Source organism: Chenopodium album, chromosome 23 (assembly GCF_948465745.1).
Source record: "Chenopodium album chromosome 23, dcCheAlbu1.1, whole genome shotgun sequence".
Lineage (NCBI taxonomy): Eukaryota > Viridiplantae > Streptophyta > Magnoliopsida > Caryophyllales > Amaranthaceae > Chenopodium > Chenopodium album.
In genome coordinates, this window is record NC_137856.1 from 6,173,779 (window position 1) to 6,233,923 (window position 60,145).

A 60,145-nucleotide genomic window follows, 5' to 3' on the forward strand; every position below is an offset into this window, starting at 1 on the left:
AAAAAAAATCACCAAAGGCCATGATGTTTTCTCAAATTCACAAATGCTACCGAGTTCTTAAAAAGTCACCAAATGTCATTAAGAAATTCACAAATGCTACCGAGCTTTTAAAGAATTCACCAAATATCAATATTTACAAATGCTCCGTTAATCATTAAGATTAAATCATGACACGTATCATGATGTGATTGGTTCATTTTAATCATTTATTTTAATCAATAAAAATAATACTTTCTTCTCGATTTTCGTGACTTGGAAATAGAGGTGACTTCAAATGCTATAGTTCTTGGAAATTGAATGGCAGATTTGTGGGTTGTGCTTATGCAAAATGTTGATTCATCTATTTGGCTTATTTTATTTGACAATTTTAGACTATAATTTTAGGTATTCATTCTTTCATATATCAATTTGACATTCAATATTTTATTTATCACAATGGAAATTTTGGTGTTCTTCTACGATGGCTTATTGTACCAGTCGATTTCACGATCTAAATTTTATCGTTAGACATGGCAATCTTGACCCACACTCGATGACCCGACCCATGACCCAAAAATGACCTGAAATTAACCCGACTCGACCCATACTCGACCTTAAAATAGAGTTGACCCGATCCTAACCCGATACCGAACTGATCCGACCCGAAATTGACTCGAAGTGTTTGACCTAGACAAACCCGATACCCGAATTGACCCGAACAGACTCGATACCCGAAATGTCCAGAACTAAAATAACTTTATAATTGAACTTAAAATGTCTTATACCAAAATAACTCAAATTATTCATCTTCAATTATAGCTAAGCTCATAAATTGAATTGATAGTTTTATTATAACAATAATAAACTATATACTCCATATAAAATTATTGATTTGAGCTTGATTTACAAACGAAACAACCCGAACATGACCCGATCAGAATTTGAGCTGACCCAAATATGATTCGAACGTACTTGACCCGAACATACCCAACCCGAAATTGACCTGACCTGAACTCGACCCAATACCTGACCCGAAACCAGAATCGACCCGACTCGACCCATACCCGACCCGAATGTTAGCTGACCCGAAATGGCCCGACCCGAAAGTGACCTGACCCAGACCCAACCCGAATGACCCGACCCGAAAGTGACCTGACCCAGACCCAACCCGAATGACCCATTTGCTAGGTCTATTTATATATTTTACAACATAGATATGTCGTTCATTATTTATTTTTGAATTACACGGAATCATACAAGGAGAGTGATAGGATGAGTTCGCAAAGGGGAAGGGGCTAAGTGGGAGAAGACTTTAAGAAAGAGGTATGGGGAAAGGAGGAGATGACGAAAGTAGAGACTCAAGACGACAAATAGTTGCAAAACTCTTGAACGGAAATGACGTTACAAGGTGTAAAACGAACTGAAGATGCAAAATTAGATAATGAAGACCTAAAAATATTCAAGGTAAGAGAAAAGGAAGAAAGGGAGAGAGAGAGAGAGAGAGAGAGAGAGGGAGAGAGAGATAGAGAGAGACTTAGAATTTATGAAGATATGAAAAAGAAGCAAGGATAGGTGGGAAAATAGATCGAGACCGAGAAAAAGAGTGTTTTGGGGAAATGAAGGAAGTAGGAGGGATTCTTTTGCTTATATGTACTTTTTACAAACACTATTTGAAATTGAAATTTCACTATGGCTACAATAACATTGAATTTGTTCACAAAAAAATATAAAAAATAAATAAATAATAATAAAAAAAGATAACATTGACTCTTAATAACTTCTAATAAACACATCAATATATTTACTCTATCTCATCTCTTTAGCTCCAATCGTTTTTATATTGTATACTTAATCAACACTTTTATAACGAACCTCAATTAGAATTTCGATTTTTATTAATTCCTCAAGAAATGCAATGTTGTTAGTACATAAAGTGATTACGAAAGACAACCGCGAAATTAATTTGCCGGTGCGCTCCCACAACTAGTACAAAAAAAATTGCATATCTTATATGGACTAAGTTACTATAGAAAGGAAAAGGAGTTGATGAAAGTGTGTTACGTTGTTTTGGGTACAGTCATTTTGTACCTCACCATATTTACCTACTTATAGCATTGTCAAATTTCAAATTAAAAACGTTTAACTGCCCAAAACCAACCGACCTCAATGAGAACCAAACCGATTAAAAACCATTTTTTAAAACCAAAAACCAGACCCGAACCGTATTTTAATAAACCCAAAACCGAACCGAGCCGAATAATGTTAAACTGTTCAAGAGCTGAATCGTTTCTAAACTGAACTGAAATAAAACCGAATCATTTCTAACCCAAAATCGTTTTAATCGAGATGAAAACCGTTTACACCGAACCGTTAACAAACTGCAACTCATTTTCACCAAACCGTGTATAAAACAAACCACTTACAAATTGAACCGTTTATGAACCGAACCACTTATAAGTTGAACCGTTTACAAAGCGCTAACTATAAAGAGAAGATTAAAATCAAATTAAAAGGAATATATAATTGGAAAAATTGCCCGGAATAATCCCACCTTTTGGCCGTCCGTCCAAAATAATCCCACCTTTGGATTATTTTTAAATAATCCGACCTTTAATAACAATCTTCTTTAAATGGTTCCAGGTGACTTGTAACCGGTTGAGTAGGTATTTTTTTTTTAGAGTTTAATTTACACTTGTCGTCACTTGATTGGTTTAAAATAAAAAATAAAAAGAGAAAAATTAATTAAAAAAAAAGAAACACCACCACCACCTACCTTAGCCACGCTTCATCAGCCACCACCACCAACCAAACCCAAACCCAAAACCTGGAACTACCATCTCAGACAAACCTGAAACCACCGCCACCTGACCGCACCGACCAGAATCCCACCACAGCCAACCCAACCTCAAACCACCTTCGAAAAATCGATTCCCCATAAACCAAGACCATTCGAGACCACCAAACCAAATCTCTGGAAACGGTTGGGGAGTTCATTGCAGACGGAATCGGGGGCAGAGGAGGTTAGAGAAGCCGGAATCAAAGGATGAGAGAGGTTGGCGCGGCTAGAATTGGGGGATGGGGGAGGTCGGCGAGGTCAAAATTGGGGAACGGGAATGGAGGAGATCCGCGAGTCAGGAAACGGGGGTAGGGGTGATCATCGAGACCGGCATCGGGGGACACGGGAGGTCGGCACGACCAGATTCGAGGGACAGGGGAGGTCGGCACAGCCGCTGGTGCGATGGCAGGGGTGGTCGCCGTAATAGGGTTTGTGGTTTGGCTGGTGGGTGGGGGTTGGGGTTGGGTTGGGGCTGGAGTCACGTCGGGGTTGGAGTCGCGGTGGATGTGGGGTTGTTAGACCCCGATGTTGGCGCTGGGGTGGGTTCTGGTGGCCGGAGCCGCGGAGGTGGGGACTTAGGGGCGGTGCTGGGGTGGGTTTATTTTATTTTTATTTTTTTTGATTTTTTTCTTTAAAAAATATTAATTTTTTGTTAAAAATTTATTTTATTTTATTTTTATTTTTTAGACCAATCATAGGCCGCCACGTGTCAAGTAACTTGTTATAACAAGTTACATGACCGGTTGGGACCATTGGTGGCGAATCGGCTATAAAGGTCGGATTATTTAAAAATAATCCAAAGGTGGGATTATTTTAGGCGGACGGCCAAAAGGTGGGATTATTCCGGGCAATTTTTCCAATATAATTTTAATAAAACTCAATGGGATAACATGGTACTATCATGTGCATGTCATCCTTCATTTAATAGATTTGGTGCCACATGAGCAATGACATGTCAAGACCTATTCTTTTACACTTAATATCAAAATCCAATGCAAAATTATGATTAAAATATAATTTGAACCACTAAACATAAGAACGACATTTACCAACAAACTATCAATTTCTCTTAATACTTATTGTTCTTAATAGAAGAATGAATTACACTAGGCAATGTAATTTACGTTCTAATTGACTGTAATGCTCCTTATTTCACAACTTTGTATTAACTACTCAATACTATATTATTGTTTCATTATTTATTATTCAATTAAAATGCATATCTAAATTCCTTTTTCAATCTCAACTTCAATTGAATATTGAAATTTTGTAACCGTTAATGGGATCAAATATTTCCACCATATATTTTTTACTTACTCCCTTTAATGTCTAATAACAGTGACCCATTAAACAGTTAATATTGATTTTTTTTTTTTTAAAAAAAAACTACAATATAGTAAAATATAAGCGATGACCCGGGGCATCACTCTAGTCAAAAACTAGTTTTAAATGAAATCTAATTATACACACATATTTGATTTAATCTAGAGTACATTATTGGTTTCTTTGACGTTCTTATATGTAATTATGGATTAAGCAAAAATAATATTTTTCTTATTCTCTTTAAACAACATCATCACAGTGCTTCATGTTTTGCTCGAGATTGTATTATTGGACCAAAGCTGGCCTAGTCTTCTCGAAATTTTTACAATGAGATGATTGCATCCTTTTATCTTTCAAAAATAAATTAAAAGCGAATACAAAAATTATAATAAAGAATATTATTATTAAAGAATCTCGAAAAAGTCTAACTTGAAAAATGAACCTATTAACCAGCAAAAAGGTTAAATACTGTCAAGTTTAAAACCAAAACCGTTACTGACCCAAATGAGAACTAAATCGATTAAAAACCGAAAACCGACTTTAATACTATTTTAGTAAATCCAAAATCGAACCGAGCCGAATAATGTTAAACCGTATAAGAACCGAACTTGTTCTAAACCGAACTAAAATAAAATCTAACCGAAAAAGAACCGAACCGTTTCTAAGCTCGAATCGTTTCCAACCCGAAACTGTATGAACCGAGATAAAACCGTATACACCGAACGGTTAATAAACCGCAACCTGCTTGCACTTAACTGTTTACTACCCAAACCGTTTAAAACCTGAACCGAATTAAAACAGCTCAAGAGTAAACTGAACCGAAATCAACCATTTTTGTTACGGCTCCACTGAAGCACTTAAACTGATTTCAAACCGACTTGTTTTCAAACCGAACCATTTTCAAACCGAACTGTCAAACCATTTTGACAGTACTACCTACTTATGAAAAAATAGGAAGCAAATGATAAAAATTTACTTATCTACCCTCTTCCCACCCCCCCACTCCCCCCCCCCCCAAAAAAAAATAATAAATAAAAGAAATCAAAGGTTAATAGTCAATTTTATGTAATATAAATCTTTTTAGATCCTTTTTTAAAAAATAAAAAATAAAATCTTATTAGATCCTTTCTTCCAAAAAAAAAAAGATCCTTCATTAATCTTATTAGATCTTTGCTGATGTGTAGCAGCATATATAAATAGGCCAAAAAAATTGACATTAGATCACATATTCACATAACATCTTTGAATAAAACAAAGTAACTCATAAACATATTGAAATTCATTTTTCAAAAGCACTATTAATCAGATGGCTGGAAATATATCATTTTTGTCCCTCATACTAGTGATACTAGTTATCTTTACCAGTGGTAAGAGTTAAAATTGATAGATTTTTTTTTAACATTATCATTTTGGATGTAAATTCACATTTTTAGAAAATTGATACATAAAATGAGATTTTTTTTATGTTTGTGAATGAAACGTTTATTTTTAAATGATTCTTGGATTTGAGAGTAAGTATAAAACTTTGTACCTTTTCAATTTTAATTCATAAGTTATAGGAAATTCTGATTATTCGTATCACTGAGATGATACAGATAAGTAGTTATATATACAATTTAAATCATTTTTAAGGTAAACTATTTTTTTTTTCTAATTTTTATTTTAAATCAATTTTAATGTGTACTATTTTTTTTTTTTATTATTTTTTTTATAGAAGAATAGTATTTATTAATTGGAGGGAAAATTTATTAACTTGTATATAATTTATAAATGCAGGTAGTAGTGTTATGAGCTCAAGGTTAGTCAAAGTAATAGTTTTAAAGGACATTGGAGTAGTAAATCCCCGTTGCAATATACGCATACCTGATTGTACAGACGAATTATGTAAGGCACAATGTCCATTAGCTCAGAACGCTTATTGCGTTAACGACCTTTGGTGTTGTCCTTCATAAAATAACTACTTATGTTAAAATAATTAAATAAAGATATTTTAATGAATAAAACTTTATTAATGAATGAATGTTTCAACATTTTGTTTTATATATGGAATAGGAGTAATTGATGTTATTAATCTCAACTTTGACCGATTCATTAATAATTCCACTTTTGGTTTTTTTTTTTTTTTTTTTTTTTTTTTTTTAAATAATCCCAGTGCACATTCTCTGATGTACCCAATACCCATGAAAACTCTATAAATTATAGGAAATAATTGTTAGAAAAAAAACCTTATAAATATTTTTGGCAACTAGAAATTAGATTGTATAATTTTTTTTTTGTTGAGGACAACCTAAGATCTTTAATCACTCAATTAACCTCTAATTTCCCCTTAATTCTTCCAATTACTCATAGCTCTCACTAGCTAAACTATGTAATAATCAAGTTAACTTATAAATTAAAAAAAAAAAAAACCACCCTCACCACCACCAAGCACCAGCCAGCCACCCTCTCCTTCTCCCCCTCCTATGGCAGCAGCCTCGGAGTTGATTTTATCGTTTTGATGAATCATTATTTTAATTGTAAGATGTAATTGACAAATTCGTCGTTGAGAGAAACGGTACTTTCAATTTTTTATTTTATTTTTTTTAATCTATTTATCTATTTTGGTGTTATTTTCTAAAGTTGAAGATGATGTTTTTCATATTCTGATAAATGTTCTTTAATCATTTTTGAATTGCATTGAAATATGTTTTTTTTTTAAGTCTGATTAATATGTTCTTTGAGTCCAATGATTATGTTCATTACATTACAAACAATGTTCTTTATAAATTAATCATGTTCTTTGGGTATAATAATACAAATTATGTTCTTTTTACTTATATGTAGTATGTTCTTATATTTTGAAATTTGAATTTTTGAAATTTAAGAATGAAATTTTAAATTATATTCATGTAAAAATAATTTTAAATAGATAAATTTTATGTATGGGAATATTTTGAAATAATTTGACAATAAATTATTGGTAAAACTCAATTACTAATTTTGTTTTAATTTTTTAAAAAACTAGTTCTTATAATATAATGTGTTCTTTATATTTTAGTGATATGTTCTTTTATAAGTTCACAATGTTCTTTTTAATTATATAATACGTTTTTTTCTCTTTAATCCGGGTGTATCAATCCCAATTAAAAATTGGTGGAGTATCTCCTCCTCCCTGTCTGCCGCAAGTTTACGCGTAACATTACACGAGCACTTCCCGCATTCACAGCCACGGAGAGGTTTTATTCTGGTTAGATCATCAAACAAGCACATGAGTGTTGTATAATAATCTTCAATCGACATATTTTCAATTTGCCGACAATCGGTAATCTTTGACCTAAGTTGCTGCAACCTTGGTTCATTGGAGACACAATACCTTTGTTCTAAATAAGCCCAAAGGCGTTGAGCTTCATCAAAGAAGGGTAGTGATGCCGCTAGTTTAGGTTCCATAGAGCGCAATATCCATGAAACGAGCATTGAATTGACTGTTTCCCAATCCAATATTTTCTTCTTTTCATTTGGCTTCGTGATTGTTCCATCGACGAACCCAAATTTTCGACGAGATCGAAGAGACAACGTAATGCCCTCGACCAAGCCAGGTATTTGTCGCCTTTCAAGACCACGTGAGTGATCAGATTTCTCGATTGATCTCCAGCACCGAGATGGAAAGGAGATGAAGGATCGAGTTTCCCGTCTTCCATGGTTGATGCGTGAGCAAGAGAAGAGAGAAATCAGTGTTTAGGGTTTAATTTTTTTTGTTAGGCCTGATACCACGTCAAGAATGTGTATTCTTAGTTTGTATGTAGGTATATATACAACCTAAGCCTAGGGCCTAAACTTAGCCCGTTAACCAACTAAATACAAAACATATATACGGGCTTAACAAGTAATGTATATGAATTAAATTAATTCATGTTCATAAAAGTATAGAGAGTTAACACTTATGGCCTGTTCACATTTACTTAATTTCAGTTCAGTTCAGTTCAGTTTAGCTTTAATCAGTTCAGTTCAGTTTAGTTCAGCTCCAATCAGTTCAGTTCAGTTCAGCTCTTAATTTTCCTATCTCATATAATATTACTCAATTCAGTTGAGTTGAGTTCAGTTTAGCTCAGCTCAGTTCAGTAAATGTGAACAGACCCTTAATAAGCATAATATGTTACTCCTTTCGTTGACATATGAATTTTGGATTGAACATATTTTGATCGTGTGAAGTGAGACCTCTCGCTCTTCATGACAACTATGATTAATTTAATCGTTTACAGATCGACAAGTAAAAGATGAAAGTCTACGCCTGTCCCAATTGAACTTGGGATAGATGTTCGAGAATGAGCCACGGAGATTGAGTCGTAAACCCTGAAACATCATTAAATTTAAAGTTTGGCGTTAACATCATTAATTAATTGTAAATCAAGATCATTTTGAAAAACTCAACAATAAGCTAAATTCGGATAAGGTTGTAACGACTAACGAGTAGCAAGTGAATCAATTCGATATTGCATGCTGTCTTTGTCGTCGTCATAGTTGAATTGACCTTTGTTAAGGGGTAAACAAGACCGCCTGCTTTTTTAATGTATAAAATTGGACACCCCATTATTGCTCGACAGTCATTACGAATGTAGTTTAATATAGAGATGATCAACATTGACTTGGCCTATTAGTCCGGCTCGAAAATAGGACGGGTTTGGGCAAGCATAAAAACGTATCTTTAGTTAAAAAAACCCGAATCTGATCTGAAAAAGCCCGCAAAGCCCATTTTGGCCCGACAAGCTCGCTACTTTTTTGCGGGTTTGGACACAAGAAATTGTGTAGTATTTGATTATCTCTATTTTGATTTAATAATTCGGAATGATGAATGAGCCATACTTTTATAATGGTACAAGTCAAGGTATGTAGTCCAAATATGACCCGTAATAAACATTATTTTTGGGACTGGTTTGCGATTTCATATTTGCCATTTTAGCTGGATTGAATAATATCAGTTAAATTTTAAGATAATATGAAATGTGTTTAAATATTTATCTAAAAAAGAGTTAAAAGGTCAGTTGTAGATTGTTTTTGGAAAAGAGTTAAAGTTTGTAACGAAGTGCGGAGTAATATAGTGTTGAAATGACTATTCTTTCATACTTAAAAAGCTTTTTGTTTTGGAATAGAGATTTGTGAATTTACATGTTTACATTACAATCAACTTATTAACTATTATAAACTATTATTTTGAAATTTGGTCAAAAACTAATTGTTACTTGAAGTGCTACAATTGGAAATAATTGCATCGACCAATCACTCTATGCGATTATAATTATTATTTAGTTACACAAACCCAAAATAACACATAGATATGTCATCTTCAATCACACGTAACTATGAGGTAAAAAGGAGTGGAGAAGTCTATATAGAACATAGAATTGAAGGTAAACCATTCATTCGTAAAAGTTTGTTGTGTTTGGTGATTTGCTTGGTTATTAAAAAAAAAATGAAAATAACAGTGGAGAACAATGATTAATTATCACAATCTCTTTAGCTTAATTTCAGTTAAGTTCAGTCCAGCTCAATTTAGTTCAGTTCCTAATTTTCATCTCTCATAAACAATTCAGTTCAGCTTAGTTCAGTTCAGCTTAGTTCAGTTCAATTCAGTTCAGCTCAGCTCAGCTCATTTTACTTCAGCTCAGTTTAGTTCAGTAAATTAGAACAAGCCGTTAAGTATTAAGGCATTAAGTCAACGTTGAAAATTGGAGTATTATTTACGTTGGGTATATGTAAATATTTTTGTTGATATGAATAATTGTTTTGGAAGTATATAAATGAAAATAGTTGCATCATATTGAAATTTAGTATGTTTGAGCATTAAATAAAAATGTAAAAAAAATATAACTAATACAAAAAGTAATTGAAATATAACTAACAAAATAACAAATTAAAGGAGAACCTCTAGAATGAGAAACGTAATCCGCTTTCAATAACAGAGGGAGTACATCGTTTAACATGTAATATTTTGAAAAGTATTGAAAAAAATAAAAAATAAAAAAAGCATGATTAGCAAGTTAGCAACTATAAATACCCCTCTTAATCATGCATGTTATATTCTCACACCACCCTTAATAATTTAGAGTAAAATTTTAGCCTTAAAAACTCAAAAATGCCGACACTTCCAAAACTACCTCTCCTTGTATCATTTGCTCTCCTCCTCTCTTACCTCACACTCAATAACGCAGACACTCCACCATGCAACGCCCAAGACCAAGCCGTCTTAATTAAAATCCGCGATCATTTCGGAGGCATCAACGGTCCACTTTCCGACTGGGAAACCAATTCAGACTGTTGTCTTGGTTTTAGTTACGTGGGATGCAGCAGCAAGCCGGGCAATGAATACGGCCGAGTCACGGCCGTAACATTCAGCACTAATCTCGGCCTCTCCGGCACCATACCTTCAGACTTCGGCAACCTGCCTTTCCTCGACCGCCTTGATATAGGCCATAACAGCTTAACCGGGCCAATTCCTAGCGAGATTTTCAAGCTGAAGAAACTCCAAGTAGTTGATTTATCCGCCAACCAGCTGTCTGGGCCTATTCCGTCGTCTGTAACTTCATCGCCGTCTCTAACACAATTGAACCTCGCAAATAACAAGCTTACCGGGTCTATACCGCCGATGCCAAAGACGTTGAAGAGCTTAGATGTGAGTAACAATCAGCTTTGCGGCCCAATCCCTAGTGGTTTGACGAAGTTTGGAGCTTCAAGCTTTGGTAATAATAAATGTCTATGTGGTCCTCCTTTGGCTGTAAAATGCAAGTAAAAATTTGATGTATTGCTGATAAAAGTATAAGGAATAAAAGGTTTATTTTATTTTATTTTTATATAGGGAATTTTGACTTTTACCACCTTCAAATAACCACTTATTTGAATTTATCACCTCCAAAAAAAAAATTTACTTTACCACCAACAAAAATATCAAAACTTCGATTTTACTACCAACTAACGGATTCCGTCCATGAATCCGTTAGTAGGGCCCACCTTTTTTATGTTTCTTCTTCATCTTTCCCGATTTCCATATCAACTCAGCCGGCAACGAAATTAACTCACCGTGGTTGGTCAGAATTTCGTGTGGGGGCATGGGAGGGGTCGGAGGTGTAGACTAGGGAGGTGGTCGGAATTAGGTGGTGTTTAGGGTTTTAGGAGTGCGGATTGGTGGTGGCTAGGGTATTAAGAGTTGTTGGAATTAGGGGGGGGTAATATGGGTGGTCGAAATTTGGTGGCTAGGGTTTTAAGGTCGGAAATTGGTGGAGAGGGGGGTCGAAATCAATGCGGTGGCTGTGGCTGTGCGGTGCGGTTGGGGGGTTTCGGGGGTCCTTGGCCAGGTGCGGTGCAGTGGTAGTGGTTAGGTTAGGTGGTGGCTAGGGTTTTGAGGTCGGAAATTGGTAGAAAGAGGGTCGAAATTGGTACGGTGGCTGTGGCTGTGCGGTGCGGTGCGGTGGTAGCTGTTAGGTGGTGGGGTTGGTCGTAGCGGTTAGGTGGTGGGGGCTGGTAGCGGTTAGGTGGTGGGGGCTGGTCGTAGCGGTTAGGTGGCGGGGCTGGTCGTAGCTGGTCCGGTGGTGGGGGTCCCGACAGTGGCAGCAACTGCCGGTTGATGGGTGAGGATTTTTAAATTTTTTTTTTGTTTTTTTTTTAATTTTTGTTTAAAACTTACCCAATAATATGGCGACACGTGTGCAAGATAGGCCCCACTAACGGATTTATGGACGGAATCCGTTAGTTAGACGTGACTGATAGGAAAATTGATGTTTTATTTTTTTATGAGGTGGTAAAGTAAATCTTTTGTTTTTGGAGGTGGTAAATTCAATAAAGTCGTTATTTTAAGGTGGTGAAAATCAAAATTTTCTTTTATTTATTTTTTTTTTTTTTAAGATAATTTTTTAATTTGTCCAATTGACCTTAATTAACATAGAGTATAAAAATTAATTCATTATATTAACACGTCATTAACTTAAGCTTTTGATTAAGTTAATTATTTTAACATTTATAATCAATTTGAATTTAATTACTACTCCATACCAAGTAAGGGTTGGTTCAATTAGTATAACTAGTGCTATCAAATTTCAAACCGAAACCGTTTAACTGCCCGAAACAAACCGACCCAAATGAGAACCGAACCGATTAAAAATCGTTTTTTTAACCGAAAACCGACCCGAATCGTATATGAATGAACCCGAATAACATTACACCGTATAAGAACCGTTTACACCGAACCGTTAACAACCCGCAACCCGTTTGCACCGAACTGTATATAAACCGAACCGTTTATAAACCAACCCGCTTGTAAACCGAATCGTTTATGAACCGGATCGCTTATAAACGAATCGGCTACAAACTACTTACTATAAAGAGAATATTAAAATCAAGTAAAAAGGTGTTTTAAATGAAAATTTAATTATGCACACATGTTTACTACCGATTGAGCATTAAAGAACCGAACTAGCTATAGAGTGAACCGAATTAGTTATAAATTAAATCGAAAAAGAACCGAACCAGTTATAAACTAAACCGAAAAAGAATCGAACTAGTTATAAACTGAACCGAAAAAGAATCGAACTGTTTCTAATTAACCCTAAACCGTTCCTAACCTGAAACTGTTTGAACAGGGATAAAAACCGTTTACACCGAACCGTTAACAAACCACAACCCATCTCCACCGAACCGTTACTACCCAAACTGTTTACAACCCAAACCGAATTAAAACCGTTCAAGAATAAACCGAAACCGAATCGAACTGATAACTATTTGAATCGAACTGAAATCGACCTGCGAAACACTTAAACTGATTTCAAACCGACCCGATTTAATACAGAATCGATTTCAAACCGAACCGAACCCGAACTGTCAAACCGTTTGACAATGCTAAGTATAACAGATTATAGATTTAATTCAAATCATAGAGAATTAGGGTTCAAATCCTATACGAATGTATTTAGAGGCAGGTCCTTTTATTACCTTACCCACACACTTCATTTATCTGTCAATTTGAACCAAAAAAAAATTTGTGATAAATTGAGAATAGCCTAGATTTTTTGTTCTTACCTTAAAAAAGAATTGATTTGAAGTTACTTTAGTGTATTAATTGAATACGGAGTATTTATTTTGGTTTGACTAAGCTAGAATAATGGTGATAAAATGGATAACAATATGATGTTGAAAGGGCGATGAAAAGATGTTTTAATTTTGATAGAATAAGAACACGTTAAGGATAATGCATGAATTGTAATGATTAAGTAACTGAAGGTTAGGTGTGTTAAGATTGCACTCGAAGCTGCTCTATTTTTTGCAATATTCAGTAAGATATGATAGATGTTCAAACTACTCCCTATATCCTATAATATAGTATTCATATTTATTTACATAAACAAATAAAGTTTTAAAAACGTTGGCCAAAAAAGTTGAAATTTTGTTTGTGGAGGCAGATGTTCATAGCGTGGTACATCCGGATTTTTGATAAAATGCGGAATGAACATTAAGTTGTTTTGTAAATAACATATAGCTATTTTGTAATAAACATATTGCTCTTTTTACAAAGAATATCCAGCTTTATGTTCTTTTTGTATATAAATAAAACATCCATAATATTAATAAAGACAGAATGACTTGCGTGGACCTGGTCCACAATAATATTTTTGTGGACCCGAGTTTTACATACACAAAACTGACATTATATTGAACATAGTGAGTTACAAAGTTAGTGACCCTTATTTTTAACATAGTAACCTTGTTTTTAACATAGTACCCTTTATTAAAACTTGTATAATATTTAATATTATTGTGAACTTGAAGTACGACGTTATGACCTTAATTTTAACATAGTGACCTTTATTATGTATATTGACCTTGTAAAATATTTCATTAAAAAAATTAACCTCTTATAGCCTATATATTACCAAAGTGACTTTTATTTTCAACATAGTGACCTTTTTTTTAATTATATAGTGACTTTTTTATTTTTTTTTTTAGTAATAAAACAACTATAGTTTCTCTAATGCTTTTTGGTGTTTAGAGAGCCATAAGGGCGGGGGTGAGAATCGATCCCAAGATCTCCTAAAATCGGGAGAGAAGCTCTAACCACTTGAGCTATCCCTCACTCTCATAGTTTCTCTAATGTTAGTGGTCCACAATAAATTAGTGTGAATCAGGTCCATTTAAGAATTTATATAATAAAGAACATGATAATATAATGCAATGAACATTATTTATATTTACCCACCATAATCTAAAGACAAAATTTAAAGAAAATTTTTCACAGTAAACAATGAATATTATGTCACAAATAAAAATACATCACACTGACAATCAAATAACATGGAGATAAAGAATATTATTTAAAAGTGTGTTCTTTATAAAGTAGTGTCATGTTCATTGTTATTAATAGTTTTATGTTCTTTTTTTTAAATCTCTTATGTTATTTTATCACGTTCATTACATTTTAACAATATGTTCCTTGCATTTTAGATAAATGTTCTTTACAATTATATACCATGTTATTTTCACTTTTAACTAAATATTTTTTACATTTCTATACAATGTGTCAGGGTTCTTTCTGCTTTTTTTATTTATTTTGAATAGATGTATCATGCGGTACCCGTACCGTTAGTACTAATGGTTCGGGTACCCGATAACCAAAATCACTAAAAGTGATACCCATAACCGGAACCGATAAGTTCGAGTACTCGGAGTTTGGGTACCTGGATTTTCAGTTCGGTTATCGAGTACCGAATAAGATATCCAATAATGATAATTATATTAAATTTAATTATATAGTTATTATAATATAATTTACAACTAATTAACAACAATACTATATGATCTTGACCAAATTATTAATAATATTACTAATCATTGATATTATAAAGTAAAGTAAAAGTTTATATTTATATTAATAGATTAAAGTAGGGAAAAAAATGCTTATCGGATTGGGTAACCGTTAATTTTAAAATGATATCCATAACCATACCCGATAACAAATTATCGGAATGGGTACCCGAATCGTTATGGTTATTGGATAGGGTACCTAATTTTCGAAACGGTTACGGATCGGTTTTTCGGGTTTTTGGTTTTTCGGGTAATTTTGCTCAGCCCTAGCGCATGGTACATCCGTCTCCATGAACCACTAATTGAAAAAAAGTATCATTATACTAAATATTAATGTATAGACAAAAAAACATATATATTGTAGCTAGTCTAATGGTCTAAAGTTAAATCCGTCTCAATTTAAGTTAGTCAATTGTAATTTGTTTGTTATTTTAATTTTTGTTTAAGTATTAATTAACTAAAGGTAACAATAGTAGTACATAAATACGTATGAAAAGCTATAAAATAGGAATGCCACTGAATCTAACTCCTGGAAACCTTTAAGGGGACTGAATGAGACAAGGACTACGGAGGCTAGCCATATAGTAAGCTAAGAGTTGAGCTTATAAAATAGTCTCAAAGGTCCTAGTCAACAGATTGAGACCCCTCCTCCCTAACATCATATCCCCAAACAAAAATAGTTTCTTGCCTGGCCACCCTTCTCAATTCTTAAACTCAAGTACTTATTAATGGCCAACCTTCTTAGTTCTTTAACTTTTCAAGGGGACTGACATGCAAGGAGACCCCCTCTTCCCTTACTAATTTATTATGTGCATGGAGTATCTCTCTTTCCTTATTCTACAAGCTACTAAATCTGACTCTTAGAAACCTTTCTTTCTCAAGAGGAATGGCACTCCCATTTTCTCACCTTCTCTTTGCTGATGACCTCATCTTGTTTAGTGAAGCCTCTCTTGCCACTCTTCTGTCCATGTAGCAGACTTTGTCATGTTCTAGGATGTGTCTGGTAAAAAAAAATAAACTCAACCAAAAGCAAGCTTTATTTTTACCCAAACACAACCCTTTTTCTATAGGGATCTTTTCTCAATTTCCCTGGGTGTCCAAGGTAGTGATGATCTTGGAGTCTACTTGGGTTCCCTCTAACCTCAAAAAGACCCTTCTTGAGTCAAGTGGACTTCATTGTGAGAAAAATAAAGAATAAGTTGTCTTCATGGAAGAGCAAGTGTCTCTCCAAAGCTGGCAGAGCAGCCCTGATAAGATCTTGCCTATCCCTAATTGTCAACCATGCAATGCAAGTTCTCTTCCTACCCAAAAAAGCCTTGAAGGATATTGATTAAGCTTACTCCCATTTCTTAAGGAACTCTACTTCGAATACTCCAAAGACTCACCTTCTTGCATGGGAGAAGATATGTGGGCCAGTCTAAATGGGGGGACTTGGTATCAGGACTACTGTCCTAGCTAATATTGTCCACATGATGAAGTTATGCTTGAAAACCCATTCTATTTCTAATCTTGCTACTACCCTCCTCTATGAAAAAATACATTGTTGAGAAAGGTCACCCCACCAAATTCTGTCTTGGTTCCTATATATGACAAGGTATTGGGAAAGCATGGAATTATTTCCAAGATCATTCTAAATGGGCAATAGGAGATGGAACTAGCTAGGACCAGATTTTGGCAGGACAATTGGCTTGGGCCTGGTTCACTCAAAGATCTGATTCAGGGCCATCTCCATCAGCATAAAGCTGATTTAACTCTTTAACAAGTGAGAGAAGGGCCATCCTGAAAATTTCAACACCTTCCTGTCAATATCCCCCCTGACATTATGCCACTTATCAAGGCAACCTATATTCCTAGTAAAGGGTTTGACTTCCTTGTTAGCTCTTTTGTCTAAGGGAATTTTTTTAACTCAAAGGCTGCTTATGATACTTTGTGGAAATCTTAACACACTGTTATTCATTGTGAGGAGAAATGGCAAGTCATTTGGGCTGTTCAGTGCTCTCCAAAGGTCAAGATGTTTCTCTGAATGACTATATGGGAGAGGTTTCCTACCTCTTCCCACCTAGCTGCCAGAAACATTATTCCCATAGCCTCTTGCCCTTTTTGGCCAGGAATGGAGGAATCCATTATCCATGTACTTAAGGACTGCCCTAGGGCAAAGGAGATATGGAACCAAAGCCGTTCTCTCTCCTATTTGAGTGGTTCTATGTTTAGCTGGTTGTGTGATAACCTTACTGATTCCTCTTCCCAAAATGTCATTGAAAAGCCATAGAATGTGATATTTGTCGTTATGTGTTGGAGAATTTGGATTAGGAGGAATAGATGGGTGTTTGAGAACAATAACATCCCCCTTGCTGCTTGGTGGAAGACAACATCATGGCTGGTTGAGGAGAATTCTGCCCTATCCCTTCCTACTACCATCATCTAATGAACTAAACTCCCATCATTTTTTATGCTAATTGGAAACCAAATAATCATAAAAGCTTATGCTTCCTTTACTCTACATTGTCAGCTGGTATTGGGTGTGTTTATAGAGATAGGAATTGGATTTGGAGTATTGGAATGGCTATGTCCCTTGCTCTTCTGCTGTGTGGGGGGAAACTCTTACAATCTTATATTCTCTGGTTTGGGCTAAGGATAAAGGGTATGTAGACGGTGTACTCATATCAGACTGTGAGAGGGCTTTACAGGGGATTACTTTGGCAAAAAAAGTGTGGGATGAGCTTACTAATGCCTATGATGAATGCAGGGAACTCCTCCAGCAACTAGATAGGCTTTCATTAAAGCAAGGGCACCGGGACCAAGTGCATGAAGCTGATGTAATAGTTAGATGGGCTAGATAGAAGCTGGAGATATCAACTGATTTTTGTAGGATTGGTCTAAAGTTCAGTAGGGAGAAGCCTCTGGATAGCCTTACAGACATTGTTTTGGTAAAAGCAGCTTTTGAACTGTTTTGTTAAAACTTAACTGCTAAAGGCTGGGCCTTTGAAACTTTCTGTAACTTTGATGATGTTGTGATTATGAATGACTAAATAACGACATTTTAACAAAAAATAGGATATATCAAGAGCGTAGTGGAATTGTCTTTTTTAGCTTAGTCATTATCTAATAGTTGCAGTTAGCGCCTTCCTCTTAAACTAAATTGCAACATATATAAAGTTTAATACGAAGCACATCATTTTAGTGTTTTGGTAAGCGTTTCAAGAGGAGAAATTAATTAGGGTGTTAAATGCCACAATTTAAATTTATCAAAATCGTGATCATTTCAAACAAAAGTTCATTATTACCATGCATGCTTGAATTGGGAATAATATATTAAGGGGGTAATAAAAGTCAAACTTGAAAAAACATAAGTAATTAGAGGTATTGTTGTGGGAGACAAGGTGTTTACAAATGAAATAAAATAGTTGTGCCATGAGGAAAAGAGAGTAATTGAAGAATTATTATCCTCATAATGAGGGTAAAAGTTACCCACTCTCCCCCTAGTGTAACTGTTACCCCCAAAATGAGGGTATTAGTTCCTCTTTTTTCACCTCATACTACACAATAATCACCACCAAAAATGTCTATAACAAACTTTATGAGCATAACAGAAAGTGTAACAAACGATACTAATCAGCATATAAATTTCTTCTATACAATTGTATTATATACAACTTAACAAAGCTTTTCGCCTAACAGTTAGTTAAGAGTTATGACTTTTAGGGCAATAAGACTTTTTCTAAGTTATGTAGAATTATATCAGTCTATCACCTGGTTGTGGGAATATTCCTTATACCACTACCACAAAATGTAGAAAATGCAACACATAATACACAACGCTCAAGTTAGATAGTCGATCTCTAGCATTCTACAGACCGCCTATCTAAGATGAGCGCTTTGTATGTTAAGACCTATAGAGCGCCTGTCATGTTAACCATTCTATAAATTTTATATAAAAAATATGACTTTGATATAGATCGCCTTTCTTAGAAGACCGATCTATAAGATTTTAGCATAATTAAAAAAAAAGTAAAAAAAAAAAAATCTTACCTTATGTAAAAAACTACTCCGTAAAAAACTACTCCGTAAAAAACTACTCCTCAACCTAAGCTACACGCCGCTCTCCCCTCCCCTCTTCTTTCTCTTCTCTCATCTCCATTCCTCTTTCTCACCTTTCATCTCATCTTCTCAAACTACAAAATTAAAATCTTACCTTATGAAACAAAAATCATAATTAGGCAAGTAAATTTGTTTTTCGGTTTTACAATCAAGATCAACGCATGGTCATTTGTATCATTTCCCTCAAACTTTCAAAAATTAAATTCGATTTCATTCAATCTAGTTCTGAGGATTTTAGTTCGAAGAAATGTTGAGTTAGAGCCAAAAAATGAATTCAATCGACTGCATTTAAGTCAGTTTCAACGAATCGGTAATGCTCCGCTACAACACGGTCGTAGATCGAGCTGGATAAACCGTCGTCGTTTGATTTGGATGCGCGTTGTAAGAGGTGTTGCTGCTATGAAATGGATTATAAATTCCAAAGATGCATAAAGGTATATGAAGTGTAATCTCATTTGTGTTCACATTTCAATGTTTAATTCCATTTTTTTGGTTGTTTTTAAGTGAATGATATGATTTTTCTGTTTTTTTTTTTATTATCGATCTATAGTACACGATTTAATTCTAATTCAAAATTCTAATTTTCATTTTAAAATTTCGTTTTACTTCTCAATTAGTTTAGATCTTTTGGTGCTTGGTTATATGTTATATTTTCTGATTTTTAATCTTTTGTTAATTGATTTTCATATTTTATAATTTTTTATTTTCATGTCATGATTCTAATCTTCATCTCTTATCAATTACATTAGAAACTTCTGGTTTTCATTTAATTTTTGTATTTTTTTTTCATATTTCACAATTACTTTAAATTTGGCCGATTTTTTTTTATTATGTAGAAGTTACTTATTCCAGAATTAATATGCTTCGTATTTTAATTTAAAATTACTTGATAATTTTTGTTTTTTTTTTCTCTTTTGATGCAGATTTGAATAGAGGACGAACAGTCACGCTCAAACTACTTATTATTTGTTATATGTTTTTTTTTTTTTTTAGATTCATGTTACTTTTACAATGTACTCAGATTTGTTTATCAATGAAAGTTATATCAATAAACAATACTTTGGGCTTTGTGCATAATCTCCTTGATTTTTTCTTAGGTATTGTTATTATTATTATTACTATTGAAAATAATAATAATAATATTAAAAAAAAAATAGAGAAAAGAGAATGCCTATCTAAGATAGGCGCTCTCTTCATATGTACCACAACTCTGTATTCCTTGTTTGGTATTTATTTTATACACAAAATAGAAAGCTGTTATCATATTTGGAGGCGTTTTATAAATGTTAAAGGGCACCCCCTCAGAAGATCGCCTTAGAGGCGTTCTCTATTCCTTATTTTGGTGGTAGTGTACCACTATATGAATGTTCGTTTCGGTAAAAAGGGGATAGATACTCAAGTAGTGATTTTGTTGAAAATACTATCAATTGATTCTGCAAGAGTTAGAAGACATTCCCTCACAACCTAGCATGAATTTCGTCCTCCCTCCTACTCCTCATCCATTAAATAATAAAAATCCTATGAATTTCATGTAATTTGTTAATTTATAAATAATTAAAATATAATTTTTTTTAAATTTTGTTTTAATTTGAACATACTTATATAAATGCTAGACAACTTTGATACTTGAAACTAATTATTCCAAACTTGTATCTCAGTTCATTCACGTATATGGTACATTCAAATTAACTTTAAATTGGATGATAAAAATCTATAATGACTAAAGTATGTCATGTCTGAAAACAGTAAAAGTGCTTATAATTAATGGTTGGTCATTGATATATTCATCATCTTTAAATAATCTAGAATGTGATTTCTAATCTATTTTTAGCAGCAAAATATATTCTAAAGAAAGTCATGTGTCTTTATTGTCAGTGCCAGCCCTGATATTTTATGGGCCCTAGGCGAAATGACACATAAAGTGTCAATAATATATATTCACAATTAATATACAGAATATTGTCATTTAAAACTGCTTATTTGCTAATGAATGTGAAATAGTTTGTTACGGAACTAATTGTTACCGGTAGACAATATATTTCTTTTTCTTGTATTCATTATATATTTATTTTACATTTACAAGATAATATTGCATATTTTAACAATTCAGATCAATTAAATATTTATACCATGTAAAGGAGCCTTTATACAATGTTTTGCATAGGGCGTGTGAAATTTTAAGACTGATATTAGTCCATTATTTGTTGTTTGCATGTAAGCACAGGTAGATGTGAATGTATGGCAATAGTTGCGGGTATGGAAAGCCGGATGATGATTAAGGCTGCTCAAAATTATCCTCCTCCCCCTCATAAACTCTCAGTCCAACAATTGATCGATGCTTCTAAGAAAATGGACGCATGAAAAGGACAGAGTTTTATCTAATTTGCTTTGGTGGGTGGCCGATAATGGTATAGTTGCTGAAGAAGATTATGAAAGAGAGAAATCTAAAGCTTACAAGATAAAATAAATGCTTTAATAATTAATTTCGAAACTATATGCTATATTGCCATGTTTGGTGTGTGTTGCTTTAGATCAGTGCGTAAGTAGTGGTCGTATATTAGTGGCAAGATATTAGTTTTATGGTTAGAGTAGTAGGTCATGCATTACTTAATCAAAGTATCTTATTAAATTATCACGTTTTCGTTAGTATTTGTCAAGCCCGGCCCTCGAGAGTAGGCCTGGGGTGCGCCAGCCTAGGCCCAAAACCTGAAGGGCCCAAAATAACATTAATCAAAGTATCTTATTACTAGTATCACTTTTTTGGTTGTTCCATGAAAAAAGGAAGTCCTACTTCCTAATGTTTAGCTGAACCGTATGTACTTCAATTTATAGTTAAGAGGCTTTGAGGAAAAGGACCTACGGAAACACGTTCGTTACGACCTTTAGAGTTCCACCTAGCTACGCTATGGGCTAAGGTATTACCTGCACGTTTTACATTTAAAATCGAAAAAGCAACAAAATTATGAGAAGGAACACAAATATCATCCAAAAGTAGAGAAAAGGGAGTGAAAGAGGCAGCATTTTTCTTCACCCATCCACGACCATGGCAGAATCATTCTCCAAAATAACCGAGTTGTTGCAGCCAACTGTAACCCATAGTGGCAAGCCGCTGCTTCAGCACAATCAGACGACCAACCAGCCCTCTCATGACGCACAGCAGCCACCAGTAAGTTGCCCAAATCGTCCCTAATTCCCACCCCCAAGCCTGTCACGCACTCACGCTTCCTACATAAGCATCACAATTTATCTTCACCATACCACTACAAGGCCTCGACCAAGAACTAGCCGATTGCTGTCTCGGAAAGCTCTGCCCCATAAACAAATTTTTTGCATACTCACTATACTCAGAGACAGATTTCAGCAAATTAGACGCAACACTAACCAGGCAATTGGGCATATAGTTGCATTTTCAAAGATCACCATGTTTCGACACCACCACGAAGCCCAAGCAAGCGTGACCATCTTTCTGAATTCATCGTTGCTGGCTTGGGAGGCTAACCAAAGGAGTCTGTCAATAAAATCAGAAGCAGGGGCTTAGGAAATCAGAGTGGGAAAGTTGCTGACTGCCCAAATGCTCTTCGTAGCAGTACACTCAAAGAGAGTGTGGATCACGGTTTCAATTGAAATTTATGGAGTACTAAGAGATACTCCCTCCGTCCCTAAATCACATTTCTCTTTGGAAATTTACACGGGAATTAAGAAGGGAAGAATAAGACAAATAACAATAATTAGATAATGCAATGGGAAGTACAAAGATAGATTAGTTGTTACTCATGACATGTCATCAATCCTTTGCAAAAAAAAAAAAGGACCAATCACATGCTCCTAATTGAAAATTTTTAACCAATCATATTCATTGTAATTTGGCTTAAGGATTATGAGTGAGATTAGGTAAGCATGAGTGAGAAAGCATTAAATATAAAACAAAAAAAGAGAGTTGATTTACTAAAAAAACTTACCAAAAATAGAAATGAGGAATGTAATTTTGGAATACCAAAAATAGAAAGGATGAATGTAATTTAGGGACGGAAGGAGTAGTGTTTTGGGATTATTTTTGGGATTACTTGTCATTGAATTTCCAAATGATTAATGTTGGAAACCTAACCTTGTATCTTCACAAGGCTTCACATTTTGCTTAGTTGAGTTGGATGAGTTCACTCATTACTTCTTAAAAAGCTTGTCATTGCTGGAAACCTTGACGTTGTCTCAAACATATTGCTATGATGACAATGAAACGAAGGTAGTATTAATGATGATAGTAGAAATTTTTTTTAAAAAGAAGAAGACAGATTAAACACTAATAATCAAGATTCAGTCAACACTGAAAAATTAGGGCAATTATGGAAATTCAGTGACAAGTATTTTACAATATTTTACCTATTATCAGTTAGTTTTTTTATAACATTTTTTATCCTATATATGCTCACAAAATCTGGGTATCATTAGGTAGTTTTTGACAATTTTTTCTTTTTATATAATGTATGTAATATAAATATAGTAATATGTGATGGTAAGCCCCAAATTCTTCTTTATGTTAATGTCTTTAATCAATAAAGATCACCATCGATATGGTGATTATAATCAATCCCTTCATGTAGGGTTTAGTCAGTCCCTCCATGTAGGGTTTAGTTTTGTTTGTTTGTTTGTTTTTAGTGTGTGCAGGACTGCAGGGATACAGATTTGGAAGATTCGTTTGGCAAATTTGTGGAATTGCGGATATGTTGGTTTAGGGGTGCAAATTTAGAAGATTCGTCTTGCAAATTTGCATTTTGCAGATCTTAATGACCAATCAAGTTTTATCACTTTTGCGACTATACATCAATGGAGGTCCGTCAAGAATGATGCAAAGACATCTAAAATTATCCAGGAGCAGTTCAGAAGCGATGTCATTAGTTTAGGGGTGTTTAATTCTTATATTGAGAATTTAGATCTCTCAGAGAATGATTGTAAGTACCGAATGACGATTATTATTTAATGAATCACCCTCCCTATTCCATTCAAAAATATAGTAATGTGTCAAAAGTTATGATGCTGATCGATGTTAATATTCGATCATATTTCATGCCAATTGAGGAGACATAATTAGAATTATAAAAAATTCATATTCAATGTCATCCACAATTTTTGGCATGCAATATAATAATATATAGGAATCCTAATATATATTAAATCCTAAAAACATTTTGTACTTTCTTTAGGTAGTCAATAAATAAACAAGAATGACATCTTATAGGAGAAACACAAACCAAATCACACCATTTATCAATCCATTCCGTATGATGCTACAAATTGGAAAATACACATATATTATTAAGAAAAGCTTTCTAGGTTTGTTTGATAGGCCATCAAGCTTCAACAACTAAACCATTACAAAGTTATGCTACATCTTACAATACACTTGTTAAGTCCTTGCACGACCGTGCCATAATTAACTCGCGGTAGCACCATTGAATTGCGCAATAATTACTTGCAAGGAGCCAAGGGGACACCACAAAGACAATGGTTGTGAATAAAAGAGGACCGATCAAACTTAGCGAACGCCTCTCCAGTAGGAATCTGACCGCACAAATGGTTGTAACTCACGTTCAAGAATGATAAATGAGGCAATTCTGCCAACTTAGGAGGAATGCTACCATATATCTTGTTATGATTCAAATTAATACTAGTAAAACCCGAACCAAACTCCAACTTACTCATATTGAACTCTAACAAATTCCTTGCTAAGTTAATTCGCGATATATTGTTGGACTTAAACATGAATGAAAGATCACCAGTTAGTTGGTTACGCGAAAAATCTAACATAAATGCTTGCCCGAACGAGTATGGGATTGGGCCGGACAAATTATTGTGTGATAAGTATATAGAAATGTTACTATTTTCAAAAGAGATGAAACTGTCCGGGATTGGACCGGAGAGTTGGTTCCGGTCCAAGTGTAACGCGTATAGGTTGGGTAGTAGAGCAAGCCCTGCTGGGATAGAACCCGAAAACTTGTTAAAAGATAGGTCTAAGAATTTAAGCTTCTTAAGTTGGCTCAAATACGAGGGAATCGGACCGGATAAATTATTCCAATCTAACCGGAGATATTTGATGTTTAAGAGGTTTGTAATTTCCATTGGGATATTGCCTATAATGTTAGGTTGTTTTCTGATGTGAAGAGTTTTAAGGTAAGGTAGGTTACCAATGGCAGATGATATATGGCCCGAAAGCTCACCTTTCAAAAGGGAAAGCTCGATAACTCGATGAGTGGATGGATCACACTTGACACCTTCCCAATCCTTGCAACAATCGGTGTCACCGGACCCCCAGTAATGAGAAGCATTGCCAAAGTAATATCGGCTGAATTCCAAGAGCGCGGCCTTATCATTCGCGTTGCATAGGGGTTTAGAGGCGAGAGAAGAGGTAGTAAGGATGGTGTAAAGGAAGAATGTTAAGTAAAGTTGTAGGGTGATCTTGGAGGCCTGCATTTTGGTGTAGGAGGGAAATAATGTTACCTAAGGTGTATTATTGTATTAAATAATAATATATAGGCTAAGGGATTATGTATGAATCAACAACAAAGAAGGGAATTAAAGGGCAAGAGTGTGATCATTCCTAGTATTATGATAGGTCTATCTTTCAATGAATGAGAAAATAAATAGGCTTAATTCAGAGTAACAATATATTTGGTAAGAAGTTTTTGTTTTAATATAAAAAAATGGGTGGAATTTTAATGGTAGATGTAAAAATGTATTATTATAAGCTATAAGTATAATGGTAATTTGGGTAATAAATAACGACACCCTTATTTTATTGCTCTGTTCGTTTCATAATTATTGACTTGTTAGCTCCTCTTTAGCACCAAAATAAGTTAAAATAGGTACTTCAAATGAGAAAAAAAAAAAAAAAAAAAAAATAATACCTTTTAATAGTTTATTTACAACATATAGCAAACTTCACTTGGGTGATACTCAGTAAAACAGGCGGATGATATGTTAGCCTAGCTATTTTGAAGTTAGTTAAGTCATTAGAGTGTCATGGTAAGCATTTGTTTTGGGGGGGAGAAACTTTCCAATGAATAAACTAATCATTCATGTAAATCAAATTAGTGATACAATTTTACCAAATTCTCCTTCTAGAATTGCACTAAAGGCAATTAGACAATTTATGAGCAACCTTTTTAATTTTCTTATTCACATAAACTGTATATCAAATTCATTTAGGGCCTGTTCATATTGAAAAAAATATATGAAATTGAAGGAGTAATATTACAGAAATCAAGACAAAACGTATTATTGTGGAAAACGTACAAGGATTTTAGCCTCTTCCAAAAATACATAACCGTACCATTCATTCTAGAGTCATAAGAACCATTGAAGTCAGCCAATTAACATATAGTTAGACTTTGTTAAAACTCTAGAATTTGTTTCTTATCACACATTAACATCTTGGAAGGGGGTAACAAAATATCACCAAGACATTCAATATTGCGGACCAAATCAGAATTGTCAAACCGTATCAACCGTCGGCTAGTAGGGAGGCGGCCGCACATATTGTTGTTACTCACGTCGATAAACTTCGGATGCAACAGCCGGGGTTGTTTCGGAAATGATCCATAGATCTCATTGTCAGCTATGTCAAGAGACCTTAATCCCTTGGGCAAGTCTACATTGGTGAAGTCAAACTTGAACTTGTTTTGTCTTAGTGAGATTCTTTGAAGAGGTTTATCTTTAGCAAACAAAAATGATGCATCACCACTAAATTGGTTGTAGGACAAATCTATGATTGTGAAATTCACTTGGCCCAACGATCTAGGGATAGTACCAGATAATTTGTTGTTCAATAATGTTAGAGAAAGATTAGTCTTGAATGAACCAAAGCTCTCTGGAATTGTCCCAGTTAGCAAGTTGCTGCAAAAGTGCGAATATAATTTGAAGCAAAGGTTAGCAATAAGTAGCAACACTAGTACTCTACTACTCATATGATTAAGTGCAATATGTGAGAGGGGGTATGTACATAATATGTGGGTTATGTGTCTTAGAAAAAATTGTTAAGTGTAACAAAACCAAAGAATTAGAACGCCCAAGCCCATAAGGCCATAAGGGCCATAACTTGGCCCAATTATATGAATTATTGATCCATTTATTTATTTTCGTCAAACCAAATGACTTTTTTATTTATTTTATTTTTTTTATTCGAACCAAAATGACTATTTGATACCTCGTATATACAATATGGTTAACTACTTTAAGGCTCCTTCTATCCGTTAAAGCTACTTTTATTTAAACAATTGTATTGAAAAGTTAGGGTCATTTAACTTGCTTTACAAAAATAAAATAAAAAAAAATTAAAAAAAAAATATCAATATAAAGAGTCATTTTTTTTTTTTTTTTTTTTTTTTGAGGGAAATATAAAGAGTCATATTCAATTATTCATATACTAAGAAAAAATATATCACAAAGAAATACGGAAACACAATACCAATAACATGGACCACTACTCCATTATAGTAAGCCAGCATCCACTTGTGCTAGTGACTCCTAAATTGAAATCATTTCTCACAAGTTACTCAACACTTTTAACTTATATATCAGTAAATTGATTTAAAGATTGCACATTATATAACTTTTTAGATTATCAAATACATGTCTTACAAATTAGTATTTTTTAAAACAAACATCGAAACCAATTTAAAATTTCCATAAAAGTTATAAGAATTTAATTTAAGTAGTTAACATACATACTAACCTGAACAGTGCAAGCCTAGTGATATTTGGGAGGAGCGACAAGGATGATGGAATAGTCCCAGTAAAGTAATTTAGATGGAGACCAAGTAGATGCAAACTCTTGAACTCCGGCCCCCAGAAATCGGGGATCGGCCCGGTGAGGTTGTTGCAGCAAAGATGAAGGCACTCAAGCCTAGTGAGCTTGCTCAAACTTAAGGGAATTGAGCCAGTCAAGTTTTCTTGAAAGTTGATAGTCAACTTCCTAAGAAAGGGCAGATCACCTAACATCGGCGGGATTTGGCCTGATATGCAGTTGACAGCGCCTGCTCCGATTCTGAAGACAGTAACACGGCCTGGGTTAGCATCATTGTCGTCGTCACATTCGATACCGGACCAAGAACAGCAGTCGGTATTAGGCATCCATGTTGCGAAACAAGAGGCGTTGTGGAAGTGATTCTTGATTTGTAGTAGGACTTTTTGATCATTTGGGTGACATATTGAAGGGGATTGTAAGGATTTACATGAGGAGAGGAAAAGAAAAATAAAAAAACAGAGACATGAGGTTTTTAGTAGGGTATAATTCATGGTTTTTGATTGAAGGATGTGACTTGTTTTGAGGCCAATTCAATTGCATAGGATAAATATAAGCTAGCCAAGCAATGATAAAAATTGAGAAAATGTGCAACTACCTAGTGCAAGTAGCGTAGATTGAAACAATAATATGTTGATTACGTTCATAGATAGTTGCATTAATAAATCAATAATTTTTTTGTTTTTTGTTTTTTTTGGTGGGGGGAGGGGTGTCATGTTTGAAAGCACAAACTTTTTGTATGCTTAATTTGTTGTCGTGGTTTGACTAATAAAGCAGAAAAGAACAACTAGAAGGGTGGGGGTGGGGGGGGGGGGGGGGGGGGGGGTTGGGGGCTTGTGTTTTGAGGACTTGGTTAAGTTTGCCATTAGTTAAAAACTAGTTTAAGTCCCGTACAACGCACGATATTTATTAATGTTAATTTAATAATAATAATTTACAAAAAAAAAAATTAAATTTATAAATATACTACTCATATCAAATTATCATATTTAAGTGTACTTGGAAATATAATTTTTAAAATGGAAGGCCAATATTTTCAGTCACAAATAAATTAATGAAAATGTAGCAAAAAAAGAAATAATTAAATGGAGGGAAAATTTTCAACTTAGAGACGACATGTGTCACTCTAAATTCTCTTTTAGTATAAAGTTATTGATAAGTAGATTAAATGATAAGCTAATTACTCCCTCGGTCCCTATTTTTTTGCTCCATTGTCGAAATGTGGGTTAAATTTTTAAAATATTGACCATAAATTCCCGTTGTTCTTTAAAAGGAAATATAGTCATGTATGATTTGTTTGGCTCATCTCATTGTAAAGTTAATTAATATAAACTTTTTATAATTTTTACGCTTATGAAAATGAAGATATATATAACCATTTTAACACGTGTATTGAAAACCACGGAAAGTCAAATGAGGTAAAAATAAAGGGACAGAGAGAGTATATTTTAAAACATTTTAAAAAATTAAGGTTAATTTGTAAATTACCACCCAAAAAGGGAAGCTGTTTTGAAATTACCACCCGTTAAAAATTTTATTTTAAATTACCACCCATAAAATTAAAAAAGTTTTCAGATTACCACCTTTTTTGGAATTCCGGTGGAATCTCCGTTTGGAGTCCCTACCCAATGACAAATAATGGCTACATTGCCTTTTCTGTCCGTTTTCCTCCCCGATTTTTTTTTTTGAAGTCTCCAACTTCTATTCACAATTTTTGCCCCAATTTCAGCCAAAATTTCTCAAATTTCAGCAGTTATTGTGTGAAGAATTTATCCAGTGAAGTTCAGACTCTCAATTTGCATCTAAGGTATGAATCCACTACTTCATAATTTTGGGTTTTTCGTCAATTTAGGAAATTAGGGTTCCTAGGGCAATTAAATTGGGGGTTTTTTGCAATTAGGCTACCTGTCTGAAATAAATTGGGGGAATCTATTAAATTTCTGCTAATTCAACCTGATGGTGTCCAATTTTGTTGAACAATCGTTGATTTCTGCTGATTGGGGGTTTTTCGCCAATATCTGCTGAATTTTCGCAATTTATCAGCGTCAACAGTACATGTAAGTACAATAATCAATTCAATTTGCAGAAAAAGGATAAGTTAGGGTTTTTATGGGTTGTTGGATATTAGACAGAAAATTAATGGAAGAAAGAGGGAAAAAGATTCCTGATGAGGGAAGGATTTGATGAGGGAAGCTCTCTTTTTGAGCTTAATACAAAGTCAGAAGGTTAGGTCGAGGGGTAAGAAGAAAAAAAAAGGAGGGAAGTTAATATGGTGGGGCTCTCAAACGGAGATTCCACCGGAATTTCAAAAAAGGTGATAATATGAAAACTTTTTTGATTTAATGGGTGGTAATTTAAAATAAAATTTTTAATGGGTGGTAATTTCAAAACAGGTCCCCTCTTTGGATGGTAATTTACAAATTATCCAAAAATTAAATTTGATAGCAAGCACATCAAATGAAATTTAAAATAATGTAGTCAAGGACTTAAATTGATAGATTACTTACCATCTCAATTCAAGGATTTGAAATTTTCTATCTTAACCTTTATCATTCGTATTACTACATTTTTTTTACTAGTTGACCAACAATATATAAACAAATCTTCTCATTCTTTAGTTCTTGATAGATTAGGTTTTGATCTTGCGAAACGACGAACCTATATATCATTGTATCTTATCTTTTATAGAAAAAAAAAATCATCATTAATAAAATTGATATAAGAAAAACCATCAAATTAATGTCTATTAATTAAAATTTTACATAACAATGTCTCTTCAAAAAAAAAAAAAAATTTACATAACAATGCTACTGAAATGGTAGTTAAAAAGGTCAAAAGGCATCAACACTAAATTCCACAATAGTGTAATTTTCACATATTTTCTCCCTAGTTCATCATTTTTTCAAATGTAAAATTAGTGTGTGGTCCAGGCTATTTAAAAAATAATGTTAGTAAGAAAGAGTATTCCATTTTTAATGTTCCACTAGTTTTTGGGCCCAGGCGATGCCCCGGATTATTACATGGAAGTGAACATTAATATACATTGTAATGTATTATTTAATTTTCTTGTAATTAAATTTGTTGTTCATATTGTCATTTGTTACATATTAATATTTTGTATTCGAATGATTGCATAAAAAATTGCCTAGCTTAGTGGTAAGATACTTAGTTATAGAATTAGAGGTTGTGGGTTCAATTCTTGTGGAGAACTTTTATTATTATTATTATTATGATGAGTCCATGTCATGGAATGAAAAACAAATGGAAGGAGAGCCAGGTGGCGTAATGAATAGTTGAGAGCCACGTGGCGTAATGAATAGTTGAGTAGGTGACATGGCGTAGTGAGGAGAGCTTATGTGACACGTGGACGTTCTTAGGAACGCCTTTTAATATATTAGTATAGACTTGTGTTTCACTTAATATTATTGGTTGTAATAATTACAAGGTCCCACTTCTCAAATTTTAACAGGCAAATAAATATTTTAAGAACCAATCATATTTAGTGGAACACCAATGGGACACAAAATATGGGACAGATGATTTTCTCCCATTTAAAAAGAATTACTCTCTTGGAATTGTTGAGGTTATTTCTCTTTCCATGCTCCATAATTTTTTATCTTTAGTTATTTTTTACTTAAAGGTCTATTAATTTTTTCCTTAAAAAAAACCATTAATATTTTCTGCATATATAGAACATAAGTTAGGACATGTTCAGTTCAACTCCAATCAATTCAGTTCAGTTCAGCTCCATCAATTCAATTCAATTCAATTTAGCTCCAATCAGTTTAGTTCAGTCCAGCTCCTAATTTCCTTCTCTCATAAAATATTTATTTCAACTCAATTAAGTTTAGTTCAATTCAATTCCAATTAGTTCAGTTTAGTTCAACAAATGTGAACATGCCCTTACTATTGGCTAAGATTGTAAGAAGTGCGATTTATAGTACTGTCAAAACGGTTTGACACTACAGGTTCAGTTCGGTTCGGTTTGAAATCGATACGGTATTAGATCAGGTCAATTTGAAATCAGTTTAAGTGCCTCGCGGGTCGGTTTCTCGGTTTAAATTGTTATCGGTTCGATTCAGTTTCGGTTTATTCTTGAGCGGTTTTAATTCGGTTCGGGTAGTAAACAGTCCGGGTAGTAAACATTCCGGATAGTAAACGGTTCGGTGCAGACAGGTTGGGGTTTGTAAACTGTTCGGTGTAAACGGGTTTTTATCCTGGTTCAGACAGTTTCGGGTTAGAAACGGTTTTAGGTTAGAAACAGTTCGGTTCTTTTTCGGTTCAGTTTATAACTAGTTCAGTTCTTTTCGGTTCAGGTTATAACTGGTTTGGTTCATTTTATAACCGGTTCAATTCTTCTACGGTTCAATGTTATTCGGATCGGTTCCATTTCAAGTTTACTAAATTACGGTTTGAGTCGATTTTCGGTTTCAAAAAATCGATTGTTTATCGAGTCATTTGGATTCGGGCAGTTAAATGGTTTTGGTTTGAAATTTGACAATACTTGCTAACCTTTTGTTGGTTAACAAGTTTTATATTAAGTTGATACTTCATCATTTCATATTTAGGCATCATATTATATACAAATTCTCATTAATTTTATAAATACATATCATCACTACAAGAAATAGGTCATTTTGCGACGGAAACCTTGCAACGGACTACAATTCCGTCGCAAAAAGGGTTAATTTGCGAGGGAATAAATTCCGTCGCAACTTTGCGACGGAAACAAACTTTTGCGACGGAAATTCCGTCGCAAAGTTTGCGACGGAATTTATTCCCTCGCAAAAGTTTGTTTGCGACGGAAATAATCGTCGCAAAACAATATTAAAAAAAATATATAAAAAAAAACATTTTGCGACGGATTCTGCGACGGAAATTCCGTCGCAAAAAGTTTTTAAATTTTTTTAAAAAAAACTGAAGTTTCGCTGAAGGAGAGAGAAAAAGAAAACGAAGAACAGAAAGAGGAAAGCGTAGAGAGAGATAGAGGAAAGCGTAGAGAGAGAAAGAAAATCCGGCCACTTCACCGCCGCTGTCGCCACCGGAACGACCGGAATCCGGCCACTCACACCTACTAACGCCCACCCCCTCCGTTCACTCCCACTCACGCGCACTCACGCCCACCCACGCCACCCCCTCCGTTCAAGCCCACTCACGCCCCTCCGTTCGCCGGCGGTGTGCAGCCACCACACCACCCTCCTTCCGGCAGCCGGATTTCCGCCACAACACCCTCAAATCCCGGTGAGTATTCCACTATCCCCCTTTGTTTTTGTTTTCAATTTAATTTTAATGTAAACCCTAACTTTTTCTAATTATGTTTTTTAATTTAATTTGTAACTAAATTTTATTATTTAATTACTTGTGTTTAGTGTAGTGTAGTTTAATTTATATTGCAATGTTAGAATTAGTTTAATTTTTAAGATATATTGCAATGTTAGAATTAGTTTAATGTATGTTAGTTTAGTTTAAAATATATGTTAGATTAGTTTATAATGTATGTTATTTTAGTTTAAAATATATGTTAGTTAGTTTATAATGTATGTTAGTTTAGTTTAAAATATATGTTAGATTAGTTTAAAATATATGTTAGATTAGTTTAAAGCCAGACTGGATCTCAAAAGACATCCACAAGATGATGATGGATATTCCCCAAGTGGATGACGTTTACAAGAAGAGGTCAGCACAGAACAGATTGAACCGACGATCTGGCTCTATGGATAATGAAATAGAACCGACCCATTTTCAAGGTTCCATCTTTGCGGTACAACATGCAAAAAAGCTGGTAAGTTGTTGTATAAAAAATTGAATGTACGTATTTATATGTGCTTAATTACATTTGTATCTAATAATACTGTTCACTTGTTCACATTGCAAGGCGGCAAAGAATCAAGGGAAGCTTCCATCAGCACCTGATCTCTTCTTGCATACACACTTCAAGGAGGTGCCCGGGAAAGGGAAGGTTCCTGCGAACAAAAGAGCGAAGGAAATTGCGGTAATAACTAGTTTTCGCCCATTTTCAAGCCACTTGTTTCCTATATTGCCACTTATGAACAATTTCAAGCCTCAAACTCAAGTAACTATGTTAGTTAGGTGTATTAAGGTCAAAAATAGGTTCATTAGATAACAAATGTGAGAAATAGGCAAGTTAGAACCAAAAACGCCCCATTTTCACCCAATTTTCCTAGTTTTAGGACCTAGTGAACCTATATTGCCACTTATGAACTATTTCAAGCCTCGAACTCAAGTAACTATGTTATTTAGGTGTATTATGGTCAAAAATAAGCTCATTTGATAACAAATGTGAGAAATAGGCAAGTTAGAACCAAAAACGCCCCATTTTCGCCCATTTTTTCTAGTTTTAGGACCTAGTGAACCTATATTGCCACTTATAAACAATTTCAAGCCTCAAACTCAAGTAACTATGTTAGTTAGGTGTATTAAGGTCAAAAATAGGTTCATTAGATAACAAATGTGAGAAATAGACAAGTTAGAACCAAAAACGCCCCATTTTCACCCAATTTTCCTAGTTTTAGGACCTAGTGAACCTATATTGCCACTTATGAACTATATCAAGCCTCAAACTATTGGTTCTCATTCTTTATTTTTATTTCTGCATTGTATATCCTTTGTTTGTTACAGGAGGCGTACCAACACAGACAGGAGGAATCAAGAACCCAGGGTTCCCAACTGTCTGAAAATGAAATTTTCTTTGAGGCGGCTGGTGGTCGTAATAAGAAGGGTCGTGTTAGAGGTCTTGGTGTTGGTGCTGACTTGTACTACGGCACATCTAGGGGACGAGGATCGGGTTCTTCCAGCCAATACGTACCGTCGGTCATAACTCAAATGCAGGAAAACTTCCACAAGGAGTTGAATGAGAGGGTGGAAGCAATTGAGAGCCAGATCGATAGCCGTGTGGCGGAACAGCTCGATGCTCGAGTGGAGGCTCGAGTGGCAGAACGGATGGCTGAAATCGAGAGGAAGAACAAGGAGTTCTTAGAGGAGTTAGCCAGTAGATTTACAGGATTGACCACTCCTTTCACTTGTTCTACGATTCAGCCTCAGATTCGAGACCCCAGTAACGACCCGGGTGGTGGTGGTGGTGGTGGTGCAGGCCAAGGACAGCCAGCTTGTGTTTAGTTAGGTGTCATTTTTCGATTTTTGTATATGGATGACATTGTAGTTTTAAAAATTATATCATGTACCGTACTTGGTAGTTACGGCTACGTGTTGTATATATTTGAATTATGTTAGGGCGTGGACTTTTTGACTGAAATTATTTTAAATGCACGTATTTTATTAAACAGGATTGCATGAATACAGGTTCCAGGAAAACAAAACAAAATACAAAAAAATTAAACAGGATTGCAGGAATACAGGTTCCAGGAAAAAAAAACAAAATACAAAAAAAAAAAAAAATTAAAATTACAATAACTTTGCGACGGAAATTCCGTCGCAAAATGGAGTATTTTGCGACGGAAAATAATCCGTCGCAAAAAACTTCATTTTGCGACGGAATTAAATTCCGTCGCAAAATTTGTGACGGACTATTCCGTCGCAAAAGAATCCATTTTGCGACGGAAATACATTCCGTCGCAAAATTTGTGACGGAATATTCCGTCGCAAAATGATTCCTCTTGCTACGGAATTTTCGTCGCAAATGTTGTTTTCAGCTACAACTACCTTTCCGTCGCAAAATCCGTCGCAATTCGTTTTGCGACGGATATTCCGTCACAAAAGGACTGTTTGCTACGAAAGTTCGAGCGACGCCATGCCTGTGACGGAAATCCGTCGCAAAGTCACTTTGCGACGGAATTTTGCCATTTTGCGACGAATTATTTCCGTCGCAAAACGGCCATTTTGCATGTGCTATTTCAAGTTTAGACATACTGATCTTACTAGTTTGTAGCCGATTCGTTTATAAGCAGTTTGGTTCATAAAACGATTTGGATTGCAAGTGGTTTGGTTTATATACATTTCGGTGCAAACGGGTCACGGGGTGTTAACGGTTCAGTGTAAACGGTTTTTATTCTGTTTCAAACGATTACAGGTTGAAAGCGATTTCGGGTTAGAAACAGTTCGGTTCTTTTCTGGTTCGGTTTGATTTCAGTTCGGTTTAAAACTGGTTCGGTTCATTAACGGTTTCGGTTCTTATACGGTATAACGTTATTCGGATCGGTTCGGTTTCGGGTTCATTCACATATGGTTCAGGTCGGTTTTCGATTTTAAAAAAAACGGTTTTTAATCGGTTCAGTTCTCATTTGGGTCGGTTAGTTTCGGGTAGAGCTGTTCATGGGCGGGACGGCCCGCTAAGCCCGCCCAACCCGGCCTGCAAAAATGGCGGGCTTGGACAACCTTTTTGAAAAAAATTGGATATTTGCGCGGGCTAGGCCCGGCCCGTTAACATAAATGGGCGGGTATGGACAAGAAATATGTATTGCGGGCTAGCCCGCCCGGCCCGTTTATTAATATATAATAATAATAATAATAATAATAACATTCTTATTTTAATAATTTTATTTAGTTAGTTAGTTATGACATACTTTTGTGTATTTTTGAAAATAAATCCAAAGAGACTATATTGAACTATAAGCTTTTATTAGTAACAATTATTCATTTTAAATTTTATATTTTATCATTAACACTTATTAAATAAGTTTTATCTTACATATATTTATAACATATGCCATAATTTCAACCTAATTTTTAATTTCTATTACCATTTGTGAACAAAAAATTATAAGACAACTATACCAAAATAATTTTAGAACAAGTAAATAATAAAAAGATTAGTTAGTGTTATAAAAAAATAAAACAAAAATTAAGGCCCGTTAGTCAGCGGGCAAGCCCGGCCCGTTTAACAAGCGGGCATGGACAAAGTATCAAGCCCGCATAATAGGGTTCGGGTTTGCTACATAAAGCCCGTTGGACAAAAAAATAAGCATAGGTCCGGCCCGCTACCCGTCCAAGCCCGCAAATGATCACCTCTAGTTTCGGGCAGTTAAACGGTTTCGGTTTGAAATTTGACAGCACTAACGATTTATATCCATGAGTTTTCGTGTTTGAAACATGTGGGATCTTATAAAATTTGCCTCAATTAGTATTTAACTTAAAGTTTTTTTTTTTTTTTTTTTTTTTTTTTTTTTTTTTTTTTTTTTTTTTTGTGAATGTGTGGGTGGTGTGAATATTGCATTGTGTGTGTGTGTGATGAATATTGCATATCTCCAGTTTAAATTAGTCACTAGAGTGTATGATGCTCATGCTAGGGATACATGTATTATTCTAGGATGTAAGATTAAGGGGGGGGGGAATTAAAAGGGAAAGTTATTAAAGGGTGGTTATTGGTTTTTTTATTTTTATTTTTTCATTTTTTTTATTTTTAAACGAGCAATATTAGTAGTCATGAGTAAAAAAAGTGGTTATTGGTTTTTTTTTTTTAAATTATTAAAAAAAAAAAAAAGTGAGAAGCGTTGATTTTAATTCATGATATGAGTAGTTATGATTTAAAGGGTGGTTGTTGGTTATTTAAAAAAAAAAATAGAAGGGCTAGATTTGCAAGGTTGAATTTGGAGTATTGTGAATTACAGATGGAAAAGCAACTCTTAAATTATATATAAGATTGACAGCGCGAAACTGGAGTGTTGCAAGAAGTAAAGTTTTTGGCTAAGATTTTCAAAGATTTAGGGGATTATTAGAGTTTAAGGTCACGATATAAGATTATTGTCAGGGTTAGGGTAGGCTTAGTGTTTAGTGCTTAGGATTTAGGATTAGGGTTTAAGGTTTAGGTTAAGGGTTAAGAGTTAGGGTTTAGGATTAAGGTTTAAGATTAGGGTTTAAGGTTTAATGATTAGGGTTACAACAACTTTTCTGTGTGGCACGGGCTAGCCGTTGTTGGGGTTATTCATTTAGGGGTTACTTGATGAGTTACTTATTCAGAAATTACTTGTAGAGGACACTTACTCAAAGGTTATTACTTGTATGGGTTAATTGTAGGGGTTACTTATTTAGGGGGTTACTTGTAGGGGTTATTTAATTTACTCAGTCAGTTAGCTCGTTTTCAGTGTAAGAGTAACCCCTGACCGAACGAGTAACCCTTGAATAAGTAACTTTTATAATTTATCTCTGACCAAACGATAACCCCTAAACAAATAATTGTTGAATAAGTAAATCTAATCAAACAAGTAACCCCTAACCAAACAAGTAACTCCTACCCGTTCAAAAAAAAAAAAAAAAAATTGTGTTAGGGCTATGGTGTGGCCCCTACAAGTAAACCCATAATAGGTAACCCTTACAAGTAACCCCTGATAAAACAAGTAACACCCTGCTAGTAACCTCGGTCACACGGTGTAGTGCCAGCCAGATATAAAAAATTATATTAGGGTTATGGTTAGCAATTAGGGTTTTAGGTTTAGGGTTTAAGTTTACAATTAAAAGCCGGGCAAATAATGACACATTTTCTATGATAGCTAGCTAGAAAACCTGTGTAATTTTTAATTAGGAATTAAATTAAAGGTTTGTATAGGGTTAGAGCTTAAGGCTTCTGTTCGATTTAGATTTTAGGCTTTAAGATTTAGAGTTAGGGTTAGGTTTTAGGGTTTAGTGTTTAACGAGGGTTTAGGCTATAGGGTATAGGGTTTATTGTTTAACGAGGGTTTAGGGTTACAGTTTAGGTTTAGGGTTTAGAGTTAGGGTTTAGGGTGGTATTTATACCATTTTGCCTTTGGTAATTTAAATTTAAACAGCCAATAATAAAACTTTAAATAATCCTAAGATAACCAAATAATAGAAAAATTGTTTCTTCAAAATAAAAACTCTTGTAAAGTGGTTAAAAAAAACAAAATAAATAAATAAATAAAATAAAATTATAAACATTGATAAAATTTGAAGCATATGTTTATAAGATTTGAAAACAAAAGTAGTGGGCATAATGATAACCAAATCATCTTTTAATGTTTGAGTCTATTTATTAGTGTACAACTTAAAATTATTTCAATTTTTAAGGATAAATTGATAGGCTGTATTTGTTATATAGAAGCTTCTATTATTCAAATTTCAAAATCTATTAAATATAATAGCTCAATATATATATATATATATATATATATATATATATATATATATATATATATATATATATTAGGCAAAGTTGAACAGGTATTATATCATAATTTTGATAAAAATCTAAAATTTTCAAAATACAGATATTTTGTACAAGGTGCATATTCTTATTTATATAAACCATGTGATTGCACGGGTTCTAACATAGTCATCATTCTAATTCCTGACCATTGAAATTAGAAATAAATGTATTAATAAAAAAATAAAAATAAAAAAAATAATAATAAAATTTAAAAAAAAAAACAAAAACAAAAACAAAAAAAAAAGGTTGGGGGAGGATTCTGGAGAAACTAGGGAATTCGAAAGAGAAATTTCTTTTGATAAAAAAAGTAAAATTGTTATTATGAATCTGCCAATTTAATGAAATGTTAGAATCGTTTGTTCTTGATCCGCAATTACAGTTAAAAAAATCAGTAAATATTGAAATATAAATAAATAAAATACTTTAAAAAAAATAAATAAATAAATAAAAAACTAAAATCTATAATCTGAAAGAGGGATGTACGCACCAATCACCATTTTATTGTGTTGAATGACTGAAAGAATTCGAAACACCTTGAAAAAGCTTTAATTTTATTACTTTGTGATTTAGTTTTGGAGGAAAAGAAGAAGAAATAGCAGAGGGTTTATGCGGAGAAACAGAGGAATTAAGAGCAGATGAAATAAACAGGGGAGAGGAATGTAGCCGTTGTGGTAGCCTTTTAGTGAGTTTTGGGCCGATTTTTAAGGGCTGAACAATTTAGTGAATTGTGGGCTTATTTCAAACGAAACACTAAATAAGGGCTGATGTGTTCCTTTGGTTTGTAGATTACATATTGTTGATTTTATTTTTGTCAAAATAGTGGTTTTGTAGAGTGTACCCGTGCTCATGCACATACATGTAGTATGGATGTTTAAGGAAAAAAAATAAATTAGAAGTAGAAATTATTAAAGAGTGGTTATTGGTTATTTTTTTTTAAATTGAGTGATATGGGCAATTATGAGTAAAAAGGGTGGTTATTTGGTTTTTTTTTTATAAAACCAATAAAATAAAATAAAAGGGCTAGATTTTAATTGAGTGATATGAGTAGTTATGAGTAAATAGGATGGTTATTGGTAATTAAAAAAAAAATAGAACAGCTAGAATTGCAAGGATAGGAATTAAGAGTGCTGTGAATGAAAGTTGAAAAAACAACTCTTAAATTATATAAGTATAAAAGATTTGGTTGATTGTTTTGTATTTGATCCTTGTAGGTGCTGTATATATAACTTGCATTGGGCCATACAAAATCATGTAGCTAATTTATCTTCAACATTAGTTATCATAAAATTGTAAACCTGCATATTACGTGAACAAGCTCTATTCAATTTCAGTTCAATTCAATTTAATTTAGTTTCTAATTTCCTTCTCTCATGAAATATTCATTTCAGCTCTATTCAATTCAGTTCAGCTTCAATCAGTTCAGTTCAGTTCAGCTCCAATCAGTTCAATTCAGTTCAGTTCGATTCCTAATTTCCTTCTCTTATAAAATATTTATTTCAGCTCTATTCTGTTCAGTTCAGCTCCAATCAGTTCAGTTCAGCTTAGTTCAGTCAATGTGAACAGGTCCCAATCTTATCTTATCCTCAATCTTCTTGGGCATATTTTGCAATTACACGGCTAACGACACATACAATTTAGAACTCATTCGATCTAATATTTTTTTTTTTTAAAAAAAAAAAAAAAAAAAAACAAAAAAGGCTTTAGCCAACTTCCAAACGATAGCTTGTTACAAGCTTAAGTCTCGTAATTTTATTTTCCAATACAAATCACCTCATATCCGTATCACGTGAATTACTTGCAAGGAGGTAACGGAGCACCACAAAGGCACTTGTTGTGGGAGAAACGAGAAGGGTCAAACTGCTTCAATCGACGGCCAGTAGGGATCCGGCCACACAACTTGTTGTAGCTCACATCAATGAACTGTAAGGGCAACTGGCCAAGTCGTTTCGGAAGTGAACCATATATCTTGTTGTGAGTCATGTCAATGCCCTTCAATCCTTGGGGCAAGTCCACATTTGCAAAATCAAACTTGAACTTATTATTCCTTAGTACGATAGTGTCTAAAGGTTTATCTCTTGCGAATAGAAACGATACATCCCCTGTGAATTTGTTATCGGACACGTCTAAGGTTGTCAAATTTGCGTGGCCTAACGACCGTGGGATGGTCCCTGATAATTTGTTGCCCCATACTTGGAGAGTTAGAGCACTCTTGAATGATCCGAAGCTCTTTGGAATTGTACCAATAAGTTTGTTTCTGCAAATATTGTTACATTAATTTATGAATCAGTGAATGTATTATAAAATGAATTAAATGATTAATATAATGTAATTTAAATTTGTAAACAAATATTTTACATATTAAGAAAGTTATGTACTTTTAAATAGTAACGTAGTTAATAATGTTATAGCTGTGGTAAAAAACTTGAAGCTCGTGTTTACATCATTGTCTTTTGTGAGTAGTGACTTTTATATATTGTAGATGTAAACTAATAAAAACAATGACTAAATTTTAATAAATTGATAATTATAAGGGCAATTTATGAAAAAGAACCTTTTAAGAGAACGACTTTGTGAAAAAGGACTTTTTAAGACAAAAGTTGTGAGAAAGGATGTGATATTGTAAATAGACCCATAATTACTTTTTTCCCAATGTTTCCCCTAATGTGCCTAGCACGGAATAGTTAGAAATGGAGGAAAATGTAGGGAAGAAAGTACAAAGGTTTTTTTTTTAAGTTTCATGTGTTAGGTACATGATAGTATGTCAATGACATAGTCACACGTTTACTAGCCGGAAAACCAACCAAAATCCTTCTTCACAACCTCACATAACTTATAAGGTCCTTTCTCACAACTTTAGTCTAAATAGCTTATAAGGTCCTTCCTCACAAATTTTCCTAATAATAATAAGATGCATACATTGCCAACCATATTCACCAAAATGAATGGTTTTTTTTTTAGAGAAAAAAAATAAAAAATAAAAAATAAATAAAAAAAAAATTAGCATTGACATTACAACTGGATGTGTGCATAAACACATACCTGAAGATATCGAGCTCAAATAAGTTCGGGAGGGTAGACAAAGAGGAAGGAATTTTGCCAGTAAAGCGATTATCAGATAAATCAACAAGCTGAAGGCTCTTAATCTGGCTCAAGAAATCCGGAATAGGCCCGGTGAGCTTATTCGAGCTCAGATCAAGTACTTCAAGCTTAGTGAGCTTAGTGATGGCTTTAGGAATCGGACCAGTTAAGTTAGGCAACTGAAAGAACCGAAGTGACATGAGGTATGGAAGATCACCAACCATTGGTGGGATGTGGCCGATAACGTCACTTCCGTAGGCAACGGTGAGAGACGTAACACGGCCCGGGTTAGCATCGTCGTTGCAACTAATATCATTCCAGTTACAGCAATCTGTTTTGGGGTTCCATTCTGAGAAGGTTGGTCCATTGTGGAAGTAGTTCTTGATTTGTAAGAGGACTTTTAGGTCATTTGGATTGCAATGTGTAGTAGATTGTGAAGATTTGAGAAAGAAGAAGATACAGTAGACTAGCAATGAAATTTTTGGTAAGGCTTCCATTGTTTTGTTGTTTAATATTGCTAGAGATTTTAAGATTGAAGAGGGTAGAGATAGGCTTGCTTTAATTACCAACCTTATATTGACTATTTATATAGTCCTTGTAGATGTTAATCAAATTACTTCCTCTGTTATCTTTTAGTTAAAACAAAATATTTTTTTTTTATGTCTCACAAATAATACCTCTTTGATGCAATTAAAAATTAACCGAGATAGTTTTTTTTTTTTTTTCGTTTTTATTTTATATGTTAGCTAAAATTTTAGTACTCTAAGCGTATTTAATGTAATTGTAATTTTTACTAATTATTTTTTAACTTTTAAAAACACTACTCATTTGTATGTAGTTAATCAACATTAAAAACTAATCTATATCCTGAGTGAGATTAATTAATTTAAAAGTATAATTAAAAAGGCTATCAAAGTTATTTGTTTTTCTGTTAGAGTTTACCAAAGAAAAAGTGCAATTTCATAAGGTTGTATCAGTGATAATTACACAATATCATCTAATTCATCACGTGTATCTAATTCATCACATTTTTTATTGAATGCTAAATATTCTTTTAATTCGTACTACTTTCGTATTTAAATAAGTTAAATATTTTTTACTTTTTGTACTATTTATATGACTCACTTTTACTAATGTTTGTGAAATTAAAGACTAAACATTAAAGAATGTGTATCATACACCCCACTAACAATCTAAAGGGGTTTTTTTTTTTATTATTCTTTTTTAATATGCATGCATGTATAGAAAAATGTAAGTAAAGGACTTCAAAAAAAAAAAAATGTAAGTAAAACTTTAAAGAATGTGGCTTTTAAAATGATTCATAATTTTATATTAAATTAGTAAAACTATATATATTTTTTAAACAAGATTGTTCATGAGTTTTTCGAGTATCCGAGCCGAAGCCGAAGCCGTACTCAAGTCGAGCAAGCTTTGACCAAGCTTCTACCGAAATGAGCCCGAATAGTTCATAAATAGCTCAAGGTCATTATCTCCCTTAAATGGTCATATAATATACAGAGTATTAAACAACAAATGAAAATTAATGGATACACAATACAAGTGTAAATTTTAGATATTTCCTCATTCCTAAATAATGGACACAAATTCCTATTTCGACCATTCCAAAATAATTGACAATTTGACACAACATTTAAAATGGCAAAGACCCACTAATAGTTAATTGTTTTCTATCTTACATGCACAATGACCCATTACTTTTAGGGTTTATATTAAAAATAATTCTTACCCCCATTCAAACATTTCAATATCTTCACTTTACAGTGTCCCACACACTATTTTTATGAATAAAGTAATATTCTACTAACTTCACATTACTTCGTACAATACGTGTATTGGCTCCGATACCATGTCAGAAATTTATTTTCCTTGATTTGTAATATTGTAATCACAAGATTTATATACAACCTAAGAGAAGAGAGTAATAGGCCTTATACATTGGCCCATTTAACTAATTACAATACTAAATATAATATTAGGGCTTAACACAATAAGCAATTCAATAAAACTACCTTATTTAAACATTTCTTAAATTCCGAATCCATTTTAGGGGGTGTTTGATATAATGATTTTAGATGTAGGAAACGGATTCAATTAAGTGTTTCCATTTTTAATTGTTTGGTATGGGTTAAAAGTAACAAATACCATTTCCTAAGGGTAACAAAATCTCCCTATTTGTTACCCTTGACAAACTAGTGGAAACAAAATATGTTTCCTTACTCAATCACAATCTACTCAACTTGTTCCAATTCACTAGGATACCAAACATATGGTAAGGGTAACGTTTATCATTACCCTTTCCCCTATCTATTTGAAGCCTTTCCGTTTCATTAACCATGTTTATACCAAACACCCCCTTAGTGTGTTAATCGAATGGAAACGGAAAGAGTAATTTCATGATGATTGCATAGATATTTTAAAGACAACAAAATCTTGTAGAAAAACGACTTCACGTAAGGAATGGGTGGTTTGGATAATCCTTACCCATACCGTTTAAAGCAAGTAGCAGCAATGCTTAGTAGGAGTATAAAGTAATCTATAATCATTTCTCCAACTATATCTCAAATATCTCAATTATGGACTTCACAAGTTCAAAAATATATTATTTCTTCCGTTCCTAATACTACATTGTGTTATATTGGGAAATACGAGCGAGTAACACTTTTAAAATTAAAGTACAATTTAAACCACTATTTTATGACTTTACTCTGTATATATTTCTAGAGAGGAATTTTTTTTTTTTTTTTTGAAGGGTTCTAGAGAGGAAGTTAATGTGATAACACATGAATTATATAATTACTCAAATTTTAATAAATAGTCAAAGACAAAGAAAATTACGAAAATAACCAATTGATGTGTAGAACTAATATTATAAAACTAAATCAATTATTAAATTTAGTCCAAAAAAGACATCATATTGTAAACAAGTTTTTCCTTCATCTACCATGATAAAGGAATAAAGGATTAAAGGTTGTGATCTTTCCTAAAATAGAAAAAGACTTAAGGTTGTGTATTTTTTATTGTTGCATCATGAAGAATGTGCACCCGACGCACTATTTAATTTAGAACAGAGAAGTGTTCGATTTATTTTGTGTTAAAAGGAGTATAATGTGATTTGATATGGCAGCTAGCAGATAGGATTCTACTCAACGTCGGTTTACATCAAACATCATGAAAAAATTGGACCACGTACATTTTTCCAATGTGGAAAAGATTTTTTTCCTAAATTGTAATCATGTGTAGTTTTTTTGAGTAGTTTTTGACGTTTCAATGACGAAAATGAATTATTCCTCCACTCTCAAAATAATTAACTCCCTCAAACGTTATGAATTCACACACGCTAGTAATATTTGACATGTATACATAATTAACAGAAGGTTTTGCGTGAGACCGTTTTATGTGAGTTTGGTTTGTAATGCACACACCCATCTTCCACCCACTGCCACTGCCACTACCTAGCCACTTGTCAGTGGCCGGCGACCACCCTCCCCCTCCCATCCCCCGACGCTGGCAACCCTCCCCCACCCACTCCCTAACGCTGTTTGTTAAGTTCAATATCCGCTGTTTCTGGCGGTCGACAGTGAGGACAAGACGAAATAGGTCATCAACTTGGTAAATGTACCATCCTCAGCCTTTGAAGCCACTCCTTGACGACATCACTGTCATCCGCTTCTTGGTGCCTTTGAGCATCGTGAACTCGAGCTTGGATCATCCTGATGGTCTTCTCTAGCTTCTTCAAATCGGCTCATGCACCCCACCAGGCCAAGATGCAGCCTCTTTAAAGGCTACTTTAGAGGGAATGAAGGTTGTTAGGAATATAGGAAAATATATTATTGTGATATATATTCCATATAGATCTTATGATATTATATTTAGGATAATAATATATCTTAGTGATATTCTAAGATAGATTTATGGAAGTTTATATGATAGAGTTTTATATTGTGTAAGTTATCTTTTGTAGGCTATAAATATTAGCCAAGATTATCAATACAATTGAATCGATTCTCTAATAAATAATTTAGCAAAGGTAGAATCGTAACCAGAGAATACGACCCTAATTGAACTTATTATAATCTATAATTATAATCTAATACCTGACTATTATAATCTAATTTCTCACAATTGAAACCTAATATCTGACACTTATAATCTAATATCTTATAATAATTATAATCAAATATTTGGCCATTATTATCTAATTCCTGACACTTTCAATCTAATATCTGATATTTACGAAGTATAACTTAATATCTGACTATTTTTATCTAATTTCTGACAATTAAGAATTTTATTTATTTTTATTTGTATGACTGGACTCACGTGAGTCCATTCTATACAATACTTTTCCATTAAGCAGTTTTGAAAAAAATTATCTCTATTTCAAATAATTTGAAACAATTTAATATAAAGTGTGAATATAAAATAATATGAAATAAATGTAGTTTTTATTAAAAAAAAATTAAGATAGTTAAATGTTATTCTAATACCTAGCCTATTTAAATACATTAAACATGTAATCATGATTGTTTATTTGTTAATAAACTATAGTCAAATTAAAGCGAATACATACTTAGGCCCTGTTCTTTTCACCTTAAAAAAATAATATTAAGTAAAAATAATTTCAGTTCAGTAAAAATAAGTTCAGTTCAGTAAAATTAATTTCAGTTCAGTAAAATTCAGTTTTCTTAAAGAAGAATTATAATAGAAAATCAGTAAAAATAATTTCAGTTCAGTAAAAATAATTTAATTTCAGTAAAAATAATTTCAGTTCAGTAAAATTAAGTTCAGTTTAGTAAAAATAAGTTCAGTTCAGTAAAAATAATTTCAGTTCAGCAAAATTAAGGTGAATCAAACAGTGCCTTAGGCCCTTAGTATATAAATAACGGGAAAAAATATGGCTTGTAATCACTCTAACTTATCTCATTCGGAGCGCCCTTAATTTAGTTTTCAAACCCTTTTAACCAAAAAGAAAAGAATAAAAAAATTGAATGGGCCAATTATACTGGAAAAGAAGAAATAATTTCAAAAAAAACTTAAACAATAACATTGCAATTGTGACAAAATTGCGCCACTACAAACCAAAAATATAATTGTGATGGCGATTAATCATGAAAGTACAACTACCCACCACCTCTAAAGTACAACAAGTGGTAAAGAATAAAGATCTTCGACGAGTTAAACATGTTTAAAGACTGATATTTTTGTGATTTTGTTAGGGACGTCGTCTAATTTTTAAATGATAACGAGCTAAACATGTAATTTTATTTATAAGCAGAAGGTAAATATTTGTTCAGTACTGACTGATAGAATATATAAAACATCAGCTTAAACTTTTGGTAGAGATTATCCTTTAAAATGGTATCGGACTAATGTGACAGCGGTCACGGATGTTAAGTGTATATTAATTTTTTATCGATTAAAAAGGTAGTACAACATGTCTGAATGTCTGATGATCTGCTGAATCACAATTACTACTCCATATTATTTGTGAGACATAAAATATTTTTTTGTTGCACACTTGTACATAATAAGAAGAATCGGAGATAGTAAATTGTTTGCAATTGTTGCAACACCTTATAACTGGTAACATTATTTCTCTACTTTCATAAGTTTACTGATATTTTTACTTGTTTGGTTTGATTTGACTATTGTTTTCCTCACAACATACACTCCTATAAAACCCAAGCACCATCCTCAAATATTCTACAACAAAAAAAAATCACAATGAGTATCCATAACCAACTCTCACTCTTCTCCACCATTCTCCTCTTCCTCCTCCTCGCCTCAACCCTCTCGGCCGAAAAATGCCACCCCGACGACAAAAAAACCCTCTTCAAGATCAAAAAAGCCTTCAACAATGCCTACATGTTCGCCTCATGGACACACGACACTGACTGTTGTGAGTGGTACTTGGTCAGCTGCGACGAAAAAACCCACCGCATTATCACCCTCTCCGTCAATAGAGACGATGAGGTTGCAGGACAAATCCCAGACACCGTCGGGGACCTCCCGTACCTTGAACAACTCATCTTCACTAACCTCCCTAAGCTAACCGGTCCAATCCCTCACACCATTTCCAAACTTAAAAACCTTAAATTCTTATGGCTTAGCCATAACAACTTAACCGGTTCAATCCCCGATTTTTTTGGTCGACTCACTAAATTAACCTACATTAACCTCTCCGTTAACAAACTCACCGGTCCAATCCCGCCTTCATTATCATCCCTACACAAACTCGGCGCACTCTTCTTAGAGCGTAACCAACTCAAAGGAACAATTCCCGCGAGCTTTGAAGGGTTTAAAAACAACCCGGATTTTTACCTTAAGCTAGCCAAGAACCAACTTTACGGACCGCTCCCAAAGTCTCTTGGAGCGGTCAACTTCTCAGTTCTAGACCTTAATAGGAACATGTTCACCGGTGATGCCTCGATGTTGTTCGGGACAAACAAGGGCTTACAATCCATCGACATTTCGAGGAACAAATTTTCGTTCGACCTTACTAAAGTCAGGTTTCCTAAAGAATTAAATGTTATTGAATTGAGTCATAACATGATTTACGGTAGCATTCCACCTACATTGGCGAAACAGGAACATATACAAAGTTTCAACGTAAGTTACAACCAGTTGTGTGGTAAAATTCCGAGTAGCCAGGAGTTGAAGAGTGTCGACAAGTACTCGTATGCACATAACAAGTGTTTGTGTGGCTCTCCTTTGCCTCCATGCAAGAAGTAAAACGCTTGTTGAGAAAAATAAGTAATAGAGCAATGTATCAATCAACTGATTGAATTGTTTGGATTTGATTTTTTAATTTGAATTGTGTGGCTTTTAATTTAGTCAATTTCAAAGTTTTAAGAGTTATGTCGGTAAAGATTTTCCAAATGTACGTCTTTTGTCTTGTGTATGGTAAGAAGTACTAATTCGTATTGTTTTTGTGTTCTTATTTGTTATATTTTGTATTAATAAAACAAAAACTTTTGTATACACCCGGTTTACGCTAATATTACAGTACATCGAACAGTATAAGGGTAACTTTTACCTAATTTTAGGGTAACTTTTTGTTTTTTTTGGGTAACTTTAAACATAATACAATTTTAATGTAAATAGACAACGAGAAAAGTTTTATAATAGTAATTTAATTACATTAAATCACTTATAATTGATTTTAAGTCATTTAAAATGTGATTTTTTTACTAATAATTTTTATTTGTATTGGATTACTTTTATGCATATTAGGGTAACTTTTATTCATTTCAGGAGTAACTTTTGATCACTTTAGTCTATCTTTATAATGGATGTACAATAAATATTGTACACCCGATTTTTTAAAAGTTTGTGTTAATAACATGTGGACAATCATTTTGTGTTGTAAATTTAAGAAATCAAAACTTAAATTAGAAAGTGAAATGTTTTGGGCATTCTAATCTAGACCATCTATAATTTAAATAAATTGATAAAAGAATGAGTAAATTCTCAAACTTTGGAGTATAAGGGTTCCTCCCCAGCCAAAGAATCGAAGGCCTATTGAGATAGTTGGGTCTTTCAACGGAAAAATCCCCTTCAACCCGAGTCTGGGACCATCCTTAAGCCTCAACAGATGCTCTCTTGCTGATCCGGGATAAATAAAGCTGGCGGATCATTGTGAGTATTTTAACATATTACATTGGCTTGTCTTATTAACTTGCTAAAAACGTGATATAAGACAACAATTTTGGGAAACAAGCGAGATAAGTATGGCCCATTAATATTAGAGCATGAGTGGAAAAAAAAAAAAAATATGTCACTCCATTTTTCACCTAAAACATTATATCATATATTCATACCTTATTTGGTAAATATATATTCCAATTGCAACCCCATGAATTGTTTTTCTATGTCCCTTCCCCATTAAATTGTTATCGATCTGTCCATCCGTGTGTATAAATTTGGCTTTGTTAAATTTGTTCCTTACAAAAGTGAAATAAATAAAGGGATTATTGGGCAATCTGTTAAGAACAGAAAGATTGAGTACTTATTTTTTCAAAAACCCAAGTTGTTACTCGGCATAGAAAACTAATTATTTTTAATATAAAGTTATACTCCATTCGTTCTAATTTAATCATTATAGGAAGGTTTGCACAAGGCTTTACAAAATGTGTTGTTGCGGACTTATCTATTACAGATTTACAGCTTACTTCCTTCGTTGCGATTTTATTGTATTTCGTAAATAAACTTTTTTTATCAAATGATTATGCGTTAAATTCTTGTATGTACACTACTTTCAATTATATTAATATATATGTTTGATAATGATAGTAGGAGGTGATGGAGTGTTATTGTGTTATTTTATTTGTTACTAGTTAAATATATTTATCCTCCCCTTATTTAAGTTACATTTTCTTTTACCAAGTAATATTTTTCTTTGTTCTATCCTTTTTATTATTTCCAATAAAGGAATATTTTATTCTTACAAATGATAAGAAATGTAAGTAGGAAAATTTGACAATTACCATCTTCTGTTATGTCCATTTTAGCAATTACCACCTTCTATTTTTTTTTTTTTTGAAAATTACCACCTTCTATTTTCAAAAACATCAAAAGTTACCACCTTCTTACCCCTCAACTACCACGTGACGTTAATTTGGGCTCATTCTTCCCCTTTCCTCCCTATTTCCCTCACATGTCTCATTCCTAACTCGATTCTCATCCCCCCTTTCACTTCTTTTCCCCCTAACAATCAAAAACACTTCAATTCACTCCTCCAAATCAAAATTGACGAACACTTATTGGTGGTTTGGGGGAAAAAAGTGAAAGGGGAGATGAGAATCTAAATAGGAATGAGAAATGTGATGGAAATAAGGAGGAATGGGAAGGAATGGGCCCAAAATGACGTCACGTGGTAGTTGGGGGGCAAGAAGGTGGTAACTTTTGATATTTTTGAAAATAGAAGGTGGTAATTTTCAAAAAAAAAAAATATAAGGTGGTAATTGCTAAAATGGACATAACAGAAGGTGGTAATTGTCAAAATTTCCTAATTTTTTCAATGTTACTAACTACTAGTAATATATAGTATTCTATTAATTATAACTTAAGTTTGGAAGAGTGGTGTGATTCAGATTAGCAAGATGACGACACAAAGATCTTTATTTTGTTGGCTGGTGTTACTGATTGGTTATTCCCTTATTTGATGAAAAATCAAGCAACAACATACAATCTTCTGCAAATAATGCCTCATATATATTGTTCATCAGTGACAAGAATTATTATTATATTCATTGTAAGTAGGAGCAGATTGAACAATAAATATTTTCAATGACAACAATAATAAATATTCACTCTTCTGTTCTGCAAATACATCTCAGCAAATTTAATTTTATTTTATTCTTTTACTTTTGAAAGAAAGAAATAGACATTATTGCACACACTAATTTTGAACTGAAGCAAAATGTCAAAGGATACTAGTGCATTATTTATCATGACAAAATGAGAAAAAAGATATTTCTAAGACAAAAAAAATCTAGTAAATAATGACCTCACCTACAGAATTGGCTAGGTTTGAAAATCCTTACCCTCTTCTGTGCAAGTAGCCAAGTAGGTCACTAATAAGCAACTAGGGCAGCAATTATAAACATGAAACATCCGTCAAATCATTCAATTTTGAGCACCACTACGTCCAACAATTGTAGACATACCCCGTGTGGTCCAGCCCTTATAAATAATTCAAGTCACACTTGATCGAGTATGTACTCAAAAGAAAATAAAAACGGAGAGAGTATATAATTCAAAGGTTGCCTCCTCTATTAATTACGGGGCCATAGATGAAAATGATTTGTCGGCCAATGCTTTTTTTTTTGCGAAGCATAACATCCACAATTATGATGTGGGGAGCCGAGAACGTAGCAATATATCCATTTTACTTTTTTCAAATAACGAAAAAAATTTCTTTGGATTCTTTTATGTCAATCACTACTTGTATATATGAGTTGTATCTATAGTATTAGCAAATCAAATTAGCCAGAATAGCCACGTTGTGAGATAAGAAAAAGTGGCTGTAAAACAAACTTTAATAAAGAAACAAAGCGGTCGTAATCAAATCCTCTCACTTAACACTAAAAAAACGTGATGATGTATGTACATAAACTAATATAATGCAAGTACAACTGTTCACGACTGTTTTTGCAACAAGTGGCTAAGTTGAGGATGAAGTTGGAGCATTCCAACTGAATCAATAAAAATTTGGGAAATATTGAGAGCACATATAGCCATATGGGTATAAAGCTAACACCAAGCTAAGCTTAGTGTAGTGGAAAAGAGAACATCTTAGATTCAATCCTCAATATTAATAATTCGGAGAATGAGATATTTTTGCCTTCCCCTACTCTTTTAAATTGTCTATCCCCCTGAAGGATTCTAGCCTGACAGGGCCCTTCATATATAACAAAAAACAAAGCTTGTTCGGTGGAGTTGGTGGAGAATTTGTCTTATGAATTACAATCATTTTGTTGAGGAAATAATAATAAAGTGGTCATTATCGATTAAAGTAGTGTGGCAATTAATTAATCATATGAATAGAGATAATAAATTAACTTAATAAAGATAATTATTCTACGTACAAATAAGCAATTACTCGTACTAACTACTACTAACATTTTTTTTTTTTAAAAAAAAAAAAAAAAAAAAAAAAAAAAAAAAAAAAAAAAAAAACCTAACATGGGATAGCCGGATAGCTACCTGTCCATTAAGACACTAAGAACTTAATAAATTCAGACCTAGTTACTAAAAATAAGGAAGCATTATATCTTCAACTAATAATTGATGAGGGAATAATCGCGTCGTCAAACAACTATCCCTAGATCAAATACAATTTATATAACCTAAACAAACCTAATACGAGTATAAGGCAAGCATAGGGGTCGAACCACAGAGAACGGATAAACACCACCAAATGTTATCGACAATTAAGCTAGTCCGGAAAAGGAGAAAAATAAACTAAAGTCTAAATATGCTAAAACAAGAAATAAAACATTAAGGGAAATGGTCTAGGAGTAGCATTCACTTGAACATAAACAAAGGCATAGGAGTTGAATTAATTATGAACTAAACATGCTCGAATATCGAAGTAAGGTCCAATCTAACCGCCTTCCGGGGCTAATCGGCTTCTCCTAACATAGCCTCTATGTTTCCACATTAGAACCATATACTAGGAGGTACTATCAAATAACAATCGATATAAATGAACTTAGCTAAGTCAACTTCCGTTTCATGTTAGCAAAGATTCACTCCCAATCAACTAACAACATGCATTTTGCAAGTAGATTGAAGAACATCAAGCATATAAAGACTTTAATCACAATAAATCAATTCCAAATCCTTGAACATTCTCAAGATCCAACTACACCACAACCATCCCCTTAATGGGGAAATTACTCACTAATCATGATAATAACAAGATTAATCAACAAATAACCAAGAATCAACATGATTAACAAGCAATACCAACAACTAAAACAATAATAAAAATCAAAGCAATAAAAATAGAGGAGAGAGAGTTAGAGATTCTCATTGATTGAAGATGTAAATCAATAGAAAAGATGATCAATTTCTTCTTCAAAATCCAAGCTCAACAATGGTGAAACCCTCACTTTCTCTCTCTAAACTACCCTAACCCTAAGCTAAACCTAGAGAGAGAAGCTCTCCTAAAATTAGGAAAAAGATCTAAAGGAATCAAGTTCTCCTTTTACAAAACAAGCCCCGCAATATACAAAGAATCGCGCAAAAACGCTGAACAGGACCCGCTGTGCGCCCGCGCAAGGATCTGTGCGCCCTCGCAGCGGCCTGCGCTCCCTCGCAGCAGCCTGCGCGCCCGCGCAAAGTAGCTGCGCGCCCGCGCATTTGTGGGTTGCGCGGCTTGTGCTTTGGTGTGTGCGCCCGTGCTGCTGGCTGCGCGCCCGCGCACCGTAGCTGCGCGCCCGCGCGGTGTTGGTGTGCGCCCGCGCAAAACTTTCTGCCTCGATTCTGCAATTTCGCCAATTTTGCGCGGGTTCTCACAAGGCTGCGCGCCCGCACATTATTCGCGCCCTTGCACCTTGCTTTCTTCGATTCTTCTCTCATGATTCCTTGGCTTCTTCTTTGCAATCCAACACTTCAAATACCTAAGCACAAACACCAAGGGAAGCAATAAGGTATAGGGAACGGTGCAAACAACGCAATGAAGGCAAGCATACAACAATATACGCGATTTCATTAAAATCACATCGAGACATGTATGCACGCATTATTTGAACAAAACAACTACAAAACACCCTAAGACAAGCTAAAACAAGGCATAAACACTATCCTAGGAGTGACATAAATGTCACTCATCAATAACCATGATTTGATGTATTACATCCAACAACATACTCCTCGCGTGCCGGTTCATTTTCATTATATTACAAGTGATAGACCAATACTTTGTACTCTGTATGTTGTATCTTGGAAAGATTCAATATGTAAAAGAGTGATCGATTCAATATGTTGTATCTTGGATTTACAAGAAATTGGTGAAAGATTATAAAACACTTGCCACCTTGATAGATATCGATTGGTCAAGTGGTCATATAGCAGAGTATAATATAATACTCCTTCCGTCCCCTTTTGATAGTCTCTTATGGGCATTTTTCACGGGAATTAATAAACACAAATAAGTATAATAAAAGTACATTGAAAAAATAAATTGACATTTGGTATGCAAAAAAGTAGAGAGAAAAAGTAATAAAAGTACATGGGAAAACAAAATTTACATGAAAAAGTCAAATTTGCACAAATATTGTTGCAAATTGGAGGGAATTTTGATAAAAAATTAATATTAATGGTTGTTGGAAAAAACAAATGGGGTGAACATTTTGGTACTAAAATTTGCCCATAAGGGACTATCAAAAGGGGACGGAGGGAGTAATAACATGTATGCTTAAGGGCTTGAGGCAACCCTTAAATATCACAGGGTCCTTACGACTTACGAGCTACGATTAATGCAGTAATTGCCTATATTATACTACTAGGTTAACTCCGTGCGATGCACGGTTTTATAATAAGAATTGAATCATAGATTTTTAATACATATTGAAAGAAAATAACTACTTCCTCCGTTTTCCTAATTTTTTGAGAGCTCATTTTCCTAATTAATTTTTTATTAAACATGAATGTACAATTCCCAAAAGTGCAATTTTAATTAAATTATATTATCAACTATTGTTAACAACTCATAAATAACTAAATAATATAGTATGTGTAGAAAACCCAAAATTTAGGGTTCGTTTGGCATCGTTGTGGTTTTCTGTTTTTTGGTTTTTTGTTTTTTAAAAGTATATTATATATGTCACATAATGAATAAAAAATTATTTAGACTTTTTAAAATCATGATAATTTTGAAAACTGACAACAGAAAAGTGGAAACACCTTTTTCTTGTTTCCTGTTTTTGGTTTTTAGTTTTCAAAAAAACAGGAAACTGAAAACCAAAAATGATGCCAAACAAGCCCTTAAAAATTCAAATAAAATTTAATTTTCAAAGCAATGTTAAATAGGGTAGCTTATAAAGGAAAAATATGACATCATCCTTGCTTTTTGGAGGGAAAAAAATTAAATAAAAAAGTGACACGTAAGCAGTGATGACATCAGCGGTTGTTATTTTAGTATATATACTAGTTCATAGCCCGAGCAACGCTCGAATATTCACGGGGAAAAAATTATATTTATATATTATTATAAGTTTGTATTTGTTTATAGATTGTGTATATTTTTAATATTTTATTTAGTAAATTTGTTGTATTGTTCTATTATTTAGGCTTTTTTTTTTTTTTGAAAAAGGTTGTTTATTTTTTTTTCAACAATTATCTTTTTATTTTCTAAGGAAAATAATATAAAAAATAAATAAATTAGCTTTTGGCGGGAAATTTTTTAATGTAAACGTGACACGTGTAATTCTAGAATATTCCCGGTGATTACTTTAGTATCTAGTATTGATTGATAGATCGATGTTTATCATCTCTTCTATTGAAAATGTGATTAACTTAACTCATTCTCTAATTAATACTGCTATCAGCTTATCATTTTATTAGTGCCTATATTAACATTATTCCATACAACTATGTAGAAACTTAGAATGTGTCATAGAAGAATGTAAGTACCATTTTTTGGATTTTTTTATAATAAAAACAAATAAATAAAAAATATAACTTTCATATATTCTTGTTATATCGTGTCCCATGAATGGAATTATTTTACTTTATTGTTGAGGAATTTCATTATTGCAATTTGACTGAACAAAAGTTAGAACAAATTCCTCAAAATTAAAATATACTTTTAATTTTTAAGTTTTACGTTTGATGTAAAAATTGGGGCCTCATTTTATCATAGGTGAACATGGCCTCTATATTTATCAAGGACTTGTAAACAATGAAACGAAACGTAAATAATCTTTGTTGGACGAAAAAGTAATGGACAAATAATGTAGTGATGCATTATTTATTATGACAATAATTTCTTTACAGATTTTTAAATCAAGTTGATAATTGACTCAACGTACGGAAATGGCCCGGTTGAATAATTTTTAACCCCCTTTATGCAAGTAGGAGGGGAGCAATGATTAGCATAGAGCAATTGATTCATCGTATATTGCCATCTAGCTCAATTATGAAGAAATGTTATAATAGTATTTAATTAAAAATAATTATCAAAGCTTTCATTTTAAAGTTGTAGGGGTCGTCTGGTTAATATGGGAAGTGAAAATTCCCCTGGGAATTTTGAAAAGTTGTTAGGCTAGTAGTGATGGAATTGAAGTAAATTCTCATAGAAATTTTCAACTTACGTATGGAAGAATTGGTAAGTATATTTCTACATTTTGTGGGAATTGAAAATTTTTAGGAAGTTGCAATTTTCTCATTTCACCGAATTCTATTCAACCAAACAACCTACTTATTTTGCAATTTCTAAAAACTGCCAATTCCCATGTTTTTTATGTAAACAAAACAGTACAACACCGTAGCTAACTACATGAAGTAAGAATTTATCTCTTATACTACCATTTCATTCTACACAATGTAATAATGTAATATGCTCATGCAAACCCAACAATCCAACATCTTCATTTTCTTCTTGACTCATTTAATTAAAGTGTTCTTATCCCATATTAACATAAAGCAAGTACTATTCTATTTATATAATCAAAACATTTTACATGTGACTGTAAACTGATTAAAAAATAAGGTCAACCACACATACATGCACCTATGCAAGCAAATCAGTTGCACAACGCCTCAAAATATTGGGACCCAAAAATTAAAAATTGTTGAAGGATTTAGTACGTTAAATCTAGCAAAGATTGCTCATGTTTAAATTAATAATTATTGTGTGACTAGGAATTTAGACGATGTGCCACGCTATTACTATGAATAATTGTGAAGTTGTAATTAAGAGAAGGTATTGTGTCAGTTCGGACTGATAAAATATTTCCTCAGTCCGGATTGACGAAATGCATATTTTTGATATCTTTAATTGGTGGAGTGATATCCTCTATTAGCTAAATGATAACCTCTATTGGCTGGATAAATCCTCTACTAACTAGATGACATCCTTTATTGACAATATAATATTCTTTATTAGCTGGATGATATTTCTACTGGCTAGATGATATCACTACTAGAAAACAGGCCATTTTCGACGGAAAAATTCCGTCGGAAACACCCTAAAATCCGTTGGAAAACACGTTTCCGACAAAAATTCCGTCAGAACTGGTCGTAGGAAAAGGGTTTGTAGGAAAAACCACCTATTCCGTCGAAAACACTTTTCTGAAGATTTTCCGAAGGAAATTTCCCTCGAAAGGGGTTTTACTGGTACCGGAAAAATCCGTTGTAAATTTCCGACAGATTTACTTCCGCTGGAAATTTCCAACGGAATTTCCGTCAAAAAATTCTTTACGAAATTAAAAAAAATACGGCGCGCCACCACCGGCACGGCGTATCACCGCCTCCAACCACAACAACCCATTACCGTTACCACGACTGCCCGAAGCCCCAGAAATAAAAATCCGCCACGACTGCAACCCACCCTAACCTAACCAAACCAAACCTACCACCTGAACCCACCCCACTTAACCCTAAGGTCTAACCAAACAACCACCTAAAAATTAACCCAAAAATTAACAAAACGAAAAAAATCACAAACACAACCACAACCACTACTGCCGAAACCACCAATACAAACAAAAAAATTATTTTTTTATTTAAAAAAAAAAAAAAAAACCAATACATACCTTAACATGAAGTTGGATGTTATTTTCTCCTTAAATTTGGTTTCATGCGGTTAAATTCGACCATGAAACCTCTAGATCTAGAGATTCTATGGTCGAATTAGACCTATAAACCATTAATGTGAATGAAATAGAGAAGATTAAAGAAGAGAGAAAAAATCCGTGAGGAAAGAGAAGTGAGAAAAATAGACCCGTGAACTTCCTCAGGGCAGATCTTCAGAAAATAGAGAAGAGGAGAAGAGAGAGGAGATCCGTGAGCAAAGAGAAGATGAGAGGAAGAGAGGAGAGGAGAGAGAAGCAGAAGAGAGGCGGTGAGAGGAGAGAGAGAGAAATCAGAAATAAAAAGGGAAAGGGGCGCCGTTTTAATTAGGGTTTTTGGGGATTTGTTTTTTTTTTTTTTTTACTTTCATTCTGTGGAAAAGGGTTAAATTCCGTCAGTAACTTCCGACTGAAATTAAATCCGTCGGAAAATCTAACATTTCTGCAGATATTCCGTCGGATAAAGACTGATTAAGATTCCGTCGAAAATTTCCGTCGGATTTTTGACTGAAATAAAATCCGTTGGAAATTTCGTACTTTCCGACAGATTTTAGTGTCCGTCGGAACCGTTCCGTCGGAAATGACCTGTTTTCTAGTACTGTATCCTCTATTAATTAGCTATATGATACTATAGAGGATATCATCCAACCATGAAATCATATGTCCAATAGAGGATATCATTCAGCTAATAAATGATATCATAGACATAATCATAAAGGGTACTCCCTCCCTTTTTAAATACTTGCTCCATTTCTCCATGCGCGGAGTTTTAGGAGAAATTGGAGAAAGTAATAAAATATGAAGGTAGTGGGGTTGGTGGAAGAATAAAAAATTGTAAAAAACCAAAAGTAGTAGAGAGAATTGAAGGAGATAGAATATGGAATTAATGTTGTTGGGTCCACTAGGTGAAAGAAATTAATTAAATGTTGTAAAAGCTTTCTAAATAAGGAAATGGAGCAAGTATTTAAAAACGACCGAAAAAAGAAAAGTGGAGCAAGTATTTAAAAACGGATGGAGTATCATATAGCCAATAGAGGATATCATCCAACCATGATATCATTTAGCCAATAGAGCATATCATCCAGCCAATAGAAGATATCATCCAGCAAATAAAGGATATGTATAAATTATTGGAGTGAGGACATAAATTATTTGATGGAGGATATGTATAATTTGTTGAGGATATTTGTAATTTGTTTGATGATATGTATAGCAATGGTAGAACCTCCATCGAAGATCTCGTACTAAGGCCATGGGTATATTGGGTATAATATAACTTGCTCATTTCTTAACCAAAATACATGCATATGCTATCAAAATGCTCATAATTCAACATATAATCATATGGGACAATCAATTTCAATATATAATCATATGGGACAATCAATTTCAACAATTATACATCACATAAGAAAGCCCCAATTCGATTTATTGGGCATTTTTCAAAAAATCCGAGAATCTCAAGCAATTAAACTTTCTCTCTCTTCCGCTATGGATGACCTCACTGCTCCTCTCCTTCACCATAACCATCACCAACTTAATTGTCATCGATGGGAAACTTGTTCTTCATCGCGAGAAAATGATGAAATGTTGATACCTTCTTCTCGACTGACGAAACATGCCGCACCCAATACTTTGTGATTAATGAAACGGATAATCCATTCTTTGTTTTTCCTTTCTATCGACTTATAACAGCTTTCCATTAACTTGGCTTGTGATTTGTATGATTTTGAGCTAATTTGCTATAATCTTTTCAG

General features: G+C 33.6%; 4 protein-coding genes and 1 pseudogene across 4 annotated transcripts; 2 read left to right on the forward strand and 3 right to left on the reverse strand.

The window, feature by feature from the left end:
* Positions 1-10,210: 10,210 nt before the first annotated feature.
* LOC145609283 (uncharacterized) lies at positions 10,211-10,962 on the forward strand. Its single transcript, XM_081664806.1, has one exon. The coding sequence runs from the start codon at positions 10,248-10,250 to the stop codon at positions 10,899-10,901; it is 654 nt and encodes a 217-aa protein (XP_081520932.1). The 5' UTR covers positions 10,211-10,247; the 3' UTR covers positions 10,902-10,962.
* Positions 10,963-21,878: 10,916 nt separating this feature from the next.
* LOC145606924 (polygalacturonase inhibitor-like) lies at positions 21,879-25,522 on the reverse strand. The gene is made up of 4 exons (XM_081662748.1): positions 24,525-25,522; positions 22,440-22,565; positions 22,089-22,282; positions 21,879-21,979 (listed from the first exon to the last, which is right to left on the reverse strand). The coding sequence occupies exons 1-4, from the start codon at positions 25,520-25,522 to the stop codon at positions 21,879-21,881; spliced, it is 1,419 nt and encodes a 472-aa protein (XP_081518874.1).
* Positions 25,523-26,278: 756 nt separating this feature from the next.
* On the reverse strand, positions 26,279-28,410 carry LOC145609075 (polygalacturonase inhibitor-like). The gene is made up of 2 exons (XM_081664642.1): positions 27,783-28,410; positions 26,279-26,944 (listed from the first exon to the last, which is right to left on the reverse strand). The coding sequence occupies exons 1-2, from the start codon at positions 28,343-28,345 to the stop codon at positions 26,443-26,445; spliced, it is 1,065 nt and encodes a 354-aa protein (XP_081520768.1). The 5' UTR covers positions 28,346-28,410; the 3' UTR covers positions 26,279-26,442.
* Positions 28,411-40,533: 12,123 nt separating this feature from the next.
* On the reverse strand, positions 40,534-42,612 carry LOC145608861 (polygalacturonase inhibitor-like). Its single transcript, XM_081664456.1, has 2 exons — positions 42,028-42,612; positions 40,534-41,242 (listed from the first exon to the last, which is right to left on the reverse strand). Exons 1-2 carry the CDS (start codon positions 42,561-42,563, stop codon positions 40,780-40,782), a joined length of 999 nt encoding a protein of 332 aa, XP_081520582.1. The 5' UTR covers positions 42,564-42,612; the 3' UTR covers positions 40,534-40,779.
* A 5,148-nt stretch (positions 42,613-47,760) lies between these two features.
* On the forward strand, positions 47,761-49,012 carry LOC145609065 (polygalacturonase inhibitor 1 pseudogene; annotated as a pseudogene).
* The last annotated feature ends 11,133 nt before the right edge of the window (positions 49,013-60,145 follow it).

Coding starts and splice junctions, on each gene's coding strand:
- LOC145609075 (XM_081664642.1), bottom strand. CDS start 28,345: ATGAATTATACCCTACTAAAAACCTCATGTCTCTGTTTTTTTATTTTT. Junction 26,945..27,782: donor ACTAGGCTTGCACTGTTCAG/GTTAGTATGTAT, acceptor GCACTTTTGCAG/CAACTTGCTAACTGGGACAA.
- LOC145609283 (XM_081664806.1), top strand. CDS start 10,248: ATGCCGACACTTCCAAAACTACCTCTCCTTGTATCATTTGCTCTCCTC.
- LOC145606924 (XM_081662748.1), bottom strand. CDS start 25,522: ATGCAGGCCTCCAAGATCACCCTACAACTTTACTTAACATTCTTCCTT. Junction 22,566..24,524: donor GTCCCCTTGGCTCCTTGCAA/GTAATTATTGCG, acceptor TTTTATTGACAG/ACTCCTTTGGTTAGCCTCCC. Junction 21,980..22,088: donor TCTGCCATGGTCGTGGATGG/GTGAAGAAAAAT, acceptor TAAAACGTGCAG/GTAATACCTTAGCCCATAGC.
- LOC145608861 (XM_081664456.1), bottom strand. CDS start 42,563: ATGGAAGCCTTACCAAAAATTTCATTGCTAGTCTACTGTATCTTCTTC. Junction 41,243..42,027: donor TTTGAGCTCGATATCTTCAG/GTATGTGTTTAT, acceptor CAATATTTGCAG/AAACAAACTTATTGGTACAA.